The 72,089-nt window shown below is 48.5% G+C and overlaps 1 protein-coding gene across 1 annotated transcript; it reads left to right on the plus strand.

Moving 5' to 3' along the window:
- The first annotated feature begins 14,700 nt into the window (after positions 1–14,700).
- On the plus strand, positions 14,701–50,710 carry LOC123086001 (E3 ubiquitin-protein ligase RNF25). The gene is made up of 7 exons (XM_044507700.1): positions 14,701–15,003; positions 16,251–16,289; positions 17,142–17,279; positions 40,970–41,109; positions 41,285–41,367; positions 49,594–49,736; positions 50,079–50,710. Exons 1-7 carry the CDS (start codon positions 14,857–14,859, stop codon positions 50,505–50,507), a joined length of 1,119 nt encoding a protein of 372 aa, XP_044363635.1. The 5' UTR covers positions 14,701–14,856; the 3' UTR covers positions 50,508–50,710.
- The last annotated feature ends 21,379 nt before the right edge of the window (positions 50,711–72,089 follow it).

Here is a 72,089-nt window from a genome sequence, read left to right on the forward strand (position 1 = left end):
TTTGGTGTTTTATAGTGATGATAACAATAGCAACGGAAAAGTAAATAAGCAAAGAACAATATATGGAAAGCTCGTAGGCAATGGATCGGTGATGGAGAATTATGCCGGATGCGGTTCATCATGTAACAGTCATAACATAGGGTGACACCGAACTAGCTCCAATTCATCAATGTAATGTAGGCATGTATTCCGAATATAGTCATACGTGCTTATGGAAAGAACTTGCATGACATATTTTGTCCTACCCTCCTGTGGCAGCGGGGTCCTATTAGAAACTAAGGGATATTAAGGCCTCCTTTTAATAGAGTACCGGACCAAAGCATTAACTCATAGTGAATACACGAACTCCTCAAACTACGGTCATCACTGGGAGTGGTCCCGATTATTGTCACTTTGGGGTTGTCGGATCATAACACATAGTAGGTGACTATAGACTTGCAAGATATGATCAAGAACTCTCATATATTGATGAAAACATAATAGGTTCAGATCTGAAATCATGGCACTCGGGCCCTTAGTGACAAGCATTAAGCATAGCAAAGTCATAGCAACATCAATCTCAGAACATAGTGGATACTAGGGATCAAACCCTAACAAAACTAACTCGATTACATGATAAATCTCATCCAACCCATCACCGTCAAGCAAGCCTACGATGGAATTACTCACACACGTCGGTGAGCATCATGAAATTGGTGATGGAGGATGGTTGATGATGACGATGGCGACGGATTCCCCTCTCCGGATCCCCGAACAGACTCCAGATCTGCCCTCCCGAGAGAGTTTAGGGCTTGGCGGCGGCTCTACATCGTAAAACGCGATGAATCCTTCTCCCTGGTTTTTCTCTCCCCGAAAGTGAATATATGGAGTTAGGGTTGAGGTCGGTGGAGCATCAGGGGGGCCATGAGGCAAGGGGCGCGCCCAGGGGGGTAGGGCGCGCCCCCACCCTCGTGGATAGGTGGAGCCCCCCCCCCTGACGTGGATCTTCAGGTCATTCTAAGAACTTCTATTTCTATGCAAAAATAACACCATGGTAATTCTGTTGAAAACATCGTCAGTCCGGGTTAGTTCCATTCAAATCATGCAAGTTAGAGTCCAAAACAAGGGCAAAAGTGTTTGGAAAAGTAGATACGACAGAGACGTATCAACTCCCCCAAGCTTAAACCTTTGCTTGTCCTCAAGCAATTCAGTTGATAAACTTAAAGTGATAAAGAAAAACTTTTACAAACTCTGTTTGCTCTTGTTGTTGTAAATATGTAGAGTCAGCATTCAAGTTTTCAGCAAAGATTATGAACTAACCATACTCACAGTAACATTTAGGTCTCATGTTTACTCATATCAATGGCATAATCAACTAGCGAGCAATCATAATAAATCTCGGATGACGACACTTTCTCAAAACAATCATAATATGATATGACAGGATGGTATCTCGCTAGCCCTTTCTGAGATCGCAAAACATAAATGCAAAGCACCTTTAAAGATCAAGGACTGACTAGACATTGTAATTCATGGTAAAAGAGATCCAGTCAAGTCATACTCAATGTAAACTAACAGTAATGAATGCAAATGGCAGTGGTGCTCTCCAACTGGTGCTTTTTAATAAGAGGATGATGACTCAACATAAAAGTAAATAGATAGGTCATTCGCAGAGGGAAGCAAGGATTTGTAGATGTGCCAGAGCTCAGTTTTGAAATTGATATGAATAATATTTTGAGCGGTATACTTTCATTGTCAACATAACAACCGAGAGATGGCGATATCTTCCATGCTACACACATTATAGGTGGTTCCCAAACAGAATGGTAAAGTTTATACTCCCCCTCCACCAACAAGCATCAATCCATGGCTTGCTCGAAACAATGAGTGCCTCCAACTAACAACAGTCCCGGGGGAGTTTTGTTTGCAATTAGTTTGATTTGATTTGCATAAAGCATGGGAGTGGGCATCCCGGTGACCAGCCATTTTCTCGTGAGTGAGGAGCGGAGTTCACTCCTCTTGAGAATAACCTGCCTAACATGGAAGATACGAACAACCCTACTTGATACATGAGCTATTCGAGCATACAAAACAGAATGTTTATTTGAAGGTTTAGAGTTTGGCACATACAAATTTACTTGGAACGGCAGGTAGATACCGTATATAGGTAGGTATGGTGGACACATATGGAATAACTTTGGGGTTTATGGAATTGGATGCACAAGCAGTATTCCCGCTTAGTACAAGTGAAGGCTAGCAAAAGACTGGGAAGCGACCAGCTAGAGAGCGACAATAGTCATGAACATGCATTAAAATTAATCAACACTGAATGCAAGCATGAGTAGGATATAATGCACCATGAACATAAATATCATAGAGGCCATGTTGATTTTGTTTCAACTACATGCGTGAACATGTGCCAAGTCAAGCCACTCGAATCGTTCAAAAGAGGATACCACCCTATCATACAACATTACAACCATTTTAATAGCATGTTAGCACGCAAGGTAAACCATTATAAGCTCCTAGCTAATTAAGCATGGCATAAGCAACTATAGTCTATAATTATCATTGCAAACATGTTTATTCATAATAGGCTGAATCAGGTACGATGGACTAATCATATTTACAAAAACAAGAGAGGTCGAGTTCGTACCATCTTTTCTCATCTCAATAAGTTCATCATGTAAGCATCATTATTGCCTTTCACTTGCATGACCGAATAGTGTGGAAAATAATAATAGTGCACGTGCATTGGCTAAGCTGGAATCTGCAAGCATTCAATTCAAGAGAGAAGACAAGGTAATATGCACTCTTTGTTAGATCAACAATATGCATATGAGAGCCACTCAACATTTTCATTATGGTCTTCTCCTATCGACCCCAAAAGAAAAAGAAAAGAAATAAAATTATTTACAGGGGAAAGCTCCCAACAAGCAAAAGAAGAACGAGAAATCTTTTTGGGTTTTATTTTTAATTACTACTACAAGCATGGAAAGTAAACTAATTAAAAGCTACAACTAATTTTTTTTGTTTTTCTTAAGGTTTATTAAACACACAAGAAGAAAGCATAAAAAGGAAAATAAACTAGCATGGATGATACAATGAAAAAGTATGAGCACCGACAACTAGCAATGAGTGTGTGAACATGAATGTAATGTCGGTGAGAAATACATACTCCCCCAAGCTTAGTCTTTTGGCCTAAGTTGGTCTATGGCCACGGCTGGCCTGGCGGATATCCAAATTAATAGTTGGGGTTGTACTGTGAAGAAGCCTCGGATTGCCACTAGTTGGCAATCACCTCCGAATCCCACTGGTAATCAGACTGTCGTGGAGGATCAAATTGTGGTTCCGGCTCTGGCTCTGTAGCTGATGTAGGGTTCCGGTAGGCGTGAATGGCCTCCAACGGAACAAGGTACTTGCCTGTAGATAAATCAAACAAGGAAGGAGCGGGCAGGGTAATAGTCTCAGGATGATTTTTACCAAATATTAATTTGTACTTAAGCGCCTTTTCCCTATTCTTAACAATAAAATCATGTGCTACATACTCTTATAATCTAGATAAACAGGAGGTAGCAACTTCTTTTCCTTCTCATAATGCCTAATAGGTATGTTAAAGTGTGCAGCGAGGCGCGAGGCGAAGATGCCTCCAAGGACGGGACCCTTAGTACAGTTAAGATTTAACCACTTTGCAACAATAGCGCCCATACTGAATGTGTCATCACGAAATAAGGCATGGCACAAAATAACAATATCAAGGGCACTCAGGTTTCCACAGTTTCCACGCCCAATTAAGCATCTACTAGCAAATATACCAAAGTAACATAGAACAGGAAAGTGTATGCTAGTAATTCATGCGTCAGAAACCTTCCTCGTTTCCCCTACAACAATGGTATCAATAAACCCATCCACATTGTCACGATGTGGTTCCTCTACACTGCCCTCGAAAGGGATCAAATAAACCTGACAAAAATCATGAAGTGACATTTCCTTATGCTCATCATATAAATAAAATTCCATCGTAGGTGGTGAGCTCCCAGCATGGAAATGAAAGTTTTGCACAAAGATATTGGTGAGTAAGAGATACTGTTCGCGTTGGTCGTGGAGGAAGGCGGTGAGGCCTGCATTCTCAGCCAATTCATAGAAATCATCATAAATCCCAGTGGCTCTCAAGAAATCATCACAAGGCCATTCACATGGCCGAACCTCCGCGGTGCAAGGAAGATTATATTTGGGCCTCTTATCCTCCTCACTTTGCTTATCCTTCAAGTATCGGCTCGATGAGCCCCTAAAAAATCTCTTCATCTTTTTCTAAAAATTTCTGAAATTTTTAGTAACTTCAAAATAAAAGTGAACCAAACTCAACAAAATTGATAGCAACTACTCTTACAAGTGCCTAGAGGATATATCATGCAAGCTCAAGAACAGGGTCACCTAAGCAGCAAAAATATGCAATGAATAAAGCATTAGAACAAAAACTAATTGGACCATTGGAGGAGTCACATGCCAAGGAACAATCCCCCAACGCAGTTTTGTGAATGGAGCTTTGAGCAAGGAGATCGAAAATGGCAGCAAGATGAGCTTGGACTCGGGTTTGAGCTGGTTGGTGATGTTTGTGGGAGGAAGGAGTGTGTGGTAGATGGAATAAGTGGAGGGGAGCCACTGTGGGCTCACGAGGCAGGGGCGCGCCCTCCACCCTCGTGGCCAGGTGCTTGCTCCCCCTGCTGTGTTCTCAGTGCCAGATATTCTCAAATATTTCAAAAAAAATCATATTTAGATTTCAGGGCATTTGGAGAACTATTATTTTCGAGGTATTTTTTATTGCATGGATAATTCAGAAAATAGACAGAAATTACTATTTTTTGCTTTATTTAATATAAATAACAGAAAGTAAAAAGAGGGTACAGAGAGTTGTGTTTTATAAATTCATCCATCTCATGCTCATCCAAAGGAATCCACTAACAAGGTTGATCAGGTCTTGTTAACAAACTCATTCCGAATAACATGGAACCGAAGAATTTTCGAATAACACTAGGTTACCTCAACGGGGATATGCATGTCCCCAACAATAAGGATATCATATTTCTTCTTGACAGTAGGAAGAGGAAATTCAAAATCTCCAAAAATAATCGATGGATTTTTTCCAATAGAGTTTATACTATGAACTTGAGGTTGTTTCCTCAGAAAGTGTACCGTATGCTCATTGCCATTAACATGAAAAGTGACATTGCCTTTGGTGCAATCAATAACAGCCCCTGCGGTATTCAAAAAGAGTCTTCCAAGAATAATAGACATACTATCATCCTCGTGAATATCAAGAATAACAAAGTCCGTTAAAATAGTCACATTTGCAACCACAACAGGCACATCCTCACAAATACCGACAGGTATAGCAGTTGATTTATCAGCCATTTGCAAAGATATTTCAGTAGGTGTCAACTTATTCAAATCAAGTCTACGATATAAAGAGAGAGGCATAACACTAACACCAGCTCCAAGATCACATAAAGCAGTTTTAACATAGTTTCTTTTAATGGAGCATGGTATAGTTGGTACTCCTGGATCTCCTAGTTTCTTAGGTATTCCACCCTTAAAAGTATAATTAGCAAGCATGGTGGAAATTTCAGCTTCCGGTATCTTTCTTTTATTAGTAACAATACCTTTCATATACTTAGCATAAGGATTCATTTTAAGCATATCAATCAAATGCATACGCAAGAAGATAGGTCTAACCACTTCAGCAAAGCGCTCAAAATCCTCATCATCCTTTTTCTTGGATGGTTTAGGAGGAAAAGGCATGGGTTTCTGAACCCATGGTTCTCTTTCCTTACTGTGCTTCCTAGCAACAAAGTCTCTCTTATCATAACATTGATTCTTTGACTGTGGGTTATCAAGATCAACATCAGGTTCAGTTTCTACTTCATTGTCATTACTAGGTTGAGCATCAACATGAGCATCATTATTAACATTTTCACTAGGTTCATGCTCGTTACCAGATTGTGTTTCAGCATCAGAAATAGAAATATCATTGGGATTCTCAGGTGTGTCATCAACAGGTTCATTAGAAGCATGCAAAGTCCTGTCATTTTTCTTTTTCTTCCTCTTAGAAGGACTAGGTGCATCAATATTATTTCTCTGAGAATCTTGCTCAATTCTCTTAGGATGGCCCTCAGGATACAAAGGTTCCTGAGTCATTTTACCACCTCTAGTCATAACTCTAACAACATTATCATTTTTCTTACTATTTAATTCATTGAGCAAATCATTCTGAGATTTAAGTACTTGTTCTACTTGAGTGGTAACCATAGAAGCATGTTTACTAATAAGTTTTATTTCACCTTTAACATTAGCCATATACTCACTCAAGTGTTCAATCATATAAGCATTATGTTTTAATTCTCTACCAAAATAAGCATTGAAGTCTTCTTGCTTAACCATAAAGTTATCAAACTCATCCAAACATTGGCTAGCAAACTTAGTAGGAGGGATTTCAGCTTTATCATATCTATAAAGAGAGTTTACCTTTACTACCTGTGTCGGGTTATCAAGACCATGTATTTCTTCAACAGGCGGTAAATTAAGACTATGTATTTCTTCAATAGGAGGTAAATTCTTAACATCTTCAGCTTCAATACCTTTTTCTTTCATACATTTCTTTGCCTCTTGCATATCTTCAGGACTGAGAAATAGAACACCCCTTTTCTTCGGAGTTGGCTTAGGAGTTGGTTCAGGAAGTGTCCAATTATTTTCATTAGTCAACATATTGTTCAATAAAATTTTAGCTTCATCTGCTGTTCTTTCCCTAAAAATAAAGTTAGACATCCTCTAATTGTTGTTGCATGTTTTACGTGGCTGCTATGGGTATCTAGCAAGAACGATTCTTACATACGCAAAGCCACAACGGTGATATGCAAGTTGCTATTTAACCTTCTACAAGGACCGCCTTTGTCGAATCCGATTCAACTAATGTGGGAGAGACACACACCCGCCAGCCATCTTTATGCAATAAAGTCACATGTCTGTCGATGGAACCGGTCTCACGTGCGTGGACATGTAAGGTTTGTCCAGGCCGCTTCATCCCACAATACCGTCGAATCAAGAAAAGACCAAGGAAGGAAGCAATCTAAATATCAACGCCCACAAACTCCTTTGTGTTCTACTCGTGATGTCATCTACGCATAGACCTAGCTCTGATACCACCGTTGGGGAACGTTGCATGGGAACAAAAAATTTCCTACGAACACCCAAGATCCAATCTAGGAGATTACCATCTACGAGAGGAGAGATTGGATCTACATACCCTTGTAGATCGCTAAACGGAACTATTAAGAAACATGGTTGATGTAGTCGAACATCTTCGCAATCTAATCATGATCTGTCCCGCGAACGTCTTCGTGATCCAATCATGATCCGTCCCGCAATCTCCCATTCCAAGTGCTGAACGGACGGCACCTCCATGTTCAACACACATACGGCTTGATGACACCTTCACCTCCTCGATCCAGCGAGCGATGGTGAAGTAGTACCTCGAGTCCACCAGCAGCACGACGATGTGGTGGCGCTGGTGGTGGCGGAATCTCAGCAGAGCTTCGCTAAGCACTACGGAGAGGAAGAGGGATGCGAGGGAGAGGAGAGGCAGCATCGTGGCGTAGAGATGTGCTCAAGGGTGCGACTGCCCTCTCTCTTGAAGGAAATATGCCCTGGAGGCAATAATAAAGTTGTTATTTTGTATTTTCTTATTCATGATAAATGTTTATTATTCATGCTAGAATTGTATTGATCGAAAACCTTGATACATGTGTGAATACATGGACAAAACACTCTGTCCCTAGTGAGCCTCTACTTGACTAGCTCATTGATCAAATATGGTTAAGGTTTCCTAACCATGGACATGAGTTGTCATTTTATAACGGGATCACATCATTAGGAGAATGATGTGATGGACATGACCCATCCGTTAGCTTAGCATATTGATCGTTCAGTTTTATTGCTATTGCTTTCTTCATGTCATATACATATTCCTTTGACTGTGAGATTATGCAACTCCCAGATACCGGAGGAATACCTTGTGTGCTATCAAATGTCACAACGTAACTGGGTGATTATAAAGATGCTCTACAGGTATCTCCGAAGGTGTTGGTTGGATTGGCATAAACCGAGACTAGGATTTGTCACTCCGAGTATCGGAGAGGTATCTCTCAGCTCTCTTGGTAATACACATCATAAGAAGCCTTGCAAGAAAAGTGACTAATGAGTTAGTTGCGAGATGATGTATTACGAAACGAGTAATGAGACTTGCCGGTAATGAGATTGAACTAGGTATGAAGATACCGACGATCGAATCTCGGGCAAGTAACATACCGATGACAAAGGGAATAACGTATGTTGTCATTATGGTTCGACCGATAAAGATCTTCGTAGAATATGTAGGACGAGCATCCAGGTTCCGCTATTGGTTATTGACCGGAGAGGTGTCTCGGTCATGTCTACATAGTTCTCGAACTCGTAGGGTCCGCACGCTTAACGTTCGATGACGATTTTGTATTATATGAGTTATGTGATCTATTTGGTGACTGAATGTTGTTCGGAGTCCCAGATGAGATCACAGACATGATGAGGAGTCTCGAAATGGCCGAGAGGTAAAGATTGATATATAGGACGATAGTATTCGGACACCAGAAGTGTTTCGGGGGTGCCGGGTACATATCGGGTCACCCGAAAGGGGTTCCGGGCACCTCCGGCAAAGATATGGGCCTAATGGGCCAAGAGGGGAAATGCAGCAGCCAGCAGGGGTTGTTGTGCCCCCCATATGGGCCGCACCAGAGGGGAAAGGAAAGGGAGGAAGAGAGAAGGAAGGGGAGGGATTCAGCCTCCCCCTTCCTTCCCTCATCCCTCCTCTTTCCTTCCCCCTCTGGTGAAAAAGGAAAGGGGCCGAATTGGGGAGGGACCCCAATTAGGATTCAACCTACTTGGGGAACCCCCTTGGCTACTCCCTCTCCCTCCCACCTATATATATGAGGGGGGAGGCGCCTAGAACACATATCAACTTCTGTTAGCCGTGTGCGGCGCCTCCCTCCACAGATTACACCCCCGGTCATATTCTCGTAGTGCATAGGTGAAGCCCTGCGTGGATCACATCACCATCACCGTCACCACGCCGTCGTGTTGATGGAACTCATCTACTTCCTCGACACTTTGCTGGATCAAGTGTTCGAGGGACGTCATCGAGCTGAACATGTGCAGAACTCGGAGGTGTCGTACGTTCGGTGCTTGACCGGTCGGAACGAGAAGAAGTTCAACTACATCAACCACATTGTCAAACACTTCCGCTTTCGGTCTACGAGGGTACGTCGACACACTCTCCCCCTCTTGTTGCTATGCATCTCCTAGATAGATCTTGCGTGAGCGTAGGTTTTTTTTTGAAATTGCATGCTACGTTTCCCAACAATGGCATCTAAGCCAGGTCTATGCGTAGATGATATGCATGAGTAGAACACAAAAGAGTTGTGGGTGGTGATCGTCATACTGCTTACCACCAACGTCTTATTTTGATTCAGCGGTATTGTTGGATGAAGCGGCCTGGACCAACCTTACATCACCACGTTCATGAGACCGGTTCCACCGACACACATGCAGCTAGTTTGCATAAGGTGGCTGGCGTGTGTCTGTTTCTCCAACTTTAGTTGAATCGAATTTGACTGTGGCCGGTCCTTGTTGAAGGTTAAAACAACAAACTTGATAAATCACTGTTGTGGTTTTGATGGGTAGGTAAGAACGGTTCTTGCTAGAAGCCCGTACTAGCCACGTAAAACTTGCAACAACAAAGTAGAGGACATCTAACTTGTTTTGCATGGCATGTTGTGATGTGATATGGTCAAGACATGATATGATATACGTTATTGTATGAGATGATCATGTGTTGTAAAAGTTACTGGCAACCGACAGGAGCCTTATGGTTGTCTCTTTATTGTATGAAATGCAAACGCCATGTAATTGCTTTACTTTATCACTATGCGTTAGCGATAGTTGTAGAAGCAATAGTTGGCGAGATGACCACGATGCTACAATGGAGATCAAGGTGTCAAGCCAGTGACGATGGAGATCGTGACGATGCTTTGGAGATGGAGATCAAAGGCACCAGATGATGATGGCCATATCATGTCACATATTATGATTGCATGTGATGTTTATCTTTTATGCATCTTATTTTGCTTAGTATGGTGTTAGCATTATAAGATAATCCCTTACTAAAATTTCAAGGTATAAGTGTTCTCCCTGAGTATGCACCGTTGTGACAGTTCGTCGTGCTGAGACACCACGTGATGATCGGGTGTGATAGGCTCTACGTTCACATACAACGGGTGCAGGACAGTTTTGCACATGCGGAATACTCAGGTTAAACTTGACAAGCCTAGCATGTACAAACATGTCCTCGGAACACTGGAGACCGATAGGTCGAACGTAAATCATATAGTAGATATGATCAACATAGAGATGTTCACCGTTGAAGACTACTCCATCTCACATGATGATCGGACATGGTTTAGTTGATTTGGATCACGTGTCATTTAGATGACTTGAGGGATGTCAATCTAAGTGGGAGTTCTTGAGTAATATGATTAATTGAACTTAATTTATCATGAACTTAGTCCTGGCAGTTTTTACATATCTATGTTGTAGATCAATGGTCTGTGCTACCGTTCCCTTGAATTTTAATGCATTCCTAGAGAAAGCTAAGTTGAAAGATGATGGTAGCAACTACACGGACTGGGTCCGTAACTTGAGGATTATCCTTATTGTTGCATAGAAGAATTATGTCCTTGATGCACAGCTAGGTGAAAGGCCTGCTGCAGGAGCAGATGCTGATGTTATGAACGTCTAGCAAGCTCGATCTGATGACTACTCGATAGTTCAGTGTGCATGCTTTACGGCTTAGAATCGGGACTTCAAAGACATTTTGAACATCATGGACCATATGAGATGTTCCAAGAGTTGAAGTTAATATTTCAAGCAAATGCCCGAGTTGAGAGATATGAAGTCTCCAACAAGTTCTATAGCTGCAAGATGGAGGAGAATAGTTCTGTCAGTGAACACATACTCAAAATGTTTGGGTATCATAATCACTTGACTCAGCTGGGAGTTAATCTCCCAGATGATAGTGTTATTGACAGAGTTCTTCAATCACTGCCACCAAGATACAAAGGCTTTATGATGAACTATAATATGCAAGGGATGGATAAGACAATTCCCGAACTCTTCGCTATGCTCAAAGCTACGGAGGTAGAAATCAAGAAGGAGCATCAAGTGTTGATGGTTAACAAGACCACTAGTTTCAAGAAAAAGGGCAAGGGAAAGAAGGGGAACTTCAAGAAGAATGGCAAGCAAGTTGCCACTCCCGGGAAAAAGCCCAAGTCTGAACCCAAGCCTGAAACTGAGTGCTTCTACTGCAAAGGGACTGGTCACTAGAAGCGGAACTGCCCCAAGTATCTGGCGGATAAGAAGGATGGCAAAGTGAACAAAGGTATATTTTATATACATGTTATTGATTTGTACCTTACTAATGCTCGTAGTCGCACTTGGGTATTTGATACTAGTTCGGTTGCTCATATTTGTAACTCGAAACAGGGGCTACAGATTAAACGAAGATTGGCTAAGGACGAGGTGACGATGCGCGTCGGGAATGGTTCCAAGGTCGATGTGATCGCCGTTGGCATGCTACCTCTACATCTACCTTCGACAAAACCTTCTGGTTGTATCACATACAACCTTACCTCACAGAAACTGTTAAGAAAACTTTGTTTTGACATCCATCTGCTAGATTTCGTAATTGAAAACGCAGCAACTGCTAACATTATTCCAACAGACTTTAACATCCCTATGAGTGAGAAAGTCTCATCATAATCAACTCCTTGAACTTGTCGGAAACTTATTTGTGACAAGTCGAGCTTCATAAATGGTGACATTACCATCAACGTCTGTCTTTTTCTCAAAGATCCATTTACTCTCAATGCCTTGCCGATCATCGGGCAAGTCCACCAAATTCCATACTTTATTCTCATACATGGATCCTATCTCGATTTCATGGCTCCTATCCATTTGTTGGAATCCGGGCCCACCATTGCTTCTCCATAGCTCGTAGGTTCACGTTGTCCAACAACATGACCTCTAAGACAGGGTTACCGTACCACTTAGAAGTTGTACGTACCCTTGTCGACCTACGAGGTTCGACAGCAACTTAATCCGAAGTTTCATGATCATCATCATTAGCTTCCTCTTCAACTGACATAGGTGCCATAGAAACATCTTTCTGTGCTATGCTACTCTCTGGTTGAAGTAAAGGTTCAACAACCTCATCAAGTTATATCTTCCTCCCACTCAATTCTTTTGAGAGAAACTATTTCTCGAGAAAGGACCCGTTCTTAGCAACAAACACTTTGCCCTCAGATCTAAGATAGAAGGTATACCCAACTGTCTCTTTTGGGTACCATATGAAGACGCATTTGTCCGCTTTGGGTTCGAGCTTTCCCGGCTAAAGCCTTTTGACATAAGCCTCGCAGCCCCAAACCTTAAGAAATGACAACTTAGGTTTCTTGCCAAACCACAGTTCATACCGTGTCGTCTCCACGGACTTAGATGGTGCCCTTTTTAAAGTGAATGCAATTGTCTCTAATGCATAACCCCAATACAATAGTGGTAGATCGGCAAAAGACATCATAAAATGCACCATATCCAATAAGGTACGATTACGACGTTCAGACACACCATTACGCTGTGGTGTTTTAGGTGATGTCAACTGTGAAACAATTCCATATTGTCTTAAATGATTGCCAAACTCATAACTCAGATATTCTCCCCTTCAATTGGATCGTAGGAATTTAATCTTCTTGTTACGATCATTCTCAACTTCACTCTGAAATTGCTTGAACTTTTTAAATGTTTCAGACTTATGCTTTATTAAGTAAATATACCCATATCTACTCAAATCATCGGTGAAGATGAGGAAATAATGATATCCACTGCACGCGTCAACACTCATCGGACCACACACATCAACATGTACGATTTCCAACAAGTCACTTGCCCGTTCCATTGTACCGGAAAATATTGTTTTAGTCATCTTGTCTATAAGGCATGGTTCACATGTGTCAAGTGATTCAAAATCAAGTAACTCCAAAAGTCCATCAGCATGGAGTTTCTTCATGCGTTTTACACCAATATGACCTAAGCGGCAGTGCCACAAGAAAATTATACTATCATTATTAACTTTGCATCTTTTGACATCAATATTATGAACATGTGTATCACTACGACCGAGATTCAATAAACCATTCACATTGAGTGCATGACCATAGAAGGTATTATTCATGTAAACAGAATAACCATTATTCTTTGACTTAAATGAACAACTGTATTGCAATAAACACGAATCTAATCATGTTCATGCTCAACGCAGATACCAAATAACATTTATCTAGGTTCAACACTAATCTCAAAGATAGAGGGAGCGCGCGATGGTGATCACGTCAACCTTGAAAACACTTCCAACACACATCGTCACCTCGCCCTTAGCTAGTCTCCATTTATTCCGCAGCTTTTGTTTCGATTAACCAATATTAGCAACTGAATCGATATCTAATACCCAGGTGCTACTAGGAGTACTAGTAAGGTACACATCAATAACATGTATATCAAATATAATTTTGTTGAAGTTGCCAGCTTTCTTATCTACCAAGCATTTGAAGTAGCTCCGCTACCAGTGACCGTTTCACTAAGCAAAGGATTGCCATCACCCTGCACATAATTACCCAGAGCAAACTAACATGAACCCTACACAAGCTCACTACGGGAACCACCCCTAGATCTAGGGTTCCAACCATGATGTCAACCTCTGATTCCCAGCAAACAGGGAGCCAATGCCTACTGGCACATCATGAATTGCACGAAAATCAAACAAGAGGAACGAAGAATGATGAACGCAAACACCGACCACTGTATTTAGATTTCAAAAATCAAGTCATCTCTCCAAAACAGAGCATGAATCCCTACTAATGGGCGAACCATCCCCCGCGGCCACAACTCAAACGCAATCTGACCTAGCTACGCGCCGATGATTCCCCGCCGACGGGAAACAACAGAGCTTGCCACTACGCCTAAGATTCGTCATGGATTCGTCGCACAGAAGCATAGAGGAGGGGGCGAAATGCAGGGATTCGATTGTGATACCTGTGCGCGGTTCAGTCTCCAGCGACGATGGAACGGTTGCGTGCGCTACGACGACGACAACAGGCCACCGCGAGACTTCCACTGTCGTCTCGCCGCAGATTCAACCAGGAATCGCCTCTGCATCGCCGCGGAACCGCCACTCGTCGCGGCTCTGTCTCAACAAGAATGAGGAAGGGAAAATGAGAAGAAGAAATGAGAAAGAGGAGAAGACAACACAGAGAAAAACGGCTACATGCCGTGAAAGCGGGGAGGTGGTTATCGTACGTGCGTCTGGGCGGGCGGCAGTTCCACCGCATGACGAATCTGACAACCGCGCGCTGCGGGTCATGCCGGAGGCCGTTCGGGCAACGCTCTACCACCCGCACACCACACTATGCCTACCTGGCACGGAAGAATCTGGTTGATTGCTGTAAGATTCGCGTAATGTAGCGCGGGTGGACGAAATGCAAACTACTGTATTACACAGCGTTATCATTCGGGTTAAAAAAAGAAGAGCGCACCCACATGTGGCCCCGAGTCCAGAGAACCAGATCACAGATCGCTCTGGCGGCTGGGCCCCTCGTCGCTCGCCGTCCACCTGCTAGATCGTCGTGGGCAGGCGACCTGTGGTCCGCCTGTAGGCGAGAGTGAGGGCGTGGACAACCCCTGGAGGCAATGGCGGCGGAGGTCGAGGAGGAGGTGCGGCTGGAGGTGGAGGCGGTGGCGGCGGTGTACGGAGAAGACTGCCGCGTGTACTGCGACTTCCCTCCCCACCTTGTCGTCCACGTTCGCCCCAACACTGCCGACGACTCCTCGCAGCAGGTTCGCCTTCTCCACATCCCCTCCACATCTAGACCGGCTTCACGGTATCCGATCCCTCCGATTGGTTAGTTATTTGCGATTAACTACATGGCCCGTGCGGTTGATCGATTGTGAAGCAGCTAAGTCTGGAAGTAGTCAGCTGTGGTTAGTGGTGGTCGCGTTGCTGCTTCCGAACCCTAGCACATAGTAGTTTTTTTTTCTTTGGCGATGATAGCATACAGTGTTAGTCCTCTCGTTATTAGTTAAGTTATAAGCTACTAGTTCTCTAAGGATGTTTAGTGCTTATCGCGTTAGTTCTGATCAACTGCTAGGTTCTTAGTTACCGAGTCAGGATGCCTATGACCAGTTGTTATTATGTATGCCATAATCGTTCTAATGCTTCTGTAGAGAAAATGCAGTTCACATAAAAAAATATCCCCTTACAGAGTTATACTTAGTGCAGTGTGCGCAAAAAGCTTAATCGGTTTATTGTTAATAACCTTTTCATGTACTCCTTGATAATTCTTTTTTAAGATGGTAGTATTGTAAGTAGAAATTTAACTGTTTCATCAATGATATTTGCTCTTAATCAATCCAGTAATAATTAGTTTGAGCCAACAACCCATGCTACCACTGTAGTGGTAAGTTCATGTTGATACAGACATTAGGTAGTATTGCATATGATACCGAACGAATACATAACTGCCAGCTGCACCTACATTACTTCCACCTTGGTGCTGGTAAAGTGGTGGTGGCAGGGACGGGGTGTTTTTGGGAGGCCATAGTGGATGCGATCCACAAAGGGATAAATATAGGTTTTTCTAATGGGAAAAATGAAGGGTAAGTATGGGAAATACGGAATAAGGGGAGGTTGTGAGGAGGAAGGGGAGGCAATGGGGTGGCTAGTGAATGCAAAGTGGAAGCGACGTGAAAAGTTGTGGTCCTCGTATGTCAAGTCACAAAGAAGCCCACATTTGTCCTCATATGTATAAATATTTTGGCTCACTTCAATGATATGATAGCCAGTAATTGTCAGCATGTCCATGATTGGGGTTGAACAAATTAGGTTAAAAGCTGTTCTGTCTTCCTACCATGAGCTTTCAAGTGTTAATAATTGTAAGTTGTGGCATTAGTTTGGTTGCACTGTATACTTGATCTTGTTTATATATGAATCCTGTGTTCGCGGCATCCAATTGCAAAATTGTACTGTTGACCAATATCACCTTATCTATTTATTCGTATATTAATATCCGCTTTCTCCTTTTCAGTTCGTGGAACTCTTTCTTGGAATTAAAGCATCCTCCCAGGTATGAACCTGTTATGGGTTACCACCTTTCTAGATTTTGATATATCTCCCATCTAACTTCTTTGTTAATTTGAACTAAAACCACGACACTTATTTTGGAATGGAGGGAGTACCTCTCTATTTTGGGAACAGATCTTCAACTGATTGACTTGCATTGTTTTTCTTTATGTCGTGAATTCGAATAGGTTATATTTCCTTTGTTTCTCTTAGAACCTCGTTTCGTTATTTGCCTTGCTGTATATCCTAAATGTGTGCATCATTACTTGTCAGTCCATTCATTTTTTTTGCTTAGGAATAGCTGTACAATTATTTGGAGTTAAGTTGGCCAGCCATTTGAAAAATTATACACGTGAGTGGTAACTGCTTTTGTACAAGGTACATTATATCCATTTGCACTACTAAATTTCTTGATGACATGCATACATCTTGCTGTTTTGGAAACTGCTCCTTCTTGGGAATAATGCTATATCTTTCCTGAAATGGTTCACTGTATTAATGTCTTGAAATCAGTAAGCCAGTAATAAGGTTGCATTTCATCACATTGAGGCAACATTCTAATTTGTGCTATCGTAAGTTCAGAAGAAGGTGGATGAAACCTGAAGGATCAGCACCTCTTGGTTCAAACAACCTTTCATGTGTGTTATTTATTTTCTGGAGAAACTGCAAAATTTCATTCCAAGGCTGAATGCCTAAATGTTGATATCTAGCATGCTTGTAAATTTACATCATGAATCATTTTTATGCCGCTACCTTTCTCCCAGGATTTTTATCTCCTTAGTAAGTCTACCTGTTCACAATGGTTATGTATTGTCTCAATACTAATTCATTACATTTTATGGCATTGTACTTGTAGTATCCAAAAGAACCACCTCATGTTTATGCTGTGGAAAGTAAGGGCCTCGATGAGAATAGACAGGCATATCTTATTAGCAGTATCCAAGACAAGGCAAAAGAGCTTTCCTACTACCCAATGCTTGTGACTCTGTGTGAGGTATTTCCTTGTTTCTTGCATTCTGTACAGTAGACTAGCAGTGAACGAACAAGACTTGTTCCATATCATAATGTTCAAGAGGACTGCATTTAACTCAGAGTCGAAGTATTTGATAGTCGCATACGTGTTTGGAGTGCCCCATGTGTGTCGGGTCCAGTGTTGGACTGATTGAAATATTCAGTAGTACACACTCACAACATCAGGGAATAGCAATTTTAGAGGTTGATCGTGAGGAATTTCGATGGATTTCAGATACACCTAAAGGCCAGCCAGGAACACTGGCGGCTAGGGTTTACCCAATACAACCAGAATGACCCAAAAGTCTCAAGATCCATGGCTTTATAGCCTTATAGATAGCATAACGCAAATGAAAAGTAGAGGGAGCAAGTGAATAGCTCAGTGGAGCGTACCGGAAATTAAACAAAGATGTCTTGGGGCTTGGCTGCTGTCCGACTGAGGATCGACGTCACTAGCATCCTCTGTTCAGCTCAACATCTGCTGCTGCATGTCGGCATGGAGCCGGCGATCTATGGGGCAGTACAGCCCCTTCGCTGGTTCGGGAAGGGGTGGCGATCGACGCAAAGAGCAAACACAACGAGGGGCGCACGATCTTACCCAGGTTCGGGTCGCCCGGAGGCGTAAAACCCTACCCCCCCCCGCGCGCGCGGCAAGCGATGGGAAGAGAGCAGCTACATGAGTACCTATGCGTGAGGGTTGCCAAGGTTCGAATCCCTACTAATGTTGCCCTGACCCTCCTTTTATAGCTTAAGGGGTAACCACAGTGGCAAAAAGGTCATTACAGGGGTGATTAGACTGAAAACCATGCTATCATACCTAACTCTGCTAGTTGGGACAAAACACATTAAATGCGTCTTTCGGCAAAGTGGTAAGTTGATCAGAAGGACATCAGATGGCAGATGGACGACAATGGACAACTCCCGCCAAAGCGAAACGTTATTTAAACTTAACTGAACTTTGATCAATTGTCGACTCTTCAGAGTCCTCATGGCTGAAAGTGTGGAAACACCTTCTGGATAAAAGTTGTATCTTCCCAGGTTGCTTCGTTCTCGGACAAATTGCAACGTTTGATCAGCCATCTCCCCACAGGGATGCTGATTACCCCTTGATGGCGTGGGATCAGCTATCTTTCCAGAAGTTTCTCAGGCTCCAACATGATAGTTCCATCAGGGTGAAGGAGAGGCAGTTGTATGGGATAGCTTGGGGGCCCCCAATGGTTCATCAACTGATTTGTATGAAAAGTATGGTGTACTTGACTATCTTCTTGTAGGCGGAGCTTGTAAGACACATTGCCAATTTCCGAGAAACCTGAATGGTCTATAATATTTGGAGTGCAATTTCAGACATTTTTGAATACTTAAGGATGTGTGCCTGTAAGACTGGAGTTTTTAATGTACCATGTCGCTTACTTCCAAAGTTCTTAGTCCTCTTCTTATTTGCAAAGTGCTTCACCCCCTCGTGTGCTCTGAGCAAATTGTGTTTGATTTGGGATGCAGTTTGCTCAGAAGTGATAATTGAAGGTAAAATGTCCACACTATCAGTAGGGTAAAGAGCAGCTTCAGCCAGCACGTTTAGAGGCTTGTCGTAGAGAGCTTGAAAAGGTGTCATCTTGATAGCACTGTGGAAACTTGTATTATATACCACCATTCAGCTAATGGGAGCCATCGATGCCATTTCCTTAGTTTCTAAAGTACTATTCTCTTCTGAGTATTCAGTAAATATACTAATTCAGCATTGCTTCTTGCAAAGCTTGAGTTTGAGCTTGATTAGCAAGTTTATAAACTTTCTTGTGGCCAGCGAACCATGGTTCTTTGCATTTATAGCATATTCCTTCTATCCTTGCTTGTTGAATGGCAACTGCTGTCTTAGTAATGACAGGTTTCAGTTCTTCTCACAAAAAGAGGTAATTGCTGAACATATCGTCTCTTTGGTTGTTGGGCATGTTCCATTCTTCTAGCAAGCCAAATTGCTCTTTGCAAGTCTGCAGGCTGGTGACACTGCACATAATGATGTATGCTACCATTCTGTCCGGAGACAAAGCTATTCGAGTAGTAATCATCACACAAAGCTGGATTATCCTTCTCATTAGATTCATCAAGTGCTCAAATTTGAGAATATACTACTAGACACTGGAAGTCTGAGTGAGTGAAAAGCTCTGACATTGTTACATATAGAAAATTCAGAGAATCTGTCACCTATATATATCTGCAAAATCTGCACTAAGGTAAAGTGGCAGCCACAATCCCTGCACCTCTCCACCATTCAATTGCAGCTCCTTTAGAGCATCTCCGACCATAAACATCAAATTAGGCCCCTATGTCCATGGACAGCAGTTGGTCGAGCACCATTTGTCCGCTCGGGCAACGGTACCCCCGTTTCCCCCTCCCCAAATGATATTGGGCAAGCCCTAGGGTGGCCCAATCTTCACAATTTTGAGGCGGAAATGGGGGGAATCTCAAATAGCAGAAAGAAAACAAGAGGAAACACACAAGAACAAGGTTCACAACACAAGTTTACTCAAATCACAAACAAGGAGAGATACGCCTCAAGATCCAACATCAACAAATGTAAAGGTAAAATATGTAGGGTTCTTTTTTTTAGACGATCAGGGGAGGGGAAAACCCCACCCCTAGTTCCATTGCAATAATGAAACCAGAGCAAGTCGATACAATCATGCCAGGCATGTTCCAAAATAAAATTAGGCAGGCAAAACAACTGAAACTGGACAAGAAAATAAACTGGGAGTGGCAGCTAGAGGGGGTCCCAGCGAGAACAAAAACCACAAGGACTGCGTGCAGACAGTGTTTTTCACTATCTCCCTCTGATTACATCACGACTTCCAACAGCGATTCCGTGGACTTCAGTGGTGACGCCTTCTTGATCCTCATCATCGGAGCAGCTCCGTGTGAGGGAGACCACACTCCCACCCCAATAACAGAGATAGGGCTCAGGATGGAGTGCTTCCGAGTCAGCTTGCCGCCAGTTGGAGAAACTTTTTTTCGAGAAAACGCAAAAGACCTTTGCGTTTCATTCCATTGAAAAGAAAGAGAGATCCAGCCTCCTAGGAGGTGAGTTTTACAATGTCATGGGCTGTTCAATGCACGTCCCAGGAGGTGGGCAGAACAACCCTTAGCCCCTGGGCTCCGGCACTGGCCCAACAGCGGGCCTCTTCTTTGATTCTATCTACTAGCAAATCAATCGAGGGTGTCGCATTGTCAAAGACGCACTCGTTCCTATGTTTCCAGATCATCCATGGGACGAGCAAGGCGATGGACCTGAGGGCCTTGCGATGCGTCGTCGGTGTTTGCTCGTTCGCTCGCAGCCACCATGCCATGACAGTGGGCTCCTGGACCGGCGCCTGGGTTGGCATGCGCAGCCAAGTCAGGGTGGCATGCCATGTTTGGCGAGCGAAGGGGCAGGTCAGGAGTAGGTGCTGGATGGATTCTGCTGCTTGATCACATAGGGGGCACCTTGGGTGATGTTGCAGGCCACGTCGGGCTAATCTTTCCGCCGTCCAGCATCGATCTTGGTTAGCCAACCAGTGGAAGAATTTGACACGTGGCGACGCCCAGGTTTTCCAGACGAGCTTCCAGGAAGTGCATCGCGTTGAGCCTTCGAAGGTGGCCGTGTAGCATGACTGAGCCGAGTAGGTGCCGTTGGCCGTCCATCTCCAGAGCAGCCGGTCTAGGTCGTTCGACAGGGGGATGCTGTTGACGGTCTGCCAAATTGTCAGGTATTGACCTATCTCGTGGAGGCCGAGGGTTCCCTGGATGTCACGCGCCCAAGCGTTCTGGGCCAGCCCTTCCGCCACCGTCCTCGACTTCCGTCGCCTTTTTGGGATGCACTGGTGGAGCAGAGGGGCGATTTCGTCGATGGACTTCCCATTAATCCAGCGATCCTCCCAAAACAGGGCCAGCCGACCGTCCCTGACTGTCATGGTTGTGGATGCAAAGAAGAGGGCGCGCTCCTCATGTGAGAACTGAAGGTCAAGTCCCTGCCAGGCGCGATCTGTGTCCACGTGAGCAAACCATTGCCAGCGCAGCCGGAGCGCGAGCCCGGTGCGCTCCAGGTCATGCACCCCAAGACCTCCATACTCGATGGGGCGGCATACATGTCGCCAATTGACATGGCAGTGTCCACCGTTGGCAACAGCGTGTCCAGCCCACAGGAAGCCCCTCTGGATCTTCTCAAGCTGCTTAAGCGTCTTCTTTTTTTGGGGGGGGGGGCAAGTGCAAGCATTTGGTGAACGGGGATGGCATTAAGCACCAACTTGACCAGGGCGAGGCGTCCAGCCTTGTTCATGAGCCATGCCTTCCAAGTGGGTAGCATGGCAGCCAAGGAGTCGACTAGGGGCTGCAGTTGGGCGGCCGTGGGGCGACGCGTCGTTAGCGGGATACCAAGGTAGGTAACAGGGAGTTGCACTACCGGGCACCCAAGCTGGGCGAGCACCATGTTTGCAGCAAGATCCCCGTGAAGGACAGTGGCAGAACTCTTGGCGTAGTTCACCTGTAGCCCACTTGTCTCCCCAAACAGGGTCAGGATCCCCTTGATTGTGGCCACATCTCCTGGCGTAGCATGGCAAAACAGCATGACGTCGTCGGCGTACAAGGAGATCGCCGGGATGTGGCGACGAGGGTGTAGCTGCTGTAGGATGCCAAGGTCGGTGGCGCGGCGCATCAGTCTGCCAAGGATGTCCACCGCAAGTACAAACAGTTGCGGGGACACGGGGTCGCCTTGGCGCAGCCCGCAGCGATGCCAGATCGGCGGACCAGGCTCGCCGTTAAGAAGGATGCGGGTGCTGGACGTCGATAGCAGTATTGCGAGCCACTCTCGGAATCGGTCTCCGAATCCGTACTGGCGCAGTACCTCGAAGAGGAAAGGCCAGGATGGGGAGTCGAAGGCACGCGTGAGGTCGAGCTTGAGCATGATCCGCGGGGCTCGAAGTTGGTGCAACATCTTAAGTGATTGCCTGACGAGGATGAAGTTGTCGTGGAGACTGCGGCTGGCGATGAACGCGTTCTGGTTACGACTAACCAGGCTGTCCAACCTTGGGGCAAGACGTAGCGATAGAACCTTGGCGAAGATTTTGGCCACAAGATGTATCAAGCATATCGGCCGGTAGTCGCGAAGCTGGTGTGCGTCGGCGCGTTTGGGCAGCAGGGTCATGAGGGCCTGGTTGAGCCTGTAGAATCCGCAGCCTCTTAGCTCGTACAGCTGCTGGAAGACGTCCATGATGTCGTGCCTTATGATGCCCCAGCAAGCATGGAGGAATTCCGCGGTGAACCTGTGCGGCCCCGGAGCTTTGTTGGCGGGGAGGCGTTTGACAGCGTCCCAGACCTCCTCCACGGTGAAAGGCTCATCGAGGCTCGCGAGATCACTTGGGTCAATTAGCTGTTCCAGGTCCATGGTGACGTTACGCTGAGCGGCCGTGCCCAAGATGTCGTCAAAGTGCTCGAACGCCGCCCGCGCCATCTCGTCATGATCGGTGAGCACTTGCCCGTCCACGGTCAGGCTGAAGATCCGGTTCTTCTGTCGACGGTAGGAGCACTGTCGGTGGAAGAAGCCGGTGTTGGCGTCGCCTTCCTTGAGCGTGGCAATGCGCGCGCGCTGTCGGGCGATGGTGCGCTCCAGGGACGCGAGTCCGAGATACGTGAATTTTAGCTGCTTCCGAAGCAAATCTTCCGGTGCGCTGAGCACGCGCGTCTCCTGGGCCTTGTCAAAGCGTGCAATGAGCTCACGTGAGATGGCCAACCTATCCTGAATGTTGCCCGTTGACTTGGCACCCCAGCTAGTGGGGCTGCGAGCCGTGGTTTGCATGCGTATCATGAGGCGGCGGAATGGGTCCGGGTCATGCACCGAGCCCCATGCCGCAGCCACCGTGTCGTGGAACCCGTCAAGGCGCAGCCAAAAGGCCTCAAAGTGGAAACGTCGGTGCGCCGTGGGCATGGGGGAGCAGTCCAGTAGGAGCGGGCAGTGGTCCGACACGACGGACGCGAGGCAACGGAGGTGACACTCGCCGTTTGCCTCCTCCCAGTCCGTAGTGCAAAGCACGCGATCCAACTGCACCAAGGTAGGCGGGGACTGCTCATTCGACCACGTGAAACGGCGTCCGTTGAGGTAGATTTCCTTCAACGCGAGCTTGTTAACAAGGCGGCGAAATTTGCCCATCATGCGCCAGTTCAGGTTGCCGTTATTTTTGTCCTCATCGCGGAGGATCAAGTTGAAATCGCCGCATAGCATCCATGGTCCGGGGCAGGCCGCACGTATCTTCCGGATCTCTTGTAGAAACGCGATCTTGTCAGCGTCCGCTTGGGGGCCGTAGACAACCGACATCCACCAGGGCACACCAATGGTCGTGGTCACCTTGGCCGTGAGAGCATTTGTGGTGAACAATGGGTCCGTGATGCTCACCGCCCTGCTCTTCCATGCCAGGAGGATGCCACCGCGCGTCCCATGCGCAGGTAGGTAAGTGTAGTCGTCAAACTCCGAGCCAAGGGTGTCCAAAACAACACGCGAACAAAGTAACTCCATCTTTGTTTCCTGCAGACATACAATGGACGCGGCGGTGGTGTCGAGCAGCGAGCAGATGGCAAAGCGTCGGGCCCTCGTGTTTAGGCCGCGCACATTCCACACAGCAACCTTAAGGCCGTGATCCATGAACAATGGATCGACTGGCGAGGTGCAAGGCCATCCTAGTGCACGTGCGCCTCCTCGACATGCGCCTGCATCGGCGTGGTGGTCATGCATGTCGGGATCTCGCGGTCGACCAGAGAAGCGAAGGCCTTGATCACTGTGAGCGGGATCGGCGTCGCGAACATGCCCTTGTAGGCGGTCATCTTAGCAGAGGTGATTCTTTGGTGCAGCCCGACAATCCCGAGTGTGCGCAGGACCTGGACTTGTGCGCGCCTCTCAGCGGTGGGCGGTGCCGCCGTCGAGGAGTTGGTCGAAGCCGAGCGGCCGCGGCGTGGCGCGAAGTTCAGGGGACGGCGCAGCTTCCTCCCTGGGGTTGGCAGAGCAGCGGAGATGTGCTTGGCGGCGGCGGCCAGGAACTCGCCCGGCGTGAGGGTCCGTGGAGCCGAATCACGAGCGCGAGGTCGTCGCATGGTAATGGGCGGAGAGGCAAATCATCCCGGAAGCCGAAAGGCTTGGGCCCTGGCGCGCACTAGCTAGCGTGCGGGGCTCGGCCTCGGGCCTGGTCGGCGTGGAGGTGGGCTGGGCCTGGGGTCGTTGCAGGATTACGGTCTGCGGGGCGGGTGGGCCTGCGTCCTTGTCTGGAGAGCGGGACGAGGCGAGGCGCTCTTCCCCGCCCTCGTTGGCGCACGCGAGGGGACCAGGGGGTCGGTCGGCTTGGGCAGCAATGCCTGCGTCGTTGTGGTCGGCTTGGGCGGCAATGCCTGCGTTAGTGTTGGCATCACCCGCGGCAGGGATAGCCTGATCCGCCGCAGGGGTAGATGTGGGTGCAAGAACTCTTTGCCCCGACAAGCAGGCGGACCCCGGCTGTCAGTCTGGCACCTCGCTCAGACCGGGCAGATCCCGACAACCCCTCAGATCATGCGAGCCGCAAATGGCCTCTGCAGAATCATCGCCAGGACCATGGGGCCTTGGTTGGGGTGGGACTTCCTGTATATCCAGCGGGTTTGCGGCCAGTGGCGGGGCGCCAGTTGTCCCTGTAAGCGGCTCCGTACCCAAAGCAGATGCGGACGCGCCTAGCGTGGGGCCGCCGCCAGCTTGCTCCGCCTGCACGGCCCTGGACTCCCCAGCCGCCTCATCAGCTTTGTCCCCAGCCAAAGTGTGTCTTGGCCTACGTTTGCCCCTTCCTTTTCTGGCTCGGCGACGTCAATTGGTGGGGCCAGACTGATCCCGTGGACCCGGCTGACCTGGCCATGGCGCCATGGAGCGTCTTCCAGCCAGTACGGGCGGTGGCGCCGCTGAAGTTTGGGGCGCCGGCCATGTCTGGTCGACAGCCACCCATCGGCCCGCGCGGCGCGGTTTCCGGCGCGCCACCCAGAGGAGTCCACAACCATGCCGTCGGCGCGTCCTGAAGGCCGTGCCTCGGTGCGTCGGCGCTTGCGGCCGCGGCGGCGTGCGCGCCCAGCGCCGTGACGACGTCCCTGGTCGTTCCCGTCGTGCGCACCATCTGCGCCAGGTCCGCCTCGCGGCTGGGCGGGCGGTTGTGGGGCTCTGCCCCTCTTTGCGCGAGACAAGGCGATGGAGATGGGGTAGGTGAGGGCCTGATGGTGGGTGCCTCGGAGCTCAAGCGTGCCAGGATCTGTTCCACAATTTCCAGGATGGTGGCGCGGCGTATGCTGGCCGGGTCGTGGGTGCGCCCGGCCAACCGGAACACAGCCATGCCCGCCCTGGAACGGGTGCTGGGGTGGAGGCGCTCGATCCATCAACTCTCCTCGAGTATGTGCTCAGCGGTCGAGAGGTGCCACGCCTGAGCGGGGATGCCACGGAGCTCAAGCTTAACGTGGTACTCGAACTCGCTTGCGCCCGCGTGGGCGAGCTTGCTCCAAGGGCGGACGGAGAGGGAGAATCGCGGTGATCTGATGAAGTGGTCGCCGTTGAGACGACGCATGGTGGTGCGCGAGTAGAAAAGGATCAAGAAGTCCTCCGGGTGATGGGCATGGACCGTGAAGTCACCATCAGCGAGCTCGAGAGAGTTGAGGAGCAGGTCAGCGACCTCTGCAGCGGAAACTTGTGGGCGGTTTCCGGTGATGGAAGCCACCATTGCGCGTGACAGAACCTCCTCCGCCTCCTTCATCTCGACAGAGTGTGCCATGATGACCCTCACCGGCTCGACCGCGGGAGCCAATGGTGCGGCCACCACCGGGGCCGCGGGGGGGGGGGGGGGGGGGGGTGGGGTGGCGGCGGGGCCTGGGGAGCGCGCGTCCCGGCAGCGGGGCCGCTGCGTCCGGGAGAGGCGCGTGCTTGCCGTGCGGCTTGCCTTGCAGCTTCCCGGCGGCCGGACAGAAGGCAACGACGACACCTGACCGCATTGGTGCAGTCGCGCACGCGGTGATGATGATCCAGGCAGCGGAAGCAGAGGCCCGCCGCTTCCTCTGGGGATGGGCTGCGTCGCCGGGGCCGCAGGGAGTTGGGCGCGTCGTCTTGGCGGGGGCGGCGGCGGCGATTCCGGCGTCGCGGCCGCTGGAAGCCGTCCGCATCCACCTGGACGCCACCCGGGGCACGGTGCACCTCGGAGCGGGGGCCGAGACGGCTCGCGGCAGGTTGCCGTGGAGCGGCGACGGCCGGTTGCCGTGAGTCTGCGACGGCGGCAGGGGCTGGAAGCGCGAGCGGCCTGGAGGTGACCGGCGGCGTGCGTGCGACGTCGCTGTACGAGCGCGTCGAGGACTCGCCCTCTGAGTCGAACCAGCGGTCACCGGAAGACACGCGGTTGTCGGAGAGGGTCACTCGGGGCTCGGCAGGGTCAGCACTGGGGGTCACCATGGCTGGGGGGCAGGAGAGAGGAGGGTCACCAGCGGGGATTCACCGGCGACGGGGCTAGAAGGCTGGTGGGCTTGGAGGAGCGGGGTGGGAGGGGAGCGGAGAGAGCCATCTAAACTGACAGTTGTGCTGTCTAGTTGGAGAAACTGGCTCTTCATCGTCAGTTAGGCTGAGATCACCCAGGTCATCAGGCGCGTCCTGGGAACTTAGCCACTTCCTATCAGCAGGGGTTGCTTGAGGAACTCCAGTAGATATGCCCAGGTCATCAGGCGCGTCCAGGGAACTTAGCCACTTCCTATCAACAGAGGTTGCTTGAGGAACTCCAGTAGATATGCTAGGAAAGCTTCCATGTATTCCTTCAGTTGTGCCGACACCAAGATCAGCCATGATCTGAGTGTTTTTAGTATCCTCCACCAAATCTGTTTGATACTAATCCAAGAGAGAATCAAAATCATGTTGTTTCTATATTTCCAGACACACCAAAGAACAACAACATTGACCGTGTTTAGAACTAGGCGTTTCTTGTTAGAAGAACAAAGTTCAAAAAGGCACGCGGAAGCGAGCGATTATGTGCGCAAAAGCGTGGGGCGTTGGCCCAACGCCTCGCATAGGCCATATGCGCTCGGAAAGGCGTGGGGCGCGACTAGGCGGAGCGCCTTTTCTATTCTACACGATAGGCGCGTGGATACTGAGCTTAAGCGCACGCGGTGCTGCACAAAGGCAAGGGAGGGAACAACCGAAGTTGTAGAAAAGCAGCGGCACGTTGCACAAAGGCGAGGGAGGGAGCAGCCCAAATTGAAGGAAAGCAGCGGCACGGGCGGCAGGAGAGAGGGAACACACCAAAGTTAGACATCGCGTGTTAGGGTTAGGTCTAGGTGCTCTCCTCGCGCTGCTGGATCTCAGCTCACGTTGCAGCCGACTGCAGGACTTGCGCCACTGGATCTCCTTCTCCTCCAAGCGCCAGCCACCTCGAGCTCCTTCTCCCCCCGCTGCCAGCAACATCGAGTTCCATCTCGGCCTTGCGTCCCTGACTAGGTGATCCTTTGATTCCTCCTTTCCCGATTTCTTCCTCGAGCCCCCTTGTTCTCTGCGAGGGCTGGTGCTCTGTTGCTGTTGGTGATATTCTTCTGCCGCTGTTGGGGCTTGGGGCTGGTGCTCTGCTGATGCTGGGGCCTGGGGTTGGTGCTCTGTTGTTGGGTGCCGATGCACTTTTTTGCACTTACTGCTCAAATTATGCTCATGTGTGCTGCTATTAGAGTTGGTACTAGTATAGAGTAGTGTTAGTACTTGGTACGCTGTTGTTGCTGTTGTTAGTGTTAGCACTATTTTATACCTCCAGGTTACATTCTAGCACTATTTTAGATAGCAAATTGCTCTTTGTTGCCCATCTTCGTACAATTGTGCAGGAAATGCCTAATCGCGCCTAAGCTAGAAAAGCGCAAGTAGGTGGCCGAACACATAATTAACGCTCAACGCTTTTTTGAACTTTGGTTAGAAACCCACAATCTAGCTACTGACTCATAATTGGCGCCCACTGGCTTTTTGAAGAAACTTTGCACAACCTCCCAGATAGCAGAGGAAACCACACAATCAAAGAATAAATGGGTGGTATTTTCATCACAGGCACAAAAGAGACATTCTCTACCTTTGTCTATATGTCTTTTGAGCAAATTGTTTTTAGTCATTAATTTATTATGTCCTAGCAGCTAGAGAAAAATATGAATCCTAGGAGGGACAGACAGCTTCCAAACCGCAGGAATGTAAACTCTCTGCACACCCCAGAAATTAATAACCGAGTAGAGAGAGCTAGTAGAATAAACACCATTATTCTCCAATTGCCAGATCAAGGCATTTAAATCACCAGAGAAAGTAATGCTCTTAGCTATTTCTAACAATTCATGCCACTTCTGTCGGAATCGGGGCTCCGGGACCCAAGGAATGGTTCGAACACTGGGGTGTGTGCGAAGAGCTCCTCTAAGCTACGACTCGCTGCTCACTGCCTCACGGCGATGCTTCGGCATGCTCGAGCGAGAGGAAAGAAAGGCGGAACACGATGATTTACCCAAGTTCGGGCCACCTTGCGGTGTAAGACCATACTCATGCTTTGTGTGGATTGCCTCGCGAGGGAGGATGAATATGAACTAGTACAAGGATGAACTGCCTCGGGAGGGCTCAGAACTCGACCTCTCTCTACGATGCAGACTAGCCTATATTTATACCGGCCCTGGTCCTCTTCCTCCGAAGGCTCTTGGCGGGAAAGGATGCCACAACGGCCAATTTTGAAAGGGGACAGGAGTACAGTTTATCCTGGCAAAAGCAGTCTCCACCCGCTAAAGCTTCTGGGCATGACACGTCGGTGGGCTCGGTGATGACCTCCGTCCTGGCGAGCCTGCGGTCTTGGTCTTCTAGCACTGGAATGGCAACCTTTGGGGATTGCTTCGAGAACCCGCGTGCTGTCCTTGTTCCCTTAGCACCAAAGAGGAAAGCGTCCTTGTCTGCGCTCGCCGGCGCCCTCTTGGCTTCGCTCGTTGTGGCTCGCGTCACCCACATGCATCGCGAGGCGGGGTGGCTAGCCTAGAGATGTCCGCCCCGCGAGGGGCCTCGGGAGGCCGCCCCTCGTGAAGCCCTCGGGGGCACCAGACGACCCTTGCGGACGCTTCGGGGGCCCTCTCGAGGGCCTTGCTCGTGAAGTCTTGAAGTTGGGCCTCGCCGGGCCTTCTGATGGCGCCACGTGACGGGCCGCAGGCAGACGGGCCTGGGTACCCCTAGTCCCACGGGCCCGACAGTAGCCCCTGGGCCCGCGGTGCGCACGACCCCGCTCGCAATGGAGAAGAAGGGGGGGGGGGCGAAGCGACACGGGCCAGGCTTGACGCGTGGCGCACGACGGGGCGTGGGACGCCCCCACTTCCCCACGATGCCTCGGCATCCGTCCAGGCTGACATAAAGCTGACCATGCGGGTCGTGCGGCCGCTAGTACCTTATTGCGCGCCCGTTCACTGCTCCTTCCTTCTCAAGATAGCTTGCGTCCTGCCCGTCGGATCTTGTGTTGCCCTTGTTCCGCCGCGCTGCCATGTCACCCCCGAACAAGAGGAGCAAGGCCACAGCGGCGGTGGCCCGCCGAGCGGGGCCGGAACCCACCCTGGGTCGGTCCACGACGCTTGACCGCTAGGTCCTCCCGATGATCGTGGCCAATTCCAACGAGTGGAAGGCGATGAAGATTTGGCCCGCTTCGCGGCCTTCCATCGAGCTGGAGGCCACCACCATCGCCATTCATCTCGATGCTCTCTTCTCCGGCTTGCTGCCCACATTCTTGGATTTCTTCAATGTCGTGCTTTCGCATTATCAGGTTCATGTGTTGCACCTTGACCTGAAATTTGTTCTCCTCCTTTCCGCCTTCGCATTCCTATGCGAGGCCTTTGTGGGCGTCGCCCTCTTAGTGGCACTGCTTCGCCACTTCTTCTGACTGCGGCTAACTGCCGATACATAGCACTCCGGGTGCGTGTCGCTCTGTGCCGTGAGCGGGACGGCGGGCGAAGGCATCAACATGGAGATCCGCCCCGAGGCGGGGGGCTTCTAGAGGCAATGGGTGTACGTCGACGCGGCCCGGCAGAGGCGAGCTCCGGGTGGAGACACGAGGGGCTCGTCGACCCGAGGCTATCGCGGGTCACGGCGAGGATGGCTGACCTGAGGGCGGCGAATTGCCCCCTCCAGCGCCATTCCCGCCCCATGTGGGCCTTCATTGGCCCCAAAGATGCAATGAGGCTCCAGACGGGCTGCCTGCCCCTTGACGTGCTGAGTGGGATACTCCAAATCTTGACCAGTGGAGAGGCAAGCGCGCTTCCCTGAAAGGGCTCCCTCTGTACAATTACACGAGCATGGAGGACTTAGTCGGGAGGATGCCGCGCTTCGATCAGTGGGGGCTGCTCCCTGAGGGCCACGAGGGGCCTCGGGACAACCCCTTTCTAGTGGTCCTAGGCCCCGGGGGCTTCGTGGGCGAGGCGTCCTAGGCGGCGACTATGGAGGGACGCGTCGACTTGCCTCCCCGTGCCGTCCTGCAACACGCTCGTACGCCAGCGAACGCCGGCGGTGCCGTCCAGTCCGGGGGCGCAGCCACTGCTTCAAGCGTGGCGAGTCGCGTGCAGAACCCCAGGGCGACGATCCCCGGGCCGCATGCCTCCGGGAAAAGGGTCCGGCCTGAGAGCGGCCCCGGCGCGCTGCCGCAGGCCCTGAAGAAGAGAAAGTGGGTCGCCATGGACGAGTAAGCGCCAGCCCTTTTTCTTTACGCGCAACAAGCATCCCTAAGCTCTTCCCCCTCGCAAGTCTTCTCCAGGCGAAGAGACGGGTGCGCCTTCGAGCCGGACGGCCGCCTCCCCGTCGCTAGCCGCGACCACGAGTCGTGACGAGGGCATGACTCGTGAGGCGGGGGCCCTCACGAGGGCCTTGCTCGTGAAGTCTTGAAGCTGGGCCTCGCCAGGCCTTTTGATGGCGCCACGCGACGGGCCGCAGGCAGACGGGCTTGGGTACCCCTAGTCCCACGGGCCTGACAACTTCTCCATCATCTGGGGAGTAAAGGACCTTCTAAAGGTAATTCTAAGGTTGTCCCAATCCCACACAGTTTTGATACTAACATTCTTCTCCATGCAAATGAGGTAAAGATCCCAGTATTGGACATCAAGGGGAGCTGTACCAATCCAAGTATCTTCCCAGAACCTAATTTTAACCCCACCCCCACCATCCATCTATAACCAAACTTGATGGCTTTGATTACATATGTGACCCCTTTTCCTTTCCAGAAGGTGAAAGCATTGGAGGAGCTCATCAAAACGTTTGGGGAGGTATTTGAGTATTTGTCATCAATTACTTGTTCCAGAGTTACCCACCCCCATGGATATATCTCTTAATCTAGGAGCCTAGGAGACACATATTCACTTTAAAGTTTGGGATCCCTAAACCCCCAAATTCCTTTTTCATGCAAATCATCCCCAATTGGCTAGGTAAGCTTCTTGTTCCCCTCAAAATCACTCCACAGGCAATAGGTAGGGTTCTTCCCAAATCTCTAAGTGAGATGAGGGTCTTGAGATAGTCTTCTCAAATCCAAAGGATATGGAGGTTGTGATCCTCTAGGACACTCAAGATCTAGTTTTGCTTTGCTAACCTAGAAAATGGGAGAGGTACGAAATATATAGGTGCTTGAGGTAGGGGAGGAAGTTTCCCGATCATTGCTCGCATGCAAGCACATGCGCACGGGGTAAAGGGGGCGTGGGCACGGGGTGTCTAGAGAGTTAGCGAGGTGCGCACGAGATGTCTAGAGAGTTTCTGGGTTAGCCGGTGCACATAGGGGTGCAGGGCTCTGCGGGCATGGGGGTATGCAGAGAGCTTTTGCTCGTCTTCAATCTCTGGGCATCTTCTTCGATGCCTCTTTGCTCCTTCTCGTGGACCTGGCGTTACTTTCTTGCTTCCCCGTGGTGGTCTTCATCGTACCTAATCACACATAGAGTTCCACTTTGAGGTAGTAGCCAAGTCTCATCCAAATGTATAGGGAGCTCAAGTAGGAGAGAATTCACCTCAGTCTATGGCACGTGCGCGAGCTCTAGTCATCGACCCATTTGGAGCTTGTGGGGTTGATGGTGATGTCTGTAGGGTCCTCCGCACCACCAAATCCATGCGAACAATGTTTATAGATCATTCAACAATAAATATAGCACAACAGTTAAGCATTTCAAACAAGCCAACATGATCCACGACAAATAAAATTCAACAATACAAAGATAACCGATAAAACAAATGAATCAGGCGCTTTTCTTGCGCTCGTTGATGTCTTTGTGCATGTTGGTGAACATCTTGGCCTCATCATCCATGAGGTTAGTGTCGGTTAACATGATCCTTCACTCCTCGGTGATCCTCGCAGGCCTCACTTTATCAATCTCAATTCTCCCCCTCGCCTTTGCCTTCTGAAGCTCTGTATGCTCCCATGCCTTCATCTTCTCAATATCCATCTTCTCCTGACCCTCTCCCTATGGAACTCCATCCTACCCCTTTGAACATCCAAATAGAGTTTGTATCTCTCCTTGATGTCCTTTTTTTTCAATTTGACGCCTTTGTTGGAAAGGAGTTCTTTCCATGTGGTCGACATTTTGCTCGCCACTCTACCACCCGCGACCCTATTTTTCTCCCACTTCCCCATCATGATCCTACTTCTCTCCGGTTCGGTCCCAAGTCTGGTTGCCGCTCGACTTGTTTCATCCTCTTCATCTACCCCAATATATTGGTGGGAGCTTGAGCCATCATTGTTTCCTTCTTGTCAGGGTTCTTGAGATCTCGAAAGAGGGTTGCCCACTTGGGTTTCCCTTCCAATTCCAACCAACAATGCGGCATAGTGAACGGCTTCTTCTCAATTTGATTGTACAAATGTGTCTGCCAACCTCAACTATAAAAGCCCACATGTCAACATATTGCAAGATATGAAACAAGCAAGAGAGATGATGACCATTGAGCAAACAAAGCGTACATGGCTTCCAACTCTAATGCCACTTTGGTTCCCATTCACCACTAGAGCATAGGCACCACAAAACTCTTAAGAACTTATTCCATCGAACGTACTCCCCTGGATACGGGTTCGTTATCCTTATTTGTATTTCTTCTGCATTCCATCTCATCGTATCACTATTCTACGACTCCTCTTGTTCATCGACTCTTGGATGGTGGCCCATCTATGCTGGAGAGAGCTTACATTGCGATCACTATGGATTGGATGTGGTTCCATGCAGTGCTTGTGTTCGTGGAAGTACTTGTGGATTTTCCCCATAGTTCTGAATAGAGGGCTATGCCAAATAGCGGCAGTTCTCCAAGTCAGCTATAGCGGGGCTATAACCTGCTATTTTATAACTTTATCGTACAATTGTACATGAATACCATTTAGTGACACCCTACTCAAACTTTAGCCGGCTATTTAAAACTTATTTTCCCAATATTTTGAGCCCTTTTGCTCGCTTCCACATATTGGATCCATGCTAGTATGCGAACAAGCGTGACACACCAAATGATATAGAGCAAACCGAAGAGGTGGCCCCGATCATGAATTGGAGGTGGATTTGAGGAAGAACATGAAGAACACAAGGTAAATCACGAAAAAATCAAGGGAAAACACAAGAGAAACACATGGATAACTAGTGATGCCAATGCAATACCCTCTTGTAAACATAGATCCACACCACACGATTTATGTGGCTTCTTACAAATCCAAGGAAGAGCAAGAACAAGGTGGGAGGTTCTTCCCAAGTCCTAAGACAAGGAGGTCTTGAATTCCATTCCATGGAGGAATCTACTCCCTTAGGAGGTCTTCTGCTCCTATGGAGTCTTCACCATGAATATGACCTCGATCCCACTAGGGAAGGTAGACCCCACAAGGGGAGGTAGATGAGCCAAGCTCTAATGTCTCAAATCTTAGCTAACCCTAAATCTAGGAGTGGGAGGAGTATATATAGGTCCAACCATGAAGGGGTAAGTGGGTGAAGGGAGATGCACGGGCGATGGCCCTTAAGTTGCATGCAGACAGTTACTCGGTTATACCACGTTGACTTGGCCGGTATAACAGGTCGTTAGGCGAGGCGCGAGATGGAGGAGACGGTTGGTGGCGCAAACTTTAGGGGGCCGGTGTAACCGAGGTAAAAGGCCAGTGTAACCGGGCCTGGTACAACTGGGAGAACTGCCAAGGCTCCAGCCGATGTAACTGGGCGGGGTGAGTTGGTTATACCGATCACATGGCATGGGCTATCCTTCGCCATCTTGCGCCACGTGAGTGTCTTGTTGTTTCTTCCTTCACTTCCAGGCTTCCCCCGCGGATGGTGTGGGCGCTTTCCTATGCATGACCTCCTCTATTGCGTGCTCTTCATTCGACTCAAGCCTATTGGTGCACAGGGAAGGAGGGTCAAATAGTATACCATCCATGAGAGAACCAAGTAGACACACATAAAGGATAGAATTAACCTTTGTATATGACTTGTGCGTGTCCCTTGGCAATGGATCCATAACCATGGTGATTGCTATACAATATGGTAACTACACACATCACAACACCCTGTTCTAACACCCCACCCCCCCCTCAAACTCAAGGAGGATCTTGGACACTGAGTTTGGACAGGAAAAAGTTGTGTTGTGACCGTGTCTGAGCTTTCGTGAGAAAATCAGCAAGCTGCAGCTTTGAGGGCACATACTGAAGGGCCACAATCCTCCCTTGCACCTGAGAATGCATGTAGAAGGCATCAACACCGATGTGCTTGGTGAGCTCATGCTTAACAAGATCACGGGCAATGCTGAGCGCCCTAGTGCTGTCGGAGAGCAAAGGGGTCGATGCAGCAGTGGAAACACCGAAATCCTGAAGAAGCCACCGTAGCCAAGTAATCTCTGCAGTCACAAACGCCATAGCTCGCAGCTCAGCCTTAGCACTGGAGCGGGATACAATAGTCCGCTTCTTGGTCTTCCAGGCTATCAGAGAGGAGCCAAGAAAAACACAGTAGGCAGAGAGAGCGGCGATCAGTAGGATCGTTGGCCCAGGTCGCATCACAGTAGGCCTGAAGCTGAAGAGAGCTGGAGCGAGGGAAGAATAAGCGACGAGTCACAGTACCACGAAGGTAACGAAGAACCCAAAGAAGATGACTGTAGTGAAGGTGAGTGGGAGCAAAGACAAACTGACTTAGAATGTGCACAACATAAGAAATGTCAGGACGAGTGATGCCTAGATGGACAAGGCTCCCAACAAGATGGCGGTAGCGTGTGGGATCTGCAAGCGGTTCACCCTCAGTAGGACAAAGGTGGAGACCAAGCTCCATAGGAGTGTCAACAGTACGCTGATCAGTGAGGCAGGCACGAGTGAGAAGATCTTGGATGTACTTCGCTTGAGAGAGATAAATGCCCTCATGGGAAGAAGTGATCTCAAGTCCAAGAAAGTAGCGAGGAGAACCTAAATCAGTCATCAAGAATTGCTCATGTAGATGTTTCTTCACAAAATCAATGAATTGGTGGTCATCCCCCGTGATAATCATGTCATCAACATAGAGTAGTAAAAGGGTGCGACCGCGAGGAGAAGTGTGAATAAACAGAGCAGGATCACGAGCACTAGCAGAGAAACCGGTTCCTATGATGACGGAGGGGAAACACTCAAACCAGGCACGAGGAGCTTGTTTCAGCACATTAAGAGAGCGTCGAAGGCGATAGACAGTGCCATTAGAGATAGTATAGTCAGGAGGCGGCTGCATATAGACCACTTCCCGCAGCTCATCATTCAAGAAGGCATTCTTGACATCTAATTGAGAGATGGACCACTGCCGAACGGCAGCAACAGCCAAAAGAGTGCGAACAGTGGTCATGTGAGTAACAGGAGCAAAAGTCTCATCATAGTCATGACCATACTCCCGTTGAAAGCCACGCGCAACAAGACAGAGCTTTGTAACACATGAGAGAACCATCTGAATGTGTCTTAACCTTGTAGACCCATTTGCAAGTGATGGGTCGAACACCTGTTGGTAGGGGTACAAGGTCCCAAGTGCCTGTGCGCTCAAGAGCATGAATCTCCTCTGCATAGCATGCTGCCATTCAGAATGAGCAGCCACCTCACGATACGTATCTGGGAGTCATGGCGCCGAGGACCGATCCCAACCAGAGTCCCCGTATGACGATCCTGAACACAACAAGAGTCAGAATCCAGAATAACACGACAACCCAAGTAAGTAAGTTGACCAGCAGATAGAAGTTGCATAGTCACTTTAGGAATATGAGAAACGGAAGGGACATGAAAAGAAGACGTGGAAAGAGTCCCTCTTGCAGCAACAGGAAGAGAAGTGCCATCTGCGGTCTGAACCGTAAGTGGAGTAGGCATGGAGGTGACAGCACAAAGGTGATCTATGTGTGGTGTCATGTGGAAGGAGTACCCGGAATCAAGAATCCAGGGCGAAGATGTACCTGACGAAGAGTGTGGTGGTGGACCAGACGTCTGACCAGCAGAACCAACAGAATTTGAGGATGGTGCAGAAGCAGCAAGGCAGCGAAGCAAGGTGAGCATCTCCTGGTGAACCTTTTCAAGGGGGGCCTCACGAGAATTAGAGGAGCCTCCCGAGTCCTTTTGAGGACGGCCACCACGGCGACCCTGCCTCCCCTCTTGATGCACTCCATGATCACGTGACCATCCTGCTTGCAGTAGTTGCAAAGGGCACGAGTGGAGTCTGCTGCCACCGGTGTAGAAGAGGGCACACGAGGTAGCGGTGGTGGAACGCGGGCAGCCAGGACTGCTGAATAGGATGGCAAGAAACCCGTGCTCCGTAGACGCAGCTCCTGTAGAGAGCCGAGGATGGCTTGCCAATAACTGAGCACGACTCTGCTCGTACTCCGGCCGGAGGCGAGTGAGGAAGTCATAGAGGCGACGAACCTCTAGCTTAGCTTGTTGCTGCACACAACAATGACATCTGTGACAAACATCAGCTCCCAGAGAGTCCAATTGACGCCACACCGCTGACATCTCCTTGTAGAAGTCATCCACAGTAGCATCTCCCTGTTGTAGTTGTTGCTCTTGACGAATAACAGAGAGATACATGGCATCCCCTGTAGATTCATAGCGACAGCGAAGGTGCTCCCACATCTGATATGCAGTGGTAAGGGCCACCACATCCATGGTGAGATCAACATCCATGCTGTTCACCAAGATAGAAGAGGCTCGAGAATCATCATTAGTCCATTGCTTGTACAGGTGGAGTTGATTCTGATACTCTTCAGTGGCATCTTCAAAGGCATCTAGCATCTCACGTTGCTTGCTTTCATCGGCATCAACCAGGAAGGCCAACTCAGCCGGAGGAGTTGGCAGCAGGGGACAAGGCAGAGCACCAGAGAGGTGCTCCCAGACCAGCTGGTCCCTCATGTGCAGCTTCATGTGCTGCACCCAGTCCCTATAGTTCTGTCCGTTGAAGATAACAGGACATCGTGGGACTGGGACAGCACCGGTGGTGGAGGGCGCCATTCCAGCAGAGCAGAGCACTCGTTGAAGACCAGCAGCAGCAGGGGGCACAGCCTGATGGCAGCAGCAGACCAGGAAGAGCAGCAGTAGCAGCTCGTCGAATACCAGGAAGAGCAGCAGCAGCAGCTCGTCGAATACCAGGAAGAGCAGCAGCAGCAGCTCGTCGAATACCAGGAAGAGCAGCAGCAGCAGCTCATTGAAGACCAGCAGCAGCAGGGGGCCGGCGTCCAGGGAGGGTCAACCTAGGGTCATCACTGTTAGAACAGGGTGCTGTGCTGTGTGTAGTTACCATATTGTATAGGGGCTTCTTTGCATATTTCCCTACATGTATATGTGCTGGCCTGTTGCTGGTCTCCAGCAGCAGCTGCGGATGAAGAGGCAGGAGGGCGGCGTCCAGGGAGGCTGGCGGCGGTGGCGCCAGCCGAGAAAGACGGCGGCAGCAGCGGCTTGGAACGGTGGTGGCCTGGACCAGCAGACGGCGGCGGCTACCAGCAGCAGGTCCGCATGGAAGAAGAAGAGGGGAGAGGCTTGATGGAGAGAGGAGCGGCGGCGGCGGCAGCTGGGAAACCTAACCCTAGCTCTTATACCATGTTATAAAATGAGCTTGTACATTATCAGGGCCAACAAGCCAGCACATATACATGTAGGGAAATATGCAAAGAAGCCCCTATACAATATGGTAACTACACACAGCACAGCACCCTGTTCTAACAGTGATGACCCTATGTTGCCCCGTATCGACAAAGTATCTTATTTGTTTGTGTATGCAATTCTTCTCTTCGTCATGTTCTTTGCTTGTCCTGCTGTTTGTGCAACCTCAAAGGTCAACGAATTTTGATCACCATAATTTGAAGGCTCTTGACCATCATTAATCATGTCCATCATGAAATCGTCCCAAACATGCATCACAATGAGCCTAGCATCTTAAATTTGCTCCTAAAAATGCATATGAGATGAAAAAATAAACGTGAGTTGGGGGAGCCATATCCCCGAACAGTTGGTGGGCGTGTCCGTCGTCGGAGCTTGTTGTCAGCGTCCGTTGGAGCTGCGCCGACTCGCAGCCCGTGTCCGCGCAGGATGTGGAGGCCTCTGCGTCTGTGGTGAACCCATCCGGGATGCCCCCACCCCACTGTGAAGACATGGCGACGTTAACCACAAGCGCCGACGAGGGCGTGGACACCGGCATCCTTGCGGGTGTGGTCGAGGATGACACCGGTTCGGATGCGGCCATGTCCATGTCCAGGTCAACGATCTTCTTCACCGCAGCCGTCTTCTCAGCTAGCAAGTGGGCGTGCTGGCGTATATGGCGGTCCTTGCGGGCGACGCTCTCCACTTTCGGCGCCAGCGCATTGGGCAGCCCCGCTGACTCCGCTGACCCAAGATCCATGCGGGTGGGTGGATGGCGAGGCGGCTATGAGGGAGGCGAACGGTGGCTACGACAGGAGTGGACTCCCCTTGGAGATGCTCTTGAGATATATCAGTGCTATTCCAGTTTTCTACTCTGGGGGAGTTCTCGCATCACATTTGGGGATATTCATGTTTGCACGTTTCACTAGAGCATGTTGTCTTCTATTGTCAAACTGTTGCTCTCTAGGCACTTGCTCTCATATTCTGATGATCATGATGTTCGTCCACTTGGTTCATGTTCAGCAGCAGTATTGGGGAGAGCCAACTGATTTTGTATCCCGTTGGGATTTTTGTTTTCAGCTACAGGAGGTGGTGGTCTGGATTGAGCAAAGTGGTGGTGCGGTGTCTATAGGTTTTTTTGCTACTGCGATCCAACTGAAGTTCTCTGCCTGTTTGCACATCATGTAGGACTGCAGAACCAACAGTTATAGGTGTTGGCAGACCACCTACATGATTCCTCGGGGGGCTTGTGGAGTGTGATTTTGGACACTTGTTTGGCCACCCTTACGAGCAGTGGGTGAGTTTTCTCTGGGTTTGGGGAAAGTGGTAACAAACCGAGTCAGAGAAGTTGGCAAATCAGTGAGGGTTTTCTGCATGTTCTGAAAGTTTTTGGTGACATGCTCACTGAACTCTAGGAACTCTTTCCTGTCAAGCTCTCAGTTTGTTTGCAAGGTTTTGACATCCAGTTGCAGATTGCAACTCTAGATGCTCAGTACTGCCAGAATCTGCATCACCACCCATTGTAAACCAACAAGATCAACTGGAGGCCTGTAAGATACCTTGTAACCTCACTGCTGGTATGATCTGCACCGCCAAGGAAGGAATTTGACAACAGCCTAAGTTTGTGTAGCAGATCTTGCCACTGCCGATCACCGCCTCCTGGGCCGCCCGCCACCAAGGTACACCAGAGTGGGAGGGCGGGTGGGATTTTACCACTAAAGCAGTAAGCTTAAGTAACAGTACTCCCTGACCAAAACTACACCTGAAAGAATCGCTGCCGCCGGGACCAGGGACCAAAGAAGAGGATTTACAGGAACCCTAACTCTGCTCCGTCTCCAGATCCAGCTTGCCGCCAAAGATTTACCTAGCTTTGAATACCAATTGTCAGGTCCAGTGTTGGTTGGACCGAAATATTCAGTAGACAGTAACAGCAGGCAAGGGAATTACAATTTCAGATGTTGACTGTGAGGAATTTAGATGGATTTCAGATATGCCAGCCAGAAACTCTGGCTTCTGAACCCGATGGGTGGGTACGGAAAGCTTGATGGGTGGGATTAGTGGCTTGTTAGTGCGCTCAACATTGGGAGGTTTTGGATCTTTAGATTTCGTACTTAGATGGTTGAGATGGTTTGGGTCAGCCCCTTTGGTTCTTTTATAGGGGTAGTATATTAACTGCACTTTGATCAAGTGTTGATTCTTAACACTGTCAGGGTCCTGACGTGCTATAATGGTGGTATTACGTGCAGTTCACATCACTTCTTGCACATCCATATAGTAAAGGAAGGGGTAAGATAAGGTGCCATCAAAATAATACTAGGCTGTTCTGCAAACTATGATGTCCTGTATCTTTAGGAAGTTTCAGTTGATATTTGCAGCTATTAGATATTTTCAAAACTCAAACCAGGGTTGTGTATACAGATTTTGTAATACACACGAGCATACCTTCTGTATTTCCCATGTGCCCAGTTCCACTGCTCAATGGGTATTACGGTATTACCGGAGTCTGTTGCAAAAAATTCTGCATAATATGATTGTTGTTGTCGAAGAGGCTGCATAATGTTCTGTTTTCACATGATGGAAGTAACTTCATGTGCAGGAAGCTGGAGAGATCCTCTCGAATATGAATCATCCAGCCGGGGATTGTCCACTGTGTCTGTATCCTTTAGTCTCAGAGAATAATCATGATTCTGCTTTGCCATTTATGAAGTTGATGTCATGCTACCACTGTTTTCACAGGTCGATGCCATTCCTTTTGCTACAGATATGTACAAGTAGCTTATTCTCTGCCCCACCAAGAAAAGTACTCCCTCCGATCCATATTAATTGTCAGATGTACTAAAGGAACGACAATTAATATGGATTGGAGGAAGTAGCTTATTCTCTGATGATGATTAATATTTTGCCACTGCAGTGACTGCATTATGAGATGGTGGGGCTGGCTCCAGCATGATGATGCCAATTCTAAGAAGATAGACGCAACAGTATCTACCGGAGGTGCGAGAAGACTTATTTTTACCTTTTTCCTTTCTTTTAAAAACACTTGTTCTTTGTGCATATTGCCTGGATCAGTTTCGCGCACTTCAGAACTACTCCCTCCGTTCGGAAATACTTGTCTTAGAAATGGTTGTATCTAGAACTAAAACAAGTCTAGATACAACCATTTCTAGGACAAGTATTTCCGAACGGAGGGAGTAGTTCTCTACAAATATGTTAGGTCCAGTGATTAATATTTGAATCACACATGAGTTGTTCATTCAGTAGTTTCTTATAGAAAGTTGTTAGTATGGTCAGTTTGTGTGTACAAGTGCACGGTTGCTGCACACGTTCTCCTTGTACGTGCTCTGCCCAGTGCGTGAGTGGGCATCGTGTTTGATATGGTAGTGGCACACGATCAGCCCTGGTTGAGGCCTGCAATACATATACTCAAGAGAGCTAATACATAACAGACACTGAGGACCTTTATCACTTCACGCTCGATCCTTCTGCCGCTGCCATGGATTTCAACCCCATCTACTCCTGCATCCTGTGACGGTGACGACGCCGACGGTGTCCTCCCCGCTGCCCCCCCTCCACCCAAGGTCGCTGCTCCAGTGCTCCGCATTGCGCCGGCTGCTGCTGTTGGCGTAACTCCGCTCACTCCTGCCTCTGTTCTTCAAATGGTTACCATCCGGCTGCTGCTGTTGGCTTAGCTCCGCTCACTCCTGCCATCGTTCTTCAAATGGTTGACATCCGATGCCACCGACCTCAATGCTGGCAACTACGCTCAATGGCACCAACACTTCGACGCCATCCTTGACATGTTTGGTCTGCGTGACCATGTTTCCACTGCTCTTCCCCGCACGGACGATCATGAGTAGCTGATGGCCGATCACGCGATTGTGCACGGGTTGTATACGACCGTCTCTCGGGACTCCTTGACGTTGGCATGCAGCTCGGGGAGTTGGCATGCAGCTCGGGGACTCTGCACTCGTTGTTTGGACCACCTTCTCCATGCTCTTCACTGCCAATCAGTTGTCCCACGCCGTCTACATCGGTGCCGAGTACGACGCCGTTGAGCAGTGCGACATTCCATCATGCAATACTACAAGCTGAAGCTTCACACCGGTGAACTGCCCGATCTCGGTCAACCGGTCACCGAGACCCTCCAGGTCTTCCACCTGCTGCACGGTCTCGGTTGTCGGTACCACAATGCCATCCATCACATCGCCTTGCGTGCGCACGCTCCTTCATCCTGCTCGAGGAGCACCACGTCGACTAGTCCGCACACGCCTTATCGCCGGTCGCGGCAGTACCGCTTCTCCAACACCTAGTAGCGCTGACACCTTGTCTGTTGTTGGCTGTGGGTGCGGGAAGAAACAAGTCCGTGTCAACCGGGGGTGGGGGTGTGGCCCCCCTTGTCGGCTCCATCACCACCACGGGTGTCGTGGTTTCCCGCTCCTGCCCTTCGCTCTAGCTCTTGGACGGGGCTCGTGCAGGCATGGCCTGGCGCGTTTCGAGCGCTAGCGTGCTTGAACCTCGGCCTGGTACCCCGCACCAACACACCATGCTGGCCTCGGCTCCACCCATGGCGCATGACACGTATGGCACGGCTTCTATCCCTGCTAGGGACCCTCCGATGTTGCTCCCGCTAGCCTTGGTGCCCTGCACCCACACCGACATTGGACATGGCCTCTCTGCAAGCCACCCTCCACAGCGCCAAAGCAGGGCCCTCGTCATTAGGCAACATGCCGGGTTGGTACCTCGACACTGGCGCATCCTCACACATGTCCTCGTGCCCGGTAGTCTTGAACACTTCCGTCCCTCCTCCTTTTCCTCCATCGATGGTAACGGTAATCACCTCCCCATCATTAACATTGGTGTCGGCTCTTTTGCCACCTTTTCCTCCCCCTTTTGTCTTTGCAATGTGCTTCTTTCTCCCTTCTTTAGTAAGGATCTTCTTTTCGTTCACCAGCTTCCTTTTGAGATAATCCCATCATTGTTCAGTTTGAGGAATTTGTTTTTTTTTCTATTAAGGACTGCCGCACTCGGACGGTGATTTTGCGCAGCAACTCCACCATCAACCTTAACTTGTTGCTAGCATGCCCATGGCTCGCTCTTCTCCTACTTATTCCTGTGTGGTCATCATGGATCTCTGGCACCAGCGTCTCGGGCATTCGAATGTTGCCTCGCTCTTTTAGTACCCGATTAGCCACAACAGCTGTGTCACACACCTGCCACACTTGTCGCTGTGGCAAACACACGCCTGCGTTTCAGCCGTCTTTGGCGTGTAGTTTCATTCCATTTTAGTTGTTCCATGTAGATATTTGAACTTCTCCAGTTGAAGTAGTTGTAAGTGTGCCAGGCTATGAATCGTACCTTGTTATCCTTGATGATTTTACTCATTATATATGGACATTTCCTATACAACGCAAATTGGATTTACTTTCAGTTCTGATATCCTTTTTGCCTATGTTCAAACACAGTTCAAACATCCCATTCTCTCTCTGCAAACCGACACCGGCTATGAGTTTGATAACGCTACCGTGCGCTCCCTGCTCGCTACCCATGGTACCGTGCTCCTCTCCTATCCATGCACTAGCCAGCAGAATGGCATAGCCGAGAGTATCCTTTGTACCCTCAATGACGGTGTGTGCTCGCTCCTCTTCCACACCTCCATGCCACTGTGGTTCTGAGGCGAAGCACTCAACATTGCCACTTTTCTCCAAAATTGCAGGCTGTGCCGCTCGAGCTACTCTGCATCGCACCTGACTGCTCTCTCCTGTTCGCTTTTGAGTGTTTATGCTTCCCCAACATAGCGTCTATGCCCTGACACAAGCTCACGCTTTGCTCTGTTGTGTGTGTTCCAGCCAATCACCGTGGCTACCGCTGTTTTGATTCGATTACCCTTCCCGTGCTCACCTGTTGGCATCTCTGCTTTGACGAAACAAGCTTCCCTTTTGCTAGTACTAAGAGCATCTCTACTCGGCCCCCCAACAGCCCCCCAAGCCCCATTTTTATCGCTGGCTCTAAAAAATCGGCCCAGTCGCGCCCCCACGAGCCTAAATTTTGCTGGTTAGGGCCGAAATTGGTGCCGGCGGACCCAGGCTGAACCCGACGCGCTGGGGGCGCCTAGGGGCTCCAGGGGAAACAAATTTGGCGCAAAAATTGGTGGGCCCGCCTAGTCAGCGGCTGCGCGTCGCTGAGAATCTTCGTCGTCCTCATCGCCTCAGTATCCCGCGGGAATCAATGCGAAGGCTGTCACCGGTTAGCCTTCCATTGGTTCATGGGTGGCGCACTGAAGGCGCGCCGCCGCGTGCCCCGCCCCCTCCCGCCACGCGTCCACACTACTGCTGCCAGCTCGCCGCCCACTCGTCGCTATAAAAGCCGTCCCTCCCCGTCGCTGGCCGCACACTTGCCTCGCCACAACTCTCTCGTCTCGCCGCCGAAGCCCCTCTCTCCTTTACCGCTCTCCCGTGTCTCAAGCCGCGACACCATGGCCGAGCGCTTCCCCGGCGACGGAGCGGCGGCCAACAGCTTAGGCCGCCACCTACACGAGGCGGAGGCTCGCCTCCTCTACAAGGTGGACTACCCGGCGCCGCCCGACATGCGGGTGCCGGAATCGTGGAGGCTCAGCGCCGGCGAGTCCTGGTGCTGAACGACGCGCAGAGATCGCGCGAATCCGGGCATCTCTGCCGGAGCACGCGCGACAACAACCGAGGTATGCCCCTGACAGCCACAATCTGTGGACGGGGTACTTCGAGCGCCACCACGCCAAGCAACTCGCCTCCACGAACGGCGTTGAACCCTACGGGTGCCACAACTCCGAGGGGCGGTGTCAATGGTGGGGCGTCCCCGGGTGCATTCTCGAAGCCGTCCTCGAGCACATCGAGGCCGGCAGGCTGCCCCCTCCTCTCACTGCCGCGGCAGTTCCTGGACGCCAAGGCTAATGGAGACAGCGTCGTCGTCCTCGTTGGGTCGCCGCTCCTCCCCGTCAAGCCGGAGCCGCGGGAGACGCCGCTCGGGCGACGCACCCGCGGCGGTGCCCTCGTCATCAACGAGGGCGGTCGTGTCCCTTCTCCTCGCTCCTCTAGCCTCGTCAAGCCGAAGACTGAGCCGGCGCTCCTTCCCATGAAGGAGCACGAGGCCATGGCCGCCGACCTGGAGGACGGCCTGGCGTGGTCACGCCAAGACTACTTCCGAGAGGAAATGGAGCGCCAACGCCGTGCTCTAGAGGAGATCGCCGCGCGGCGTCGCGGCCGCGACGAGGGCGGCGTCGTTGTCCTTGACGACAGCGACGAGGAGGCGCCGGTGCCGACCAACCCCGCCCGCATCGGCGACGCAGATCAGGGGTGTAGCAAAGACGGCGGTGGCGGCATGTAGGACGATGACGGCGGCTACGACGGCGACTACACCGCCTTCTACAAGCTCCTTGGCATGTAGAAGGCTCGGGCGGCGGCGGGCGGCGTAGTTTGGTGTTTTTTTATGTTTTTATTGTCTTTTTATTATGTACAAATATGAATGAAACCCCCTGAATTTTAGCCGAAGTCGTGTCTTTTCGTCTAATTTTAGCCGAACCTCAATTAGAAAAACGGCGTTTGGGGGCCGACCTGGGGCGGTGGTTGGGAACCCGACCGCCCCCACGGCCAAAATAGCGCCGGCTAGCCCCTAGGAGGCGCTATTTCAGTCCCTGGGGGCGCTGAACGGCTGGAGATGCTCTAACCCGGCTTTCGCTCCCGCCCTGCATGTTATGCAGGTGCTTTGGTACTCTGGTGTTGCTCCGACTCCTTTGCCCGTGGCGCGTACGCGCATATACCTAGTACTAACCCGGCTTCCGCTCCTGCCCCGCCTGTTATGCAGGTGCTTTGGTACTCTGGTGTTGCTCCGACTCCTTTGCCCGTGGCGCGTACGCGCATATACAAGCGCCATCGCTGAGGCGGCTCACGTGCGCCATTGCATGGCGCGTGCTTGATTAGTTCAAGCATCGCCCTGCGATCTTCGTCGGACGGCTCAGCTGCCTTGCCTTCCTTCACGCCATCGAGCCTTTCAAGCGGCTTTGTTCGATATCGACATCGGGCGGCTCTACTAAAACGGGCTCTTTCGCGCGTCTTGGTGATTCATTTGACGCCATCCACTCCAGACGGGGCGGCTCGGCTTCCTCCTCTTTGACTATTGCACCTACTCCAACCATCGCCCACACAATGGTCACCCGTGCGTAGGCCAGCATCGTTCAGACGAACCGGCAGTATGACGGCAGTATGACACTGACTATGCTCTCGTCGCTGCATCCTCGATCTAGTCGGAGATCTTGCCGCTGCCCAAATCAGTACGCTCTGTTGTGCGCGACCCCAACCGGCTCGGTGCCATGCGCGCCGAGTTCACCACGCTCGTCGGCGACCACCTAGTAGTTGGTGCCCCAACCACCGCCTGCTAACACCAACACCGGAAAATGGGGTTTTCACCCCAAAACTCGCGCTGACGTGTCCCTAGAGCGCTACAAAGCGCGCCGGGTTTTGGCAGCGTCCGAACATCGACTATGGGGCAACTTTCTCACCAGTCATCAAGCATGCTATAATTTATGTTGTCCTCACCCTCGCCGCCTCACGTGGCTGGCCTATCAACTAGCTTGACGTAAAGAACACCTTCCTCCATTGACACGCTCAAGGATCTGCATACAGCCTGCTGGATTTATCAATGCAAACAAACCGGACCATGTCTGTCGCCTGACGAAATCCCTCTACGGCCTCAAGCAGGCGCCACACGCTTGGTTCCTGTTCGTCGTCAGGTTCCTGCGCACCATCGGCTTCGCCGCAACACTTCGAGACCTCACCATTCATCTACAATGGCAACGGCGGCGTTGCGTACCTGCTGCTGTATGTCGACGACATCGTCCTCACCAAGGTTGTTAAAATCGCGATTCTGTTATACGATTCTACGACTTTACGATCCAAACTTACCCATCTGATTCTACGATTTTAGTTCATAAAATCTACGTTTCTACGATCCTGGTAGTGAAGATTCTACGATTTACGATTCTACCATCAGAGCTCCGATCCGATTCAAAATCGCGATTCTGACAACCTTGGTCCTCACCGCCTCCAGTGTGTCGCTTCTCTGATTTGTTGTCACCGAGCTCACTGGTGAGTTCGGCATGAAGGACCACGGCATGCTCCATTTCTTCCTCGGCATCAGTGTTACTCGATCGTCCACGGGCTTCTTCCTCTCCCAAGGGACTGCAAACCGTCTACCACATCGGTGAACACGAAGGCCAAGCTGCCCTATGTCGATCGGGGAGAATATCTGGTGCACCAAACTCGCGTAGCACATTTTAAAATGTTTGAAAATTTCTCATTTTTTACCAGATTCACACAATATCAATGTATGTTGTCCTAAGATTTCAAACCAAACTGCGGAACATAGCTTGGAATACAAAAAATGAAAAATTCAACACTAAATAGTACATAACATAAGTTGGGCTTTAGATATGGCCCATTATCACATTGATGTCAAATTTGTCATTTTTGTATCGTGAACAATGTTTCAAATTTGATCTGAAATTTGTGACAACCTACATTGTTGTTGTGCCAATGCGCTAGATTTTTAAAAGCATTTCAAAATATGTTATGACATCCAATGCATCGGTAGCACCATATACATTCCCCTGGCATCGCCAAATGTGTGTGGCTGTGCCAGCACCTTGGTGAGCTTCTCTGTTCGGTGCGCTCCGCCACGCTGGCCTTCTGTGACAACATATCGGCAATCTACCTCTGCAGCAACCCCATGCATCATCTGTGTACAAAACATATTGAGTTGGACGCGCACGCGAGCCATCTTCTCTTTGGCGCACGTTGTCCCTCTCCCTCGTCAGACGCCGGCCTTTGTGTAGCCCGCATGCATGACCGGCTACATGCGTCTGGTCACGGCCGCTGCACCCTCCCGTTGCAGCACAACTCACGCTTCGTGGTCGAAACAAGTGTCCCCATGGCCTCGCAGCTCTCCCGCAGAGCCGGTCGCAGCTAGCCACACCGCCTGCCACAACACACCATGTAGCTGGTTCTAGCATGCAGCGTCCGCGGTGGTAGCATCGCCTTCGGCCTGTTCGAGCATGTGGCGGCTGCGGTTGAAGCATTGCAGCTGATCAGTTGCAGCACATGGCGGATGAGGTCGCAGCATCACTATTGTCTGTTTCTGGTAACGCCGCCCTCTGGTTGCAAGAACCCCACCGCAGCCCCTGACGGTTGCAGCTTCTACAGTTGGGTCGGGGTTGCAACTTTGCCGCCGGCCTGTTCCAGCACGTGGTCACCATGGTCACGGCATCCCCATGTCATCGTCTTTGGTGCTGGTGTTGCCGGTTGCAGCACAAGTGGCCGTCATCTCCAGCAGCAGCGGGTGCTGGTTGCAGCCGCATCGAGCGCCGGTTGAAGCTCGCCGCCATGCCGGATGCAGCTATGTGGAACACCGATTGTCACTCGTCGCCTTGCCGGATGCAGCTCGTCAGGCGTTGGTTTGTAGCTCGCCGTCATGCCGCACGACCCTTGCAGCACCCTCAGCACCGTCCCCGCCTCCCGAACGTCTCCGTCGCACGGCGAGGTTCCCTGTCTTGCTGTAGTGGCCGTTACCGGGGAGCGGGGATTGGAGCAGACTTAAATGATTAAATTCCCTGTGACATTGTGGGGCGTGGCTCGCCGGAGGAGCTGGGATTTCTGTGCGTCGCTCGTTGGTGGAGCTGACCAGAGAGATACCAGAGATATGTGCGAGTGAGGGAAAAAAGACATGTGGCAAAGGGGGAGGTGGTGCTTCGTGTGTGGGCCCATGGGGCCCATGACACGACGTGGCGAGTGTGGGAGCAACTGGCGCGAGACGTGGCCGGTCTGCGATTGTAAACATTTTCCAATGAACAATAGTCATTGTCAATCTCTGTCCACGAAAGGAGGTGAGTTCGGTTATTGGATAATTTGGGTCCGGAAAATCTTTGGTTTGCAGTGATGCTTCGCCATGTTCCAAATTTCACGCCATTCTATCAGTAAGGTTATTATCTTAAATAAAACAAATGTAGTTTCGACTTCCAGTGATTGCTGTACATTCCTGATCCCTATTTCTTGCTGACCACGTTACATGACATCTTTTCAGAGTATCAATTATTGGCAACTAATTTTGTACATACATGCTGATACCATTTTGTCCGTTGGTTACATGTCACTACTGGTTAATCTTCTCTATTGCTACTTGTTATTGATTCTTCAGAAGGATTGAGATTGTCCAACTCAGACAAGCTATATAATGCAAATCATCACAAAGGATTTTGTCCAGTTTGCCGCAAAGTGTTTGATGAAAAGGACATTGAGCATGTTCGTGATCTGTTGGATGCAAACACTTCTCAGCTGATGGTATGTGGTGGATATGATTCAAATACAAGTGAACCATCTAAACATTTCCAGGCATTATCAGTTTCTTATTTAGAGATAAAATCCCTTGCACTCCATCATATTTGCATCGTTGCTTTGGAATAATTAGTAAATTTATCATTTATCATAGGGATATAATTTCCTTGGAATAATTAGTAAATTTATCATTTATCATAGGGATATAATTTCCTTTAGTGACCTGTTAGTTCTTACAGTTGCATGATTCTCAGTGTAGTTTATTTATTTCTAGTATTTCATCCTTTAGAGATATGCTACACCTAAGTGGTATCCATCATAAATATATTTTTATCCGTTCACATGTAGGCATGTTTAACAGTTGACCTTGGAGTAGATGATAAAGAGTTGCTCCATTCCGAGGCAGAGAAGAAGAGGAGAGAAAAATTTGGGTCATTGTTTAATCTGCAACAAGAACGGAATGGTTTAATTGAACCAAAGAAAGACCTTGCCATACAGCCCGGAATGTATGTTTCTCTTGCTGCTAGTGAGCCAACCACAAGTGCAGGAGACAGCACCAATTCTTGGGAAGCAACCGCAAGCTCAACTTCAGAAACAGTTCTTCCCGGCATGGCAAACATCAGCGGCGGCGGCAAGAAGGAAAACAATTCAGGTCCTCCAAGGAGAAACCGAGCTTATGCTCCCAGAAGACAGCCCCATGTCCAACCTGTTGGAAAACAGTGGCAGAGAAGCCAACCCGCTAGGCAACAGTGGCAGAAGAAAGATGCAGAAACTTGACAATAGCATTTTTGCAGCTCTATTTTATCGAACATGTATATTGATGGAGAGTAGGGTGGTGAAACAAAAGGGTGACAACTCATTAGAAAGCAGAGTGAGTTCATGCCACTGAGTCGAAGCCACATTTTGATGCAGAGGCAGAACATGTCCCTCTCGCGACCCGGTAGCCAACCAGGCCCCTGCTGCCACCGCAAATGAGTTCATGCGACTTGTTCTGGCCCAAATTTCGGCCGGCTGCCGCGCAGCCGTTTGATTGGCACTCTCCAAACTGTCCGATGCAACCCCTCCTTTCGTCTTCCTCCTTTCTTTCTTCCCCGCACATGTGCATGAGAAAAAAAAATAGAGGATCCCTGCGCTAGCCAGCCGCCTTGCGCTTGTCCTTGGCCGCCCCATGCTCGCCGGTGCCCCGAGCTGTCCGTGCTTGCCCTCGGCTGCCTTGCTCGCTGCCGACATGAGTTGTTGATGCCATTGGTAGCGAAGAAAACAAAGACGTTCCAGCAAAAATCAAGGATCCAGCAAAAAGATTGCGTAGTTCTAGCCGTAGTTCTAGCAAAACATGGATATGCTTGTCGCAAAAATATACGTGGTTCTAGCATCGGTGGACGTTGGTTCTAGCTTTGCAATAAACTAGTTGCAGCTCCGTTGATGAAACAGTTGCTGGAACCAGCAAAAAACACAGTAGCAGAAAAAGAAGTCAATGCAGCAAACCAGCACAAACCCAGTAGCAGAATAAGAAGTCAATGCAACGAAAAACCTAGCAGGTTCCAACAACAAATAATGGTGGTTCCAGCAAAAAAAACACGTCGACCGTGAGAGGCGCGTCTGGTTCGAGCACCGGCGGACGCTGGTTCCAGCTTTGCAATACATCGGTTGCAGCTCTTCCAGCAAAGATGACAGCAATCCGCCCCGTCGGTGGTGGCAGGACACGGCACCGGTGCTCCCCCATGGTTCCAGCACCACACTCTAACGGTTGCAACTCCACCAGGTGCGGGTTGTAGTACCACAATCCTTGCCGTGTGTTCCCTCTTCCCCATATGCATCACCATTGCATCTCTCATGGCGGCCACCTTGTGCACCGTGAGTCGCAATGCTTGCGCGTATGGGGTTGTTAGCAGGGGGGTCTACACGAGCTGCGGGTGGCCATCATTGGTGACGAGAGAGATGAGTAGTGGGCGGCTAGGAGTGATGCGGCGGAGTGGCGCGAGGCATCTGTGTGGCTCGTCGGTTGGATTGCAAGAGGGATTGAGGGAAAATGAGTCCACGAGCAGATAAGGTAGAGGAGATAAGGATGGGTGGAAGGGAGAGTAAGCGCGTAGGCCCTGGTACACACGTGGCTGCGTTGGGATGTTTTCTTGAGCGAGCGAGTCGAGGTGATCGGCCTAATCTTCAGCCGGTCTGCTGAAGGAAATATGCCTAAGAGGCAATAATAAAGTTGTTATTTTATATTATATTTTCTTATTGATCGGAAACTTAAATACATGTGTGAATACATAAACAAATACCATGTTCCTAGTAAGTCTCTATTAGACTAGCTCGTTGATCAAAGATGGTTAAGGTTTCCTAACCATAGACATATGTTGTCATTTGATAACGGGATCACATCATTAGGAGAATGATGTAATGGACAAGACCCATCCGTTAGCTTAGCATAGTGATCATTCAGTTTATTGCTATTGCTATCTTCATGTCAAATACATATTCCTTCGACTATGAGATTATGTAACTCCCAGATACCGGAGGAATAGCTTGTGTGCTATCAAACGTCACAACGTAACAGGGTGATCATAAAGATGTTCTACAGGTATCTTCGAAGGTGTTTTTTGAGTTGGCATAGATTAAGATTAGGATTTGTCACTCCGAGTATCGGAGAGGTATCTCTGGGCCATCTCGGTAATACACATCATAATCTTGCAAGCAAATGACTAAGGAGTTAGTCACAAGGTGATGTATTACAGAACGAGTAAATAGTCTTGCTGGTAACGAGATTGAACTAGGTATGAAGATACCGACGATCGAATCTCGGGCAAATAACATACCGATGGACAAAGGAAATTACATATGTTGTCATAACGGTTTGACTGATAAAGATTTTCGTACAATATGTAGGAGCCAATATGAGCATCCAGGTTCCGCTATTGGTTATTGATCGGAGAAGTGTCTCGGTCATGTCTACATACTTCTCGAACCCGTAGGGTCCACACACTTAACATTTGTTAATGATATAGTGTTATATGAGTTATATGTTTTGGTGAGCGAATGTTGTTCGAAGTCCTGGATGTGATCACAGACATGATGTGGAGTCTCGAAATGGTCGAGAGGTAAAGATTGATATATAGGACGATGGTATTTGGACACCAGAAGTGTTTTGAGACCTACCCGAAAGGAATCGGGTCATCAGAAGGGGTTCCGGGCACCCCCTGGCAAGTTATGGGCCTTATGGGCCAAAGGAGGGGACAGACCAGCCCACAAGGGGGCTGGTGCGCCCCCTCCCTTGTTTGGCCAGCCCTAGGGAAGGAAAAAGGGGATGGCCAACCCCTCCAGCCTTTCCCTCTCATGGGAGAAAGGAAGGGGGGGGGGGGCGCCACCCTCCCTGCCTTTCCCCGCACTCCAAATAAGGAAAGGGGGCGCGGCTTGGGAGGGACCCCAAGTAGGATTGCTCCTACTTGGGCGCCTCCTTTGGCTGCTTCTCCCTCCCTCCCACCTATATATATGTGGGAGGGGGCGCCTAGCACGCAACAGACAATTGCCTAGCCGTGTGCGGCGCTCCTCCACCGTTTACACGCCTCGTCATATTTTCGTAGTATTTAGGCGAATCCCTGCAGAGATTAGTTCACCATCACCGTCACCACGTCGTCGTGCTGCCGGAACTCATCTACTACCTCGTTGTCTTGCTGGATCAAGAAGACGGAGGACGCCACCGAGCTGAACGTGTGCAGAACGTAGAGGTGCCGTACGTTCGATAGTTGATCGGTTGGAGCGCGAAGAAGTTCGACTACATCAATCGCGTTGTTAAACATTTCTGCTTACGGTCTATGAGGGTACGTAGACATACTCCCCCCTCGTTGTTATGCATTTCCATGGATAGATCATTGCGTGTGCGTAGATTTTTTTTGTTTTCCATGCAATGTTGAAGAAGGTTAAAACAACAAACTTGATGACACACCGTTGTGGTTTTTGCGTAGGTAAGAACGGTTCTTACTTGAAGCCCGTAGCAGCCACGTAAAACTTGCAAAAACAAAGTAGAGGACGTCCAACTTGTTTTTGCAGGGCATGTTGTGATGTGATATGGTCAAGATATGATGTGATATATGTTGATGTATGAGATGATCATGTTTTGTAATATCGACAACCGGCAGGAGCCTTATAGTTGTCTCTTTATTGTATGAAGTGCAAGCGCCATGTAATTGCTTTACTTTATCACCATGCGTTAGCGATAGTTGTAGAAGCAATAGTTGGCGTGACGACCTCGACGCAATAACGCCACGATGGAGATCAAGGTGTCAGCCGGTGATGATGGAAATCATGACGTTGCTTTGGAGATGGAGATCAAAAGCACAAGATGATGATGGACATATCATGTCACATACTTTGATTGCATGTGATGTTTATCTTTTATGCATCTTATTTTGCTTAGAACGTCGGTAGCATTATAAGATGATCCCTTCACTTAATTTCAAGATAAAATTGTTCTCCCTAAGTATGCACTGTTACTACAGTTCGTCGTTTTGAGACACCACGTGATGATCGGGTGTGATAGACTCTACGTTCACATACAAAGTGTGTAAGATAGTTTTACGCATGCATAATACTTGGGTTAAACTTAACGAGCCTAGCATGTATACACATGGTCTCGGAACACTGGAGACCGAAAGGTTGAACATGAGTCATATAGTAGATATGATCAACATAGAGATGTTCAACATTGATGACTACCCCATCTCACGTGATGATCGGACATCGGTTAGTTGATTTGGATCATGTATCACTTAGATAACTTGAGGGATGTTTATTTAAGTGGGAGTTCATTAGTAATTTGATTAATTGAAGTTAAATTTATCATGAACTTAGTCTTAATAGTTGTTGCATATCTATGCTATTTTTTTGATATGTTCCTAGAGAAAACTAAGTTAAAAGATGATAGTGGCAATGATGCGGACTGGGTCTGTAATCTGAGGATTATCCTCATTGCTACACATAAGAACTATGTCCTTGATGCATCGCTAGGTGACAAACCTATTGCAGGGGCAGATGCAGACGTTATGAATGTTTGCAAGCTCGATATGATAACTACTTAATAGTTTAGTGTGCCATGCTTTATGGCTACCGGGACTTCAAAAGGTTTTGAACGCCACAGAGCTGAAATTGGTATTTCAGACTCATGTCCATGTCGAGACGTATGAGACCTCTGACAAGTACTTTTCCTGCAAGATGGAGGAGAATAGCTCAGCTAGTGAGCATGTGTTCAAAATGTCTGGGTACTACAATCACTTGAATGAAGTGAGAGTTAATCTTCCAGATAAGATAGTGATTGACAGAGTTCTCTAGTCACTATCACCAAGCTACTAGAACTTCGTGATGAACTATAATATGCAAGGAATGAAGAAAATGATTCCCGAGCTCTTCGCGATGCTGAAATCGGCGAAGGTAGAAATCAAGAAAGAGCATCAAGTGTTGATGGTTAAACAAGACCACTAGTTTCAAGAAACAGGGCAAGGGAAAGAAAGGGAACTTAAAAAAATGGCAAGCAAGTTGCCACTCCCGGGAAGAATCCCAAAGTTGGACCCAGCCCGAAACTGAGTGTTTCTACTGCAAAGGGCTGGAAGCGGAACTACCCCAAATACTTGGCGGATAAGAAGGATGGCAAAGTGACTACAGGTATATTTGATATATATTTTATTGATGTGTACTTCACTAGTGTTCATAGTAACCCCTGTGTATTTGATACCGGTTCAGTTGCTAAAGATTAGTAACTCGAAACAGGAGTTACAGAATAAACAGAGACTAGTTAAAAGCGAGGTGATGATGTGTGTTAGAAATTATTCCAAGGTTGATATGATCACCATCGCACACTCCCTCTACCATCGGGATTAGTGTTGAAACTAAATAAATGTTATTTGGTGTTTGCGTTAAGCATGAATATGATTAGATCATGTTTATTGTAATACGTTTATTCATTTAAGTCATATAATAATTGTTATTCTGTTTACATGAATAAAACTGTAACATCCCGGATGTAACATTCCATAATTGTAACTCCAACTCTTGCCATTTCCGGCAATGTTATATATTATATCCTCCGTGGTTGGGTTTTGTCCTTGTTTTGCATTTTGTTCATGTCATGCATTTCATCTCATGTCATCATGTGCATCTCATTTGCATTCGTGTTCGTCTCATGCATCCGGTCATTTTCCCCATTGCCCGTTTCGGAATCCGACACTCACACATGCACCCGTTGTACCTCTCAGATCTCGTTTCATGAGCGGGAAAAAACGTTCTCGGAATGGGCCGAGATTTATCGAGTGGCCTTGGTACACCACCGGTAGGCCACCTGTCAAATTTTGTTCCATTTGGAGGTCGTTTGATGCCCCAACGGTTAACCGTGTAACCGCCGAAACCCCCCTCTCTTTGCAGCCCAACACCCCTACATAACATCCCACTAGCCCATCTAAACCCCCTCCATGCTATCCGTCGTTGGATCACGATCGTGTGGGCAAAAACCGCACCTCATTTGGACTCTCCTAGCTCCCTTTACCTATAAAAAGGCCCCCCTTCGAAATCACGGGCAAACCCTAGTTTCCCTCTCCTCCACGCTGCTGGACACGTCTGCCGATGGCCGGACGCATCCACCGCCGCCGCCCTCCACCAATCAGGAGCCGCCACGTGTCCACCCAGTGTCCCCGCCGCCGCGCGGCCCGCCGGACCCGGATCGGGCCCGCGCGAGCCCGTCCGGCCGCGCCGCTCGCCCGAGTCCCCGTGCCGCCCAGCTCCTCCCATCCCCGCCGCCGTGCACCGGCGCCGCCTTGCGCTGCCTCGCGTCGCTCGCCGCCCACATCCGCCCGGCTGCCGCTCCGTCCACCGTCCGTCGCCGACCGCCTCGTCACCGGAGCATCGCCGGAGATCCGGTCCAGATCGGGACCAGATCCACCAAGCCCCCATCCAAACGCGCCTCCGCCCGTCCCGGATCCCTCCGCCCCGCACCGTCTCGTCCACGTTTTCGCGGGGTACAAATCTTCTAAGTCCCAGGATTTCAGCATCATGTGCCCATCTTTGCCATGTCATATCTCCGTGCTCGTAGCTCCGTTTTGCATGCATGTTATACCAAAATGTTCATCTCGTGATGCTCTACATGCTAGTGTCATTTGCATGCATGTTAATGTCCACATGGATGCCCGAATCTCCATTGCAAAAGTGCTAATTGATGTTATCTGCTGGAAACTATCATAACTTGTTGATTTGTCTTTTTCATAGTTTTTTTGTGTGTTTGTCCTTTGAGCATCATGTCTACATGTTTTAGGAGCATCTTCATGCCATCTTTACAGTGGTGCAATCCTTGTATTTTTATGTGTCCTGTGGTGACTAGCACAAGCATGCCAAGTAGCCCACTTGATGTTGCTGATTTCAGCCACTTAGTTTTTCTACCAAGTCTTTTCTTGTCACATTAGGTTTCTATGTTGACTTGTTGCCACAAGTAGATCCATGCATATTTTGATGAAGTTCAGTAAGGATGTTTTGAATACATGCTTATGCTCTTTCCATTAATGCCTTTGGTTGTAATTATGGGGTACTGTAGCTTGTCATTACCATGCTCTCCTTTTGCTAAATATTATTGCTGTCAGTCTGTTAACAGGAAGTGCACTTTTGCCATGTGTTTTGCTAGTGATCCATGCACCCTATGACCATGCTATTGCCATGTTTAGCTTCATAAATGTGTCTTCTTACTGTTAGTTGCTTTGTAATGCCATGAAATTCTTTGTGGTGAGTGGCACAAGCTTGCAAAGTTGCTATCATGAATCTGTTTCTGCCATGTATGATTTTCCTATTAAGTTTGAAACCTGTTCATATCACTTGCCATGTTTGCATTGATGCTACCATCTTTTTTGTGCATCTTTTTCTGTGCATCTTTGGCTCAAGTTCAGTAAGGGAGTTTTGTTCATTGCCTTCAGTACTAGCATGCCATGCCTTTGATTGCCATGATAGGTGCATGTAGCTTGTAGTTTACTAGCTCTAAACCTTGCTACCTGATGCTGTTTCTGTCAAGATCAATGAAAAACTGCTAAGTCTGTAAACTATTATCATTTGCATTTTTGCCATGCTATTTTAGACTTGTTCTAGTGATTTCTAGCAGGAGCTCAGTGTTCATGATTTCTAGAGCTTCACTTGTACTTCACTGCCATGTGGTGTGTTTTTATGTTGGAGCGTTGTATCATATTTGCATGATGCATCTTAAGTGCTATGATGTTGTTAAGCGCAGTTTCGCTTTGTGCTTGTTTTGCTCGTCATTTGCAAACCGTGCATCCGTTTCCAGTGATCTTTATATCGATTTCTAACGAAATCTCCTAACCTTTCCAGTGGCATGCTTGGTTTGCCAAGTTGATGCCATGATCATCTTTTCCCTTCCAGAGTATCCATATGCATGGCTCATCATATCTTGCATCCCATGCCATGTCTTGCATCATGTTGCTTGTGCATTGCACCGTGATTGATCATTGTTCTGTTGCTTGTGTTCTTGCTTTGGGTAGAGCCGGGAGACGAGTTCGTGTACGAGGATCCTGTTGAGTATGTTTACGAGGAGCAAGCTTTCGACAACTATGAGAACTTTGCAGGCAAGATGACCATTACCCCCGATATCACTTCTATCTTTGCTTGCTAGTTGTTCGTTCTATCGCTATGTCGCGCTACCTACCACTTGTTTATCATGCCTCCCATATTGCCATGTCAAGCCTCTAACCCACCTGCCTAGCAAACCATTGTTTGGCTATGTTACCGCTTTTGCTCAGCCCCTCTTATAGCGTTGCTAGTTGCAGGTGACTTACAGGTTGTTCCGTGCTGGAACATGGATATGTTGGGATATCACAATATTTCTTATATTTAATTAATGCATCTATATACTTGGTAAAGGGTGGAAGGCTTGGCCTTTTGCTTGGTGTTCCGTTCCACTCTTGTCGCCCTAGTTTCCGTCATACCGATGTTATGTTCCTTGATTTTGCGTCCCTAACACGATGAGGGTTTATGGGCCCCTCTTGATAGTTCGCTTTGAATAAAACTCCTCCAGCAAGGCCCAACATTGGTTTTACCATTTGCCTAATAACAACTAAAATCTTGCATAGGGACTTTTCGGACCCCGTGGACTTAATCAACCCCCGGGCCAGTGCTCCACATGAGTGTTGGTCCAAATTAGAGCATCGTGCGGGGCTGCCTCTAGGCAACTTGGGGTATTTGGTATATACCTGTACGCTTCGCTCATCCGGTGTACCTTGAGAACGAGATACGCGCACCTCCTATCAGGCTAGGTCGGTGCATCGGGAGGTCTTGCTGGACTAGTTTTACCATTGTCGAAATGTCTTGTGCACCGGGATTCCGAGTCTGATCGGAGGGTCCCTTGATGGAGGATTGTCTCCGTGGATTGTGAGCTTGTCATGGGCTAAGTTGGGACACCCCTGCAGGGTTTAAACTTTCGAGAGCCGTGCCCGCGGTTATGTGGCAGATGAGAATTTGTTGATATCCGGTTGTAGAGAACTTGACACTTGACTTAATTAAAATACACCAACCGCGTGCGTAACCGTGATGGTCTCTTTTCGACGACGTTTGGGAAGAGAACACGGTGGGGTTATGTTTGAACGTAAGTAGTTCAGGATCACTTCTAGTTTACGACCGTTGCGTAGTTTCTCATCTTACTCTTGTACTCGTATGTTAGCCACCATATTTGCTTAGTGCTTGATGCAACTCCACATCATAACCACATCCTACCTATAAGCTTAAATAGTCTTGATCTCACGGGTTTTGAGATTGCTGAGTCCTCGTGACTCACATATACTACCAAAACAGTTGCAGGTGCCGCTGATACCGATGCAAGTGATGCAACCGAGCTCAAGTGGGAGTTCGACGAAGACCTTGGTTGTTACTATGTTTCCTTTCCGGATGATCAGTAGTGGTGCCCAGTAGGGACGCGATCGGGATTTAGCATTTGGGGTTGTCTTCTTTTCATTTGGATTCGTCCGTAGTCGGACCTTGTGTGTACTCTGATTAATGTATGAATATTTGATCATTGTGTGACATGGCGATTGTAAGCCAACTATTTACTTCCTTGTTCTTGTATATGGGATTGTGTGAAGATGACCCTTCTTGTGACAATACCAAAATGCGGTTATGCCTCTAAGTCGTGCCTCGACACATGGGAGATATATCCGCATCTTGGGCGTTACAAGTCGGTAATCAGAGCCATCCCGACCTAGGAGCCCCCTGCTTGATCGAACCGCTGGCATTGTTGAGTCTAGAACAAAAATGTTGTGAGTCTTAGGATTATATATATCGGAGAGTAGGATTCTTTTTACTCCTCAGCCCCCTTCATCACTCTGGTGAGGACTCTTGACGTAGATGTTTTGACTTTCCTCTCCTCATTTTCACTAATTTTTTTAGGATCACGCAGGTATCTTGGGATCATTCTGGTATTCTTGTGACGAGAACATTGATCTTGGTGCCTCCTGACATTTAGGGGTTGTGGCAGTATCCCGGGGAGTTGAGCTCCGAGGTGTTGTCGTCACAAGTTTATCGTTGCAGTTCTGGAATACCTGAGTTCGCCGACATCGAAAATCTCTTTTATGCAGTTAGTGGTGAGATAACCTCGACGCCACCCAGTACTGGGGAGGGAGTTCGGGAGTATTGCCACAACTTGTATAACGGATGCTTTTTGAAGGTTGAGGTACACAACTTCTAGAGTTTTCTTGGTTATGTGTTGACGGATGGATACAGTTGGAGTGTAGGGCTTGTTAGTTGTGTGATATATATTGTGCCTCCCTATATCCCCAACACCAGATTGCATAACCAGAAAGTTTCGGGAGTTAATAGGTGGGAATTCAAGTAGCTCTTAGTTATTCTTCTAGCAAATAATTGGTATGGGATTGGGTGATCCTTACCACTTATTTGTTCCAGTCGTACCTTGTTGTTTCATTCATCATTCTCTTTTAAAGTGGCTTCTCACCTTAATGGTCGTGTAATGTTAACTTTGGAATTCATTCGTTCAATCTTTGTTCGAGTGGTTATTGTGAAGACTATATGTTGCACATTTCTATCCGTTGATTCAGCTTGTCTATCTTTCTATCATGATTCTAACATATGTCACCCTCTTCAGGATGGCTCCCCCAATGCGTCTGAATCTGCAACGTACTGACAGAGAGCAGTCCAACCCTCCGCCACCTCTCCGCCTTCGGAGGCATGGCAAGCTGTGATGGCAGCCACCAACGCCAATACCCAGATGCTTTTGCAACTCTTGCAAGAGTGCAACCAAGGCCAAGGCAACCAAGGGTATCAGGGTCAAGGGCAATTCAACAATCGGCCTCAGTTTGCTACCCTCAACCAGTTTCTTGCAAATCAGCCAAAGTCTTTCAGCGCTTGTGCCGAGGCCATGGATGCCGATGATTGGCTCATGGACATCAACAAGCATTTTGAATGTAGCAATGTCAGGCCTAAGGACTACGTCAAGTTCGCTTCTTTTCAGCTCAAGGACCAACAGCTGATCGGTATCACCAATACAAAGATTCCAAAGGGGCTCGAGTGATTACCTGGACTGACTTCTGACGGGACTTTCGAGGTCATCACATTCCAACAAGTGTTGTTGAGAGCAAGCGTGAGGAATTCCGCAATCTCAAGCAAGGAAGTATGTCCGTGTACCAATACAACATCCAGTTTCAGAAACTTGCTCACTTCGCAAGGCAAGACGTTCCTGATGAAAAGAGCATGATCTATCACTTCAGGGGTGGCCTCAGAGAGGATCTACAGTTAGCTCTCGTTCTTGTTGAGCCTACTTAGTTCGATCAGTTCTACAACATGGCCCTCAGGCAAGAAGCTGCTCAGCTCAAGTGTGAGGCTTCAAAGAAGAGAATCAGGGATGCAGTTCACTCGTCTTGTTCCTCACAAGTGGTAGCTAATCAACAGAAGTTCTGGCTTCCTCCACCTCCTCCGTTTCGTGAGCCATACCAGTAAAAGAACTCAGGTGCTCATGGATCTTCCCACCCACCCAACCCAGGCTATCAGAACAAGTCTCAGACTCAAGCTCCAAGGACAGGTGGTCCTCCTCCTCCTTATCATCGTCCGTTCTCAGAGGTTACTTGCAACAAATGTGGTCTGAAAGGTCACTATGCAAACAAGTGCACCCAGAGGTGCCTTCCGCCTCCTCCTCCTGTGAGGTCTTCAAGCAATGCAGTTGTCGAGCACAATCCAAAGCATGCAAAGGTGAACATGTTGAATGCAGCTCAAGCGGAGGTTTCTTCAGATGTGATCATGGGTAACCTCTCGATTAACTCTGTTCCTGCTAAAGTTTTATTTGATACTGGTGCATCACATTGTTTCATGTCAAGACCGTTCTTTGCAAAGCATGATTTCTCCTGGTCTTACCTGGATAATCCTATGGGTGTTGTTTCTCTGAGGATGTCAATGAGAGCCAACTCGATAGTTCCTGATGTCACCATCAAGTTGGGCAATTATAAATTTCTGGCTTCTCCAATGGTTCTTCGCGAGTCTAATATTGATCTTATTCTCGGCATGGATTGGCTTTCTCAGCACAAGGCCGCTCTTGATTGTGCCACCAGGGAGATTAAATTGACGCACCCTTCTGAGGATGTGATCATCTATGCCGCTCGTGATGAAACCACTCGGTTGTTCTCTCTCAATGAGAAGGGCGAGTTAGATGCTATTTCTCAGATTCCAGTTGTTTGTGAGTATCAAGATGTCTTTCTAGAAGAGCTTCCGAGTATGCCTCCTCACCGGCTGGTCGAGTTCGTTATCGATCTTAAGCCCGGTACCGAACCCATTTGCAAGCGTCCTTACAAGCTTGGGCCAAAAGAGCTGAAGGAATTGAAGAAACAACTCGATGAACAAGAGCGTCCGGGTCCGATCAGACCAAGTTCATCTCCGTGGGGTTGTGGTGTTCTTTTTGTCCAGAAGAAGGATGGCACGGACCAACTTTGCGTCGATTACCGCCCATTGAACAAGAAGACAATCAAGAACACGTACCCACTTCCCAACATCAATGAGCTATTCGAGAAACTCAAAGGTGCAAAGGTGTTTTCCAAGCTTGACCTCCGTATGGGTTATAATCAGATTCGCATTCGTGAAGAAGATATCCCCAAGACAGCATTCAGAACAAGCTTTGGTTCTTATGAGTATACTGTCATGTCTTTCGGGCTTGTCAATGCCCCTCCAACATTCTCTCGAATGATGAACTTCATCTTCAACCCCTACACGAATGAATTCGTCCTAGTGTATCTCAATGATATCTTGGTGTTCTCCAAGAATAAGAAGGATCATGCTACACATTTGCGATTGGTGCTCAACAAGCTCAGAGAGTATCAATTCTATGCGAAGTTCTCCAAATGTGAGTTTTGGCTTGATGAAGTTCTTTACCTTGCCCACATCATCTCCGCCAAGGGCATTGCTATTAATCCGGAAAAGGTTTATGCAATTGTCAACTGGGAACCTCCTCAGAATGTCAAGAAGCTCCGCAGTTTCCTTGGGCTTGCAAGCTAAGGCCGGAGATTTGTTGAGAATTTCTCAAAGATTGCTAAACCTCTTTCCAACCTCCTCTAGAAGCACGTCAAGTATTCCTAGACTCTTGAGTGTGACATTGCTTTCAACACTCTCAAAGAGAAACTCCTCACAACTCATGTCCTAACTCCTCCTGATGAGTCCAAGCCATACGAAGTTTTCTGTGATGCCTCATTGCAAGGTCTCGGTGTCGTGTTAATGCAAGAGAAGAAAGTTGTTGCCTATACTTCCCATCAGTTGAAGCCAAATTAAACGAACTACCCCACTCACGATCTTGAGTTGGCGGCAGTTGTCCATGCATTAATAACATGGAGATATCTCTTGTTGGCAAGGCAAGTGGACATTTTCATTGATCACAAGAGCCTCAAATATATCTTCACTCAACCCAACCTCAACCTCCGGCAAACTCGTTGGGTAAAAATGATTCAAGAGTACAATCCAAGTATTGAATGCACTCCAGGCAAGGCGAATGTGATTGCATATGCTTTGAGCAGAAAGGCTTATTGCAACGGCTTAATTCTCAAGCCATTCCAACCGGATCTTTGTGAAGCTTTTCGCAAGCTCAATCTCCAAGTTGTTCCTCAAGGTTTTCTTGACAACCTTCAAGTCACTCCAACTTTGGAAGACCAAATTCGTGAGGCACAACTCCTGGATACCATGGTGACGAAGGTGAAACATGGTATTGCCAAGGACTTACCCAAATACAAGTGCTATCACATTGATGACAAGGGCACCTTATTCTTCGAGGACCGGATTGTGTTCCTAAAGGTGATCTAAGGAAGGTCATAATGAACGAAGTGCACAATTCTCTTCTTTCCATTCATCCAGGAAGTTCAAAGATGTACCATGACCTCAAGCAGTCGTTTTGGTGGACTCGAATGAAGCGAGAGATTGCTCAATTCGTGAATGAATGTGATGTCTGTCGAAGGGTGAAAGTAGAACATCAATGACCAGCTGGTCTCCTCCAACCTCTTGCTATTCCAGAATGGAAGTTTGATCATATCAAAATGGACTTTGTCACTGGCTTCCCAAAGTCCAAGTGTGGGAATGATGCTATCTTTGTTGTCATCGACAAGCTTACAAAAGTGGTTCATTTCCTTCCAACCAAAGAATCTATCATGGTAGCTCAGTTGGCAGAGCTATACACCTCCAGAATTGTCTCGTTGCACGGAATTCTGCAATTGATATCTTCAGACCACGGAAGCATTTTCCCTTCCAAGTTCTGGGACTCCTTCCAGAAGGCCATGGGCACCAACATTCGCTTCAATACGGCTTTCCATCCTCAAACAAGTGACCAAGTCGAGAGAGTCAATCAAATCCTTGAAGACATGCTCAGAGCTTGTGTCATCTCTTTCGGTATGAACTGGGAAGATTGCCTTCCATATGCCGAGTTCTCCTACAATAACAGCTTCCAAGCAAGTTCGGGCAAGGCCCCATTTGAAATTCTTTATGGCAGGAAGTGTCGTACTCCTCTTAATTGGTCCAAGACTAGTGAACACCAACTTCTTGGCATTGAATTGATCACAGAAGCTGAAGAAATGTGTAAAGTCATCCATGAAAATCTCAAAGCTGCGCAATTGCGCCAGAAGAGTTACTATGATAGCAAGCACCGTGACTTGGCTTACGAGATCGGAGACGTACCTCCGTGTCTCTCCAATGAAAGGCACTCAATGCTTTGGTATCAAAGGGAAGCTTGCCCCGAGATACGTGGGTCCTTTCAAGATCATTGGCAAAAGAGGCGACCTCGCCTATCAGCTTGAGCTTTCGTCCAACTTCTCAAATGTGCATGACGTGTTTCATGTGTCACAGCTTCGCAAGTGCTTCAAGACGCCCGAGCACACTATCAACTTTGAAGAGATTGACCTCCAAGAATATTTGTCTTATCATGAGCATCCCGTTGCCATTCTTGAAGAAACTGAGCGCAAAACTCGCAACAAGTCTATCAAATTCCTGAAAGTTAAGTGGTCTCACCATTCCGACCGAGAGCTACTTGGAAGCGCAAGGATCACCTCCATTCCGAATATCCGGAGTTCTTTCAGTCCTAGATCTCAGGTCGAGATCCTCTTGTAGTGGTGGAGAGTTGTAACATCCCGGATGTAACATTCCATAATTGTAACTCCAACTCTTGCCATTTCCGGCAATGTTATATGTTATATCCTCCGTGGTTGGGTTTTGTCCTCGTTTTGCATTTTGTTCATGTCATGCATTTCATCTCATGTCATCATGTGCATCTCATTTGCATTCGTGTTCGTCTCATGCATCCGGTCATTTACCCCGTTGTCCGTTTCGGAATCTGACACTCACACATGCACCCGTTGCACCTCTCAGAACTCCTTTCGTGAGCGGGAGAAAAACGTTCTCGGAATGGGCCGAGATTTGTCAAGTGGCCTTGGTACACCACCGGTAGGCCGCCTGTCAAATTTTGTTCCATTTGGAGCTCGTTTGATGCCCCAACGGTTAACCGTGTAACTGCCGAAACCCCTCTCTCTTTGCAGCCCAACACCCATTCATAACAGCCCACTAGCCCATCTAAACCCCCTCCATGCTATCCGTCGTTGGATCACGATCGTGTGGGCGAAAACCGCAACTCATTTGGACCCTCCTAGCTCCATCTACCTATAAAAGCCCCCCCCCCTCCGAAATCACGGGCAAACCCTAGTTTCCCTCTCCTCCGCGCCGCCGGACACGTCCGCCGATGGCCGGACGCATCCACTGCCGCCGCCCTCCACCAACCAGGAGCCGCCATGTGTCCACCCAGCGTCCTCGCCGCCGCGCGGCCCGCCGGACCCTAATCGGGCCCGGGCGAGCCCGTCCGGCCGTGCCGCCCAGCTCCTCCCGTCCCCGCTGGCGCGCGCCGGCGCCGCCTCCGCTGCCTTGCGCCACTTGCCGCGCTGCTGCCGGCCTTCGATGCCGCCCACCTCCAGCGCGCCGCCGCCTTGCGCCACCTCCGCCGCCTCCCGCGTCGCCCGGCCGCTGCTCCTCCGCCGTCCGTCGCCGGCCGCCTCGTCACCGGAGCATCGCCGGGGATCCGGTCCGGATCGGGACCAGATCCACCAAGCCCCCATCCAAACACGCCTCTGCCCGTTCCGGATCCCTCCGTCCCTGTTGGGGAACGCAGTATTTCAAATTTTTTCCTACGATCACGCAAGATCTATCTAGGGATGCATAGCAATGAGAGGGTAGAGTGTGTCTACGTACCCTCGTAGACCGAAAGTGGAAGCATTAAGTAACGCAGTTGATGTAGTCAAGCGTCTTCGCGATCCAACCGATCAAGTACCGAATGCAGGGCACCTCCGTGATCTGCACACATTCAGCTCGGTGACATCCCTCGAATTCAAGATCTAGCTGAGGCCGAGGGAGAGTTTCCTCAGAATGACGGCATGTTGACGGTGATGATGAAGTTACCGACGCAGGGCTTCGCCTAAGCACTACGATAATATGACCGAGATGTGTTTCTGTGGAGGGGGACACCGCACACGGCTAAAACAATTGTCAACTTGTATGTCTATGGGGTGCCCCCTTGCCCCGTATATAAAGGAGGGGAGGAGGGGGCCGGCCGGCCTCATGGTGCGCCCCCAAGGGGGGATTCCTACTCCTACTAGGAGTAGGTTTCCCCCCTTTCCTAGTCCTACTAGGAGGGGAAAGGAAGGGGGAGAGGAGAAGAAGGAAAGGGGGGCCGCCCCCTTCCCAATTCGGATTGGGTTTGGGGGGGGCCCCACCTGTTGGCCGCCTCCTCTGTCTTCCACTAAAGCCCATGTACGCCCATTAAGCCCCCGGGGGGTTCCGATACCCCCCTAGTATTCCGGCATATGCCCGAACTCATCTGGAACCATTCCGGTGTCCAAACATAACCTTCCAATATATCAGTCTTCATGTCTCGACCATTTCGAGACTCCTCGTCATGTCTATGATCACATCCGGGACTCCGAACTACCTTCGGTACATAAAAACACATAAACTCATAATACCGATCATCATCGAACGTTAAGCGTGCTGACCCTACGGGTTCGAGAACTATGTAGACATGACCGGGATTCATCTCTGGTCAATAACCAATAGCGGAACCTGGATGCTCATATTGGTTCCTACATATTCTACGAAGATCTTTATCGGTCAAACCGCATAACAACATACGTTTTTCCCTTTGTCATCGGTATATTACTTGCCCAAGATTCGATCGTCGGTATCATCATACCTAGTTCAATCTCGTTACCTGCAAGTCACTTTACTCCGTAATGCAACATCCCTGAACTAACTCAGTAGTCACATTGCTTGCAAGGCTTATAGTGATGTGCATTACCGAGAGGGCCCAGAGATACCTCTCTGACAATCGGAGTGGCAAATCCTAATCTTGATCTATGCCAACTCAACAAACACCATTGGAGACACCTGTAGAGCATCTTTATAATCACCCAGTTACGTTGTGACGTTTGATAGCACACAAAGTGTTCCTCCGGTATTCGGGAGTTGCATAATCCCATAGTCATAGGAACATGTATAAGTTATGGAGAAAGCAATAGCAATAAACTAAACGATCATAGTGCTAAGCTAACGGATGGGTCAAGTCAATCACATCGTTCTCTAATGATGTGATCCCGTTCATCAAATGAAAACTCATGTCTATGGCTAGGAAACTTAACCATCTTTGATTAACGAGCTAGTCATGTAGAGGCATACTAGTGACACTATGTTTGTCTATGTATTCACACATGTACTAAGTTTCCGGTTAATACAATCCTATCATGAATAATAAACATTTATCATGATATAAGGAAATATAAATAACAACTTTATTATTGCCTCTAGGGCATATTTCCTTCAGTCTCCCACTTGCACTAGAGTAAATAATCTAGATTACATTGTAATGATTCTAACACCCATGGAGTCTTGGTGCTGATCATGTTTTGCTCGTGAGAGAGGCTTAGTCAACGGGTCTGCAACATTCAAATCTGTATGTATCTTGCAAATCTCTATGTCTCGCTCCTTGACTTGATCGCGAATGGAATTGAAGCATCTCTTGATGTGCTTGGTTCTCTTGTGAATTTTGGATTCCTTTTCCAAGGCAATTGCACCAATACTGTCCCAAAACATTTTCATTGGACCTGATGCACTAGGTATGACACCTAGATCGGATATGAACTCCTTCATCCAGACTCCTTCATTTGATGCATCCGAAGCAACTATGTATTCCACATCACACGTAGATCCTGCCATGACGCTTTGCTTAGAACTGCACCAACTGACAGCTCCACCATTCAATAAAACTATGTATCTGGTTTGTGACTTAGAGTCATCCGGATCAGTGTCAAAGCTTGCATCGATGTAACCGTTTACGACGAGCTCTTTATCACCTCCATAAACGAGAAACATATCCTTAGTCCTTTCCAGGTATTTCAGGATATTCTTGACCGTTGTCCAGTGATCCACTCCTGGATTACTTTGGTACTCCCCTGCTAAACTAATAGCAAGGCACACATCAGGTCTAGTACACAACATTGCATACATGATAGAACCTATGGTTGACGCATAGGGAATGACTTTCATTTTCTCTCTATCTTCGGCGGTGGTCAGGCATTGAGTCTGACTCAACTTCACACCTTGTAACACAGGCAAGAACCCTTTCTTCGCTTGATCCATTTTGAACTTCTTCAAAACTTTATCAAGGTATGTGCTTTGTGAAAGTCCAATTAAGCGTCTTGATCTATCTCTATAGATCTTGATGCCCAATATATAAGCGGCTTCACCAAGGTCTTTCATTGAGAAATTCTTATTCATGTATCCTTTTATGCTATTCAAAAATTCAGTATCATTTCTAATCAACAATATGTCATCCACATATAATATTAGAAATGGTACAGAGCTCCCACTCACTTTCTTGTAAATACAAGCTTCTCCAAAACTTTGATAAACCATATGCTTTGATCACACTATCAAAGCGTATATTCCAATTCCGAGAGGCTTGCACCAGTCCATAAATGGATCATTGGAGCTTGCACACTTTGTTAGCACCTTTTGGATCGACAAAACCTTCTGGTTGCATCATATACAACTCTTCTTTAAGATATCCATTAAGGAATGCAGTTTTGACATCCATTTGCCAAATTTCATAATCATAAAATGCGGCAATTGCTAACATGATTCAGACGGACTTAAGCATCGCTACGGGTGAGAAGGTCTCATCGTAGTTAACTCCTTGCACTTATCGAAAACCTTTTTCAACAAGTCGAGCTTTGTAGATAGTAACATTACCATCAGCATCAATCTTCTTCTTGAAGATCCATTTATTCTCTATGGCTTGCCGATCATCGGGCAAGTCAACCAAAGTCCCCACTTTGTTTTCATACATGGATCCAATCTCAGATTTCATGGCCCCAAGCTATTTTGCGGAATCTGGGCTCATCATCGCTTCCTCATAGTTCGTAGGTTCGTCATGGTCAAGTAACATGACCTCCAGAACATGATTACCGTACCACTCTGGTGCGGATCTTACTCTGGTTGACCTACGAGGTTCGGTAGTAACTTGATCAGAAGTTTCATGATCATCATCATTAGCTTCCTCACTAATTGGTGTAGGAATCATTGGAACTGATTCTTCAGGTGTGGCAATATATTTCTTCTGGTCGTCGATTCTATCCATAAAATCCTTGACTTCTTCTTCATGTTCAAGGAAGTCCACACGTGCCTTCTCCTCTAGTTCCAGTTCATGGAATAACAACCTCCTGTGTACCTTCGAGCTTCGGCGTGTCCGGATTTCCTGGTTCTGATGAGACTCTCCAAGTCTTGGACATATGAAAGAATGGAGTCGTCCTCCACGGTACGGATGGTATCTCCATTCCTAGCTCTGCGAGTAATCATGGTGAGGTCTGATTTGCAAAGCAATCTTCAGCTTCTTCACGATCTGAATCAGGTTCTTGCCGAGAAGCATCTTCTCATCCTGCTGGCAAAACTCTGGTAGCAGAATTGGGGTGAACTCGGTGGCCAGCTAGAATGTTGAAAATCAGAGAGAAGTCAGAAATGAACAGGGGAGAATTACGGAATGATAAGGACATAAAATAAAATAATTTCTTCCTATGGCTTTCCGATCCTAGGGGTTACGTCCTACAGTCAACGTGTGCTCTGAATACCATCTCTGTAGCGACCCGACCCGGAATCGGTTAAGTCTCTGTGTAGCTGTACCATCCCAAGATCATGCTGGCACACACAGTACGTTGATGAAAAGATTCAAAGTTCAACCGCACCTGAATTTATTACACGATTCTCATATCGAGTCTTTATTACATCATAATAAATTCGGCCAAAGGCCAACTCATGAGAAATAAACTAAATAAAGTTGCGAAAGTGTAGACGATAAAGCGAGTCCATTCGACTCCATAGGACAATCACCGAGCGTAGATCGTAGCCTCACTCCTGGTCGGAAAACTCCTCTGCAACATGAGACGTTGCAGCCGTGTAGGCCAGCATTTTGAATATGCCGGCAAGTCATAGAGAGAACAACAATAATAATTCTAACACTATATGCAATTTGGCTGTGGGGCTCTAAGTTTCATGTTTTTGCAAAAAAGCCAATTTTTCCCTACAACAAAGGACTTGCTTGCAATTACTACAAAATGTTGGTTGTTAATGAGATGGTTCCGCCAACCAGTGTCCCATACCCAAAATTATTAATAACCCATCAATTAATTAATTATGTTCGGTGTTGAGATTTTTGAAATACTCCAATTCTAGAGGCTCAATCATCCGTAATCGGGGACGCGGCTAATCGATTAGGTTTCTACTCTGCAGAGTCTTGTGCACTTTACCCGCAAGAATCGTTCCCTCCTTTATGTCCTCGCACTGCCTGGTGTTTGAAGACGGGACAAACGAAACATGGCCTTTCGTAGAGTTCCTCTGGGCCACTGCCGGTGCCCATCCAATCCTACCGTTCTTCTACATCTCGTAGCATCGTCCGACCAGAGTCACTCCTAGGGTCGACCAAGCCAGAGCCCATAATGGCTTGCGGCTGCACAGGTAGGCTTCCGGTCAAGGGGTATCCATCCGTCCCTTCGTGGCTGGGTGAAGCTTTCCGCAAGATGTCATGGTGCTTCTCCATGCATCCCGGCCATCCGCTGGTTGCTCCAGGGTGCCCGTCAACCGTTCTCCACCCAATAGTGAGTTTGAAGTCTATCTTGAGCTTGAAGTCATGGGGTTGTCACCATCTTGACTCTCACATCTCCCTTATGAATCACTCAACCAACCCCGTCTACGAGCATAGCAAAATAAACTACATCGTCCCGGGCAATGGTAACAAGGGGAAACTAGGTTCAACCTACCACATGATAGTACTCAAGACTTATTCAATTTCTCCTACTGCATGCATGGTGGGAAGTAAATACTACTAATGCAATAAAACATAGGAATTTAAAATTCATGATCAAAACTTGCCTGGCTGACGGTCTTCGAACGCTAGTGACTCGTGATAGCAAGCTTCACACTCCGGAAATTCTATTTGAAGCAAACAATGAATACATAAGCATACAACTATATTAACATAACATCAAGCTAACGTAAATCACACAAGCACTCAAACCAAAATCAAAGAGAATTCGAAGAACTCCAATCAAAGTTTTCATTACTTCAAGCAAACAACTAGGAAATAGCTTTATCCTACTAAAAAATTTCTTAACAGAACCAAAAAAGGGTTTTGCTAACTAACAGAAAGGAAAACATCATATAAACTAGGTGCAAAAAGAATCACATCAAAAACTATTATAGAACTCCTATTATGCCTAAAACAAAACTAGAAGAAAATAAAATAAAACCTTTTATTTTGCTGTAAATAAAAGT

This window comes from Triticum aestivum, chromosome 4A (genome assembly GCF_018294505.1).
Source record: "Triticum aestivum cultivar Chinese Spring chromosome 4A, IWGSC CS RefSeq v2.1, whole genome shotgun sequence".
Classification (NCBI taxonomy): Eukaryota; Viridiplantae; Streptophyta; class Magnoliopsida; order Poales; family Poaceae; genus Triticum; species Triticum aestivum.

Bases quoted from the DNA above. Each gene is read 5' to 3' on its own strand.
- LOC123086001 (XM_044507700.1), top strand. From the start codon at position 14,857: ATGGCGGCGGAGGTCGAGGAGGAGGTGCGGCTGGAGGTGGAGGCGGTG. The intron at 16,290-17,141 runs GTATGAACCTGT...TTGTACTTGTAG, and splicing joins GAATTAAAGCATCCTCCCAG to TATCCAAAAGAACCACCTCA. The intron at 41,368-49,593 runs GTGCGAGAAGAC...TTGATTCTTCAG, and splicing joins CGCAACAGTATCTACCGGAG to AAGGATTGAGATTGTCCAAC.